This window comes from Saccostrea echinata, unplaced genomic scaffold (genome assembly GCF_033153115.1).
Source record: "Saccostrea echinata isolate AGI-Se365-2 ecotype Australia unplaced genomic scaffold, CSIRO_AGI_Sech_v1 ptg000015l, whole genome shotgun sequence".
NCBI lineage: Eukaryota > Metazoa > Mollusca > Bivalvia > Ostreida > Ostreidae > Saccostrea > Saccostrea echinata.
In genome coordinates, this window is record NW_026889764.1 from 10,402,732 (window position 1) to 10,463,406 (window position 60,675).

At 33.6% G+C, this 60,675-nt stretch overlaps 3 protein-coding genes across 3 annotated transcripts in view; 2 read left to right on the forward strand and 1 right to left on the reverse strand.

Moving 5' to 3' along the window:
* LOC133187850 (arrestin domain-containing protein 3-like) overlaps positions 1-11,453 on the forward strand; it is a 13,084-nt gene extending 1,631 nt beyond the window's left edge. The window contains exons 2-7 of the mRNA XM_061323246.1: positions 647-793; positions 1,942-2,165; positions 3,724-3,903; positions 5,269-5,451; positions 8,027-8,225; positions 10,526-11,453. Of these exons, the coding sequence (XP_061179230.1) occupies positions 647-793; positions 1,942-2,165; positions 3,724-3,903; positions 5,269-5,451; positions 8,027-8,225; positions 10,526-10,668 (1,076 nt within the window). The 3' untranslated portion in view covers positions 10,669-11,453. The remainder of the gene's footprint in view (positions 1-646; positions 794-1,941; positions 2,166-3,723; positions 3,904-5,268; positions 5,452-8,026; positions 8,226-10,525) is intronic.
* A 16,268-nt stretch (positions 11,454-27,721) lies between these two features.
* Positions 27,722-45,189, reverse strand: LOC133187504 (ataxin-7-like protein 1). Its single transcript, XM_061322903.1, has 11 exons — positions 45,059-45,189; positions 44,832-44,900; positions 44,253-44,357; positions 41,896-42,642; positions 41,499-41,581; positions 37,985-38,319; positions 36,535-36,703; positions 36,289-36,419; positions 35,149-35,995; positions 33,026-33,089; positions 27,722-32,347 (listed from the first exon to the last, which is right to left on the reverse strand). Exons 1-11 carry the CDS (start codon positions 45,144-45,146, stop codon positions 32,019-32,021), a joined length of 2,967 nt encoding a protein of 988 aa, XP_061178887.1. The 5' UTR covers positions 45,147-45,189; the 3' UTR covers positions 27,722-32,018.
* Positions 45,190-45,430: 241 nt separating this feature from the next.
* LOC133187851 (THO complex subunit 7 homolog) lies at positions 45,431-59,762 on the forward strand. The gene is made up of 8 exons (XM_061323247.1): positions 45,431-45,471; positions 51,160-51,280; positions 53,283-53,410; positions 55,123-55,209; positions 55,863-55,920; positions 58,210-58,276; positions 58,835-58,904; positions 59,405-59,762. The coding sequence occupies exons 1-8, from the start codon at positions 45,456-45,458 to the stop codon at positions 59,449-59,451; spliced, it is 594 nt and encodes a 197-aa protein (XP_061179231.1). The 5' UTR covers positions 45,431-45,455; the 3' UTR covers positions 59,452-59,762.
* Positions 59,763-60,675: the final 913 nt, after the last annotated feature.

The window sequence follows — 60,675 nt, forward strand, 5'->3', positions numbered from 1 at the left end:
TTGACTTCAATTTTTCCATTTTCTACTGACAACTAAATTGTATGACAAAGGAGATTGACTTCAACTTTCCTTATATATGTAGTGATATTCCGCTATCACCTGCATGTGGTGTTTACATATCCCAACTTATTCGATATTCAAGAGCATGCTCTGAGTATGATCAATTTGTAAACCGAGGCATGCTACTGACAGATGCGTTGATGTTATAGGGATTTCAACAACCTCGATTAAAGTCAGCATTTGTTTTTAGATTTTGTTTTCACTGTTCGCTATCTCCATTTTCAAATATAAATTCCTATGTAGTCCGTTTTTATTGCTTGTATATAGGGTTTTATATATATATATATATATATATATATATATATATATATATATATATATATATATATATATATATATATATATAATATTTTATTGAAGGTATTTATAGAATTCTATATATATTTATATATCCTTTTGAGAAAAAAATTGTAAAAATGCAAAATTTTAACATAAATTGGAAACAATTTTGGATGATTGCAAATCATCATTTAGATGATTCATAAATAAGTGAAATCTTTATACCAAGTTTTACATTTTGAGATTTTGATCCATGCATGCTCATTTGTTAAAATCTATATATCATATCTATATCATATTGTTTTAGAAATAAGGTGTACATTCAAAGGACTAGCTTATGTGCATTGGTCAGAATCAGAAACAACTGGAACAGGAAGTAATAGAAGGACGGAAACCATAGATTACACTGCATCTGAGAACTACTTCAACCAGACCGTGCCTGTGTTTGGAAGAGGTAGTTCGGAAGTCTAAAAGTTATTTTTGAACTTTACTGTTTGTTGTTTATGTTTTGAGTTTTACATATTTGTTCAATGCGTATTAATAATATTTTGCTATGCATTTATATATATATATATATATATATATATATATATATATATATATATATATATATATATATATATATATATATATATATATATATATATATATATATATTAAATTGATTGGTATGTTGTATTGAAAGGGATGGGGGGGGGGGGGAGTTAGGTCCTGTGATTTAGTTTCAAGCCCCTCTTCGATTTCAATGGCAAGAAAACCTAACTTTCAGGATTCTTTTGTTTGTTTTTTTTTTTTCGTTTAAGAAATTTTAGAAAGTATTTTTATTAACAAAAATCAATAAGGAAATTCTCCATAAAATTGTTTTAAATGTGTACATTACAATTAAAGTAATGGAATTTAGTGCATGCCCAGGGGATTGGTGTTCAATAACCAAATATTCGCAAGCTTGTTGATTGATCAGGAGAATGGTTTGGTCTAAGTCCGTACTTAAGGATTTATGGACTCGTTTTGGACCAAGATTACATACTTGATGCGTCTGTGTATTTTTTATCTTTTATTTTATTTATTTTTTTTTTTGGCTGCAGTTATTTAAGATATAAATTTGTTTCTTACTAGCATGGAGAAGTCAGTTGTGGGTTATCACTTTTGATCGATCAGTAAAAAATTGGGAAATGTTTTGTATACTTAGACAAATGCGATACCTTTTACTGTATTTGTTAAGCACTGGAGTTGCATACCTTGGGCTCAGATTCAAACAGTACCCTTTGCATTGCAGATACAAATGTATAACCTATATTTAAGGTTTAAAATGACACCCCAGTTGAACAAATTTGCATGGATCATTTTCTAAACATATATACCACCAGTCGTGCCTAATTTGCTGTACTTCACGTATATTTTCTGGTTTGCGTATGTACATGTAATTTTTGGAGCAAGTCCGATCCATTCTTTTCTTGCTGTAGAAATTCTCAACACAGTTTTGTAATAAAAATTGATACTTCAATTGTCATGTAAAATAAGTAAAGAATTTTTTTAAAAAGATGTATGACAATTTCTGTCTTGCTCTTTATAATAACTTAGAATATGTTTAATTTTTCATAGGGATGGGGATGGGTGACAAAAACTGTTTGCCCCCGGGACAGCACGTATATCCCTTCTCCTTCCAGCTGCCCCCGAATCTCCCGTCGTCATTTGAGGGTGGAATTGGATACGTCAGATACACTATCAAAGGAACCATTGACAAACCTTGGAAGTTTGACCATACCACGAAAAGACCTTTCACTGTTATTGCATCGTTAGATTTGAACTCACAACCAACTGCAGCTGTAGGAATTGTTTTTTGTTGTTATATTTCCTGTAACTTAGATGTTTTATCAGGTTTAATCTTAAGAGCACGGGAATACAGCATTGGATTCAAGGAGGAATGCTACGCCAAAATTATATTTAATGGATATCTAAGAAATCTCTTTTGAAATATGATTTCAGCAAGGAAAGTTTGATATTAGCTCTTTATTATTTTATACGATTTTTTGTATTTTTTCCCTTAAAGAAAATGTAAAAATTATTTTATTTGCAAATAAGGTGCTTTTTTTCGTTATTTCCCGATCATGACAAGGAGCACACGGCGGGTGTGACCGGTCGGCAGGGGATGCTCATTCCTCCATGGCACCTGATCCCACCTCTGATGTTTTGGAGGTCCGTGTTTGCTCTGCTCCCATTTTGTATTGTTTAATGGACTTTTGAGCTTGAATACTGTTCGAAATCTCCATATATTTCATTGGAGCTTAAAATTTGCCATTTATGAATGCATAATATAAATATCTAATAAAACACGTCAAGAAGAATCAGAATCAGGCATTTTATTTATTTATTTATTTATTATTATTATTATTATTTTTATTTTTTTTTTTTGAATAAAAAAAATCATTTATAAAAAAGAATAATTTCTTAACAGTTTTTATTTCCACGGATAAAATCTTTAAGAAACAGTTCATAAATAAGAAAGATATGATACTCAATCATATTTTGAAAAGAAATTGAAATGAAATTGTTGAAACATTGGGAAAATTGAAAAATTTCAAATTTAACCGATCAAGATAAATGCAACATTCATTATTTTCAAAATACTGCATGCCTCATGCAGTTTGTACAGAGAAATTCATATGATTGATAAGTTCAATTTTTTTAAAAACATATCACACAAAAAGAACCCATTAATCTTGTGAAATTGTTATAAAGGTGTACTTCCATCTTGTATAATTCAAGTTCGGACCGATTTAATTTTGATTGGGATTAGTTAAAATTTGAAAATTAGCATTTTTTTTTTTTACATTTCCGAATTTCAATTTCCGAATGAAATACAATTGCTGATATTTTTTTTTTTTTTTTTTTTTTTTATAGCAACTTGTTTCTTGGAGATTTTATTAGTGATAGATTTTGAAAAAATAGACAATTTATAAAAATTTTTATTCACAAATTATATTTTATATAAAAAGTTTAAAAGTCTATCTGACTCTACTTGACAAGATTTATTAGATATTTATACTGTTCATTTATTAACAAACAACGTAAACTCTAAAGCATCTTATTTGCAAAAAAAAAAAAAAAAAAAAAAAAAAAAACTAATGTTAAATTTTCTTTGAAAAAAATACAAAACAAAGTAATATAAAACAATGAAAAACATATCTTTCCGTGCTGAAACCACTCTTTCAAAAGAGATGTCTGAAAGATCTATTAAATAAATTTTTGATGTTGCATTCCACCTTAAAATGAAAATTTTATTCAAATATTTTTTTAACTTTACTTTTATTTTTATTTATGTATATTTATTTTTTAAATAAATGGAAATTCAACTGAATGTTTTTGTCTAAAACACTTGTGCAGCGTTCGGAACAAAACCAAAACAGTAAATACCTGTGTTGTTTGTGCTGTAAGTCTGGACCAATAACGGGGATGTTAAAACTGGACAGACTGGGGTATGTTCCTGGTGAAGCAATAGCCTTCAATGCGGAAGTACAAAACATGACCAACAGAGTCTGTGGAATTCATGCCAAGCTATACATGGTGAGTAAAGTACTTTACAGCATGTATTAAAGTAATTTACAGCAGGGTATGTGGCACTCATGTCAAGTTAAACGTGGTAAGTAAAAATAATTTACAGCATTGAAGCAAACTGATTCCTTTTATCCTTATTTATTTTTTTTCATTTGTTTATCTGTCATTGATTTCACTGGAAGCTCTTTTCTGCAATTTATTTTTGAAATTTCATGCTTTAATATTGAAACACACGAAGTCAATACTACAATATACTGGTCTTCAATTTGGGAGAAAAAAGATACCCGGGGGCTGGAAATGATCTTCTTATAAACTCCAGAACATGCAAAATTTAGAGCTTGTATAGGTTTCAAGATGCATCCACTGACAAAATCTAGTCATCCTAAACCTCATAGTGATTTAGTTTGGTATAATGTACTTTAATATCACGGCAAATTTAAAAAAAAATCAAAATAAATTTATCCTACTAAAGTTGGCCTACGTTTTGGCTGCACAAACCTTTATTACAAGCTTCACCGACTGATAGAACTTGATAATTGTAGATACAAGAAATGTCTTTTTAAATCGACTAAATATAACCAAATATTCCAAATAGGGCCACTTTGACCTACCAGGGGTATTTAGGTTGTCACACAGGGTCTTTAGACCGCAAGATGCATCAATTAATGTTCGATGATCCTTGGATTCGTGGTAAAAAATATCTACCCAAAGAGGTTTGAAAATGATTAGATCACTGTGAACTTCTTTTTTTGCTTGTCACACTCCAAGGTCCCAAAATGCATCAACAAACAAGGATTGATGGTTATATACTGTAGCAACCAACAAGGTTTGGTGATCCTTAATGTCATAGTGTTAGAGATGCCTATCTTAAAAGATTTGATAATGCTCTCTGACAAATTTTATAAAAATAAGCTAAGAGGTGGTCTCAAGATATGCCCCCACTCCCAAAAGTTTATGCATACCACACACATGGCCATTAGAATTAGATCTTCAGCCTTTGACTCAGAAGAGATAATCTTAAAAAAAAATTAAAAAAAACAATGTCGCACACTTGTTAAAACAAAAAAAAAAACTTTTCTATGTGTTCTTTACTATTGAGAAGTGGTGGAAAGAAAAAATTGCACATGATCGGATGACGATTATTAAAGTTTAGGGAAATTTCAAGTTTGAATAAAATCAATTGGTTTTCATTAGGATCTAAAATTAGTCAAAGTTTAAGCTTCATAAGACTTTCACATTTTTTTTTGAAGCTTTGCATTTTAATACTTTTCTTTTTGTTTCTGTTTATAATGTTCAGTTTAACAAATTTTATTGCATTTCGTAAATGTCAACTTACACTTTTGATCTTTATTTCATTATCGTCCACTTTTTTAGACCACTTTGTTTCGTACTCTTAAAAAATCAAAAACTACAACTTCCGAGGTAGCGAAAGTAGTCTACCAGGACGTACAGCCTGGAGAAACAGAAATCTGGTCAGGTGGCAGACTCGTTATACCCCCATTACCTCCATCATTTCTGGAGGGATGCAGGATTATCGACCTTAATTACTACTTTGAGGTATGAATCAATTACTACTTTGAGGCATAAATCAATGGTTTTCCGTATAAAGTAATCATACGTAGTGTTCTGAGAGGAACAATTGTATATATGATAGCGATTAACCAAGACTTTACTTTCAATCATTTATTTAAATTTTCGAAATTTAAGAACTGTAATTATAGATATTGATAGTTCAAAATTAGTTAAAATTTGTTCCCATTTTCTAAAACAACCATATAATTTACATTTTGAAGAAAGTTGACTTCTACCCTAGGTGTGAATGGTTGCTTTTTTGGGAAAAGAATCATTTTCAAGTATACTTATTGTACTGCATTGATTTGCCGCATGGATGATGCATTTTGTGTGCTTCATTGTGCCATTCATGCAGGTTTTAGATTCTGCATTTTCATTCAGATTTCCAAAAAATTACCAGGTTAATGTTTCTGAGCAGTTAAAGTTTTTGGAGCAACTTAAAATTTTTTGAGCAGGTCTCGTATTCAAGTAACTATGAGCCTTATATCGACAAGAACTAGCAAGGATGTGAATCTAAGGATGGAAACTATTACGCATGCTTCGGATGCTGACATACATTTTCCAGATAAATGAACAGTTTTTGGAGCACATCGATTCTTTATAACTGTAAGCCCTTCTTAGACCAAACTTGCATGAATGGTGCATTTAGGGATGCACTTCCATACTTATTTTAATCCTTGACCTGAACTTCGTTTTCCGGGTCCTTCCTGGACCAAACTTGCATTGACGATGCATCTAGGGATGAAAACTATTAGACTTGCTTCGGATGATGGATATGACTCTTTTTCCTGATGATTGAACACGTTAAAGTTTTCAAAACAGATTTATATATAAGTTTAATTTAAGCCCTTTGGTGACCAAAATTGCTTGGATGATGTATTTTGGGATGCACATTAAATAGATGCAACATCTATGCAATTTTGTTCTGTGTAGGATTTATACATGAAGTTACTTTGGAATGAACCTGCTCAAGAAACCTTAACTGTACAATCTCCCGGAAAATGTATAAGTCAGATCCAGCATACAAAGCATGTCTGGTAATGTCCATCCCTATATACGTCGGCAATACAAGTTTAGACACCAAAGGGCTTATAGTAACTTGGGAATAGACCTGCTCAAAAAACTGAAGCCTATTCGATCATCCAGATCAGCAGAACAGGATTTTTTTTCTACTGCAGGCAACAAGGTCATTTTGTCAGAGATAAGCAACCCCGGTTTCAACAAGTCACATTACCACACAACAATTTAATTCCGCAGAGAATCTTGTGAAATTGATCAGTTTGAGTATGATGGTATTATTGATCATATCTATGAATATGTATTATTCTATTAAAAGTTTAGAAAAATTGAAGATATGACCGAGAATGGACTTTTCATTTTGTGCAATGATGATTTGTTTCAGATGAAAGTGCTGCAGTTATACCACCAAAATACGATTTTAAAAAGTTTCAAAGCTGGTGTCATGTCAAAATAGTTCCTATGTTATTTTTCTTTGTGACAAAATTGAAAGTGGTGTTTCAGAATCAGCGAATTCATCAGTTTTTTTCAGTAGTGTTTCCTTGATATCCATTGTAGTTATAATCCGTGAGATAAAAAGTCAATTTATATGCTAAGTCTATGGAGGTCAAATTAATATTAACGCAATTATTTGAAGATTCCTTTAATTATTTGAAGGAATAATTAATTCTGATATTGCGCACATCACTTATTGCACTCATTAATTGAGTTGAAGCACGCATCAAATGAATGAATGCGTGCATCAATTGAATTGATGCACGCATCTAATGAATGGATCACTAAAGTATAATTGCTTTATATTCGGACGAACAAAGTAAGGAATTCTTCTTAGGTCATTTCCTTATGAATCTTGTGTCAGCTCGTCACGTGTTCAGGTCATATAAATAATAAGTCTATTCTATCGCTGGCTAAACTTTGAAGTTTAAGGGCTAAAATTTCAACTTTAAGGGAGTGTTATTGTATGCTATGTAATATGAGTAATTTTATACAAATGTCGTTATATTTTGTTTGAATAAATGGTTATGATAATAAATTAATGCTTCAGCAAGCAGCATTCTAAGAAAATTTCTGTTGTTACCATCAAAGTATAAATGCTTAATATTCGATTTTAAAAACGAAGGGAGGATAAAATGCCTTTTTCGTTAGTTAATACAAGTATTTACAGATACCCGCCTAGGAAATAAAGAAGAAAGTATTCAATGGAAATAGAAATAATAATGTTACAACCTCTAGCAAATGTGATACACATAATCATGCATTAAACGCAGTGAATAAAATTTAAATGTAGATTCCTTATTTTACGCGAGTACTTAATATCGCGAAATGGCCCAAGGGCGTCAAATCGCGAGAACAATAATTCGCGAATGGGTAATTTATCTAGAGATTTTATATACATTAAAGCACCATAAAAATAAAAGCGAGTAATTTTATTTCGCGAGTAGTGCTTCTTGCGTAATTACGCGATAATTAATTCCTCGCGTATATTTAGGAATCTACAGTAGTGCAATGATATTTGGTATTTTTTTTATGTTTTACTAAATAGTTGATTGTTGATCCCTCTGGGCCTGCCATAGACCTTCACGTGCCTTTGTTGGTCATCATTGGTACGATACCTCTTCAGACGGTAGTTCAGCAGTACCAAACACAGTATGGAGTCCCAGCTACTGAGCAGCCAACATTACCTCCCTCTGACACAGCGACCTCTGATCCCCCAATGGTGGGAGCAGCTCCTATGTCTTTGCGTGAGTAAAATGGATGATGTAACAGATCAGTGCATATTTTAAATTTCTATTTTAAAAAAAGATTAATGCGCCTGAATAAACATCAATCATATCTGATAAAATAATGCACTTACATGCAAAAAGAAAAAAAAAATAATGGACTTGCTGACGTTTATTAAGTGATCATTGTGCTAACTCAGTCTCTTGACCTAAAACTTCTTGGAAAAAAACTTTCACGATTACGCATTTGATCAGAAAACATTATATCCATGTACGAATTCCGGTCGTCCAAAAATTTTTTTTCCAAAAGATATTTCCGTCAAACACAGCAGATGCTAGACATTTGACTTGACTGTTTGGGTTAATGATATTTGATGAACGTTCAAGGTCATAGGAGTCACTCATGTGACCTTAATTACCATCTGATGTTGTCCGTCTCATGTCGGTCATAAACTTTTGTACATTTCAATAGCATTAATTCAGAATTGTGGTAAAAGATTGTGTACTCATGTAAATCATGCAAACAATTTGCCTGTTTAATGTCCACGAGAAGGTGGTTTCTGAAGATTACATGATTTTGATGCTTTTGGACCCAGTTATCAGCCCCCAAAAGAGCTGGATGCTATGAAATTCAAATTTTTTTTGTTTTCCTTTACCCACACCCCTGGGTCAAAGGTTCAGGCACTAAGACGAGGCTTATTTGGTTATATATTTAAATCTTACTATATCTTTGAAAAGCTTCTCTACCAATGGACATAAAAAAAAGACAAATTGTGCACAATGTTTTAATAAAAACAATCCTCCCTCGACCTAAATTCACTGTGAAATTCTGTGAAATTCAGAAATTCAAGGCCCTAAAACCATGGTTCAGGCCTTAGGGTGTGAATAAATTGATCATTATTGAAAATACATTACAACTTTTAAGGTTCAACTTACAACGTTCTTCTTCACTCATGGACATCTGATTGACAAGCAGGTCTCAAGACCATAAACTAAGAATAGACTTAAGTCAAAATTTCAGATTTGAATAACTTTTGAAATATTTTTGAAAAAAAAACAAAATTTTACCATGATTTGAATATTATACAAATCTGCAACTTTTTAAGCAATTTTGTTAAATAAATTTTAGGATATTCAAAATCTAAATTTTGACTAAAGTCTGTTCTTAGTTTATGATCTTGGAGCCAGATGATTCATAAATGGTTACAATGAATGAATAACTCTGAATTTCATTCCTCTGTGTCCAGAGTTCAGGTCCAAGAGTGGTGAAAGCAATGGGCATTATTTGAAAATGCATACATGTAACATGTACCTTTGACAATCATTTTTTTACTCCCGGATATCTAGAAGATAAACTGTTTACATGATTTTAGTTAACACTTACCCGTCTACGAAAATAGTGAAATTCACGCCCCCCTGGTCCATGGTTCGCTACTAAGGATGTGTTAACGAATTTGATCATTTATTTTATAAAATTGTTATATAAAATTGCATTACCAACTTGATAAACTTTTTTACTCGTGGACATGTATAAGACAAACTGTTTGCATGATTACAATTTGTACCTAACCCTTTACCAAAATTATAAAAATGGATCCTTCCTTGGCCCATGGACAGCAATTAGGCCCCGAGGTGAGGCTAAGTTGGTCTAATATTGAAAGACATCAAATCTTTGAAAATTTTCTCATTTACTTATGGACTTCTGGCTTACAGAATGTTTGCTTGAATAAACACGATACCTTCTATCAAAATTTGGGTTAAGACTTTACTGGTTCCCAGATCCGATAGATCCGCGTGTTGTTTGCACTATGACGTTAGATTTACGTCACTAGCCTATTGAGAGTTAGGCCACCACACAACTCGACTGATTAGGGTTATAGCCTTCCACCTACCTGAGAGATTAGAAATAGTTATCGCACAAATAGTCAACTGGATAAGGATAAGTCTCGCAACGATCCGAGAGACAAGGGTTAGATCTCGCACACCATTTGACTGGTAAGGGTAAGTCTCGCACCCACCCGAGAGATTAGGGTTAGTATATTTTTATTAGAGATAACTATTGATATAGGCACTAAGCATGCATGGGGTTGACTGAGTTTGTCATATTTTGAGAGTAAATTACATCTCTTAAAATGCACTTCTATACTCAAGGACTTGTAGCAGGAAAATATTGTTTGCCTGATTATATAATGACCAGCTAGTTCTCTAGACTCTAGTCTTATACGACAAGACCAGTTTCAGGCCCAAAATGGTCATATCCTGAGAAACTCGTGATATTCAGATGACCCCCAATGCCCATGGGCCTTTTGTCTTTTTTACAGCACCACCAACCTACAGTGAGTGTGTATTTGGTAAAACCAACATCCGAGAAGAAGGCGACTCCGAGTACACAAGGGGAGAGATGAACTTCGCCCCAGCATACGTATATTATCATGACTTGTCTAAACAACCGCAGTTTAATTAACTCTTTAATGGAAAAATGTATCCTTTTTACAAACATACACTGACTTATTAATCATCAAAATGTGTTCTTTTCCTTAAATTAATTTGTATACCATTACATGTTTTCCCTGAAAAGAAAACCTCATTATTTCTCTTCAAGCTATTGTTACATGTGTTAAAGCGTTTCATTCTACGTATTCTGATCTGTTACTGACATGGGATACTCAAAAAATTGTTAGAGAAATTTGTAAAACAGCTTTTAAAGGTATAAAATAAATGCTGAAAGACGTTTTTATCACGAAATTTCATTAATATAACTAGCCGTATTTTCTGGATCTCCCAAATTCTTCTCTTTTATATCATCTCTAAAATTCAATTCAAAACATGAAATAAAAAAAAATCCTTCCAAAAATTAATATAAATTTGCTCAAATTTAACCAAACACAAATTAACTAGATCTGAAGTCAACAAAATATACGATGCTATGATGAAAACCCCCCATTCCCAGATTTGGGGTATCCTATACCTCAATGAAATTAAATAAACATAAAAGTTTTTTTTTTACATGTTTGGTGTTTTCTTAATATGTAACCCTTTCATGACTTCATTATTCATTATAAGAAGGAACTCTTTTCTTTCCTGATAGTGTTTTCACGTTGTTAACTTTTAACAATTGTTATTGGGTAATCTGTGTACTACTAATTCATATCACATGTAAACGAAGCATAATTCTGTTTAACATGAATTCATAAAAGTTGAGCAACCAACTAATGATAAATAAAATTCATGACTATATAACATGTTTAATTTGTGTCAAATATGTTTTTTTCTGGCTGGCCTCTCCACTTCCAGAATCGATGCTAAATGTCTGACATGTAATGGTTATGTAACGCATTACTTCCAAAATCCATATACATGTATATACGTATATGAAATTTAAAAAATAGTATGACATCATCTTTTGTTCTTTTAATACTTTCTATTTTCTGAAAGGCCCAAGACAGTCCAACAAGTTATCTAACTGTCCAATAAGTTTTTAAAAACCCGTCCATTATTAAAAATAATGGACAGTATTTAATAACTTATTGGACGACTACAGGTAGGTTATTGGATTAAAAAACACACACAACAGACAAAAATAAATATTCTTAACCAATGAATCCAACATGTTTTACAATGTACTCAATGAAATATATATTTCAAGTCAGAGAAACAAAAACTGAAACTATTGTTCCAATGAAATGTAAATTCCAACTAACAATGAATGTCAAAACTCAAATTTGAAGGAAATATCTTCGAATTCTATTGGAATGAAACATGCATCAACCACACACTCTGGGATATCACTTCTCCTTTTTAATGCCTTCATCGCAAAAACCGATCGCTCCTTCTTCTTTCTCACTAGTACCCTTAATAATTTTGCTCACTTTCTGCAGGAGTACATCGTTTCTACTATTATAGGAATGCAAGGGTGTTTGGTCAATAGTCTTCGCCCGATTTGTTTCTGACTTCAGCGACCAAAAACCTAATAATTTTGTTGATTTCTTTATCGCCCGTCATCGTGACGTCCTTAAGCATGAACACATCAACATTGGGTACTGTTTAACATTTCCTAACAACTAAAGTAAACTATAGTTTACTATAAATAACTATAGTAAATCAAAGTTTCAAAGTTAACACTAATGACTACAGTAAATCAAAGTTTTCAAAGTTATCACAATAGTATCAAAGTGATCACAATAGTGTCATAGTTATCACTATAGTAAATCAAAAATTTCAAAGTTATCACTAATATTAAATCTAAGTTTTCAAAGTTATCACTATAGAAAATCAAAGTGTCAAAGTTATCACTAACATTAAATCTTAGTTTTCAAAGTTATCACTGTAGAAAATCAAAGTGTCAAAGTTATCAATAATAATAAATCCAAGTTTTCAAAGTTATCACTGTAGAAAATCAAAGTGTCAAAGTTATCACTAATATTAAATCTTAGTTTTCAAAGTTATCACTATAGAAAATCAAAGTGTCAAAGTTATCACTAATATTAAATCTTAGTTTTCAAAGTTATCACTGTAGAAAATCAAAGTGTCAAAGTTATAACTAATATTAAATCTTAGTTTTCAAAGTTATCACTGTAGAAAATCAAAGTGTCAAAGTTATCACTAATATTAAATCTTAGTTTTCAAAGTTATCACTGTAGAAAATCAAAGTGTCAAAGTTATCACTAATATTAAATCTTAGTTTTCAAAGTTATCACTGTAGAAAATCAAAGTGTCAAAGTTATCAATAATAGTAAATCCAAGTTTTCAAAGTTATCACTATAGAAAATCAAAGTGTCAAAGTTATCACTAATATTAAATCTTAGTTTTCAAAGTTATCACTGTAGAAAATCAAAGTGTCAAAGTTATCACTAATATTAAATCTTAGTTTTCAAAGTTATCACTATAGAAAATCAAAGTGTCAAAGTTATCACTAATATTAAATCTAAATTTTCAAAGTTATCACTATAGAAAATCAAAGTGTCAAAGTTATCACTAATATTAAATCTTAGTTTTCAAAGTTATCACTATAGAAAATCAAAGTGTCAAAGTTATCAATAATAGTAAATCCAAGTTTTCAAAGTTATCACTATAGAAAATCAAAGTGTCAAAGTTATCACTATAGAAAATCAAAGTGTCAAAGTTATCAAAGTGTCAAAGTTATCACTATAGAAAATCAAAGTGTCAAAGTTATCACTATGGTAAATCATAGTTAAAGATTAATCACAACTATATATAATGATAAAAGTCTCAGTTCATTTCACAACGTAGGTATTTACCAGTTTTACAGATTTTCTCATTTTACCGAAGTTATCTGTTGATGTCTTGTATTTCAAATAATTCCATGCACGTATGCGTGCAGTACATTTAATTTCAAATTTTATTTTTAGTGATACTTTTTGAAACCTTATGTTTTTCATTAACTGCTGCTGGCTAAACATTTCTAAAATGAATATTGTTTGTCTTTTATTTTACTTGGTCTTTTTTATATTAGTAAATCACTTTATATTAATAAAATTAAGTTAACCAAACAAGATATATACAGAGTTATAATCTTATATATACAACGATATAATGTACACAAGAGTAATAACCATAGTAGGTCAAAGTTTTCATAGTGGTCACTATAGTATTTCAAAGTGTCAAAGTTAGTTTACTTTAGTATTTTTAAGGGTTTTTCTCTGTCAGTTAAGGACATACGCAACGTAGTTTTAATTTTATTGTCTTTTTCCCTGGAGTTGAAGAGTTTCAATACTTATAGGAACTGTTTGCTACATTTTAATGTCTATATATGGTGCTGTACACTTCTTCTAAAACAAGTTTTGGTTAACAAAACATCTAGAATATATGTTTAGTAATTTTTCTATATTTTATTTTGAATTATACTAAAATTTTCATCAGTTGATATCTGTTCAAAACCCCGGGTAATGCATGCTGATTTTTTGTCTACAAACATCTGATGGCACTATAATCTTTAATTAAGAATATCTTGGAAAATTATCAGTAGGTAAGGTACGTTGCGTATGTCCTTAAAGAACACAGTCACTGCCCAGTTACATCTGAGATAAGTCTCTTCTAAATCATCTAAAAATTATTGATTTAATTATGGAATCTTTCTACGTTCCATTTGTTTTTTCTGCTTTCTTGAATTTTGCCTTGAAAACAAGTTAAGAAATATTTGATTTCAAAGTTCATTATCTTGACAATCTTAAGCTCAAAATCCAAAATATCACTTGAGAATGACATCTGTATTATTACAAGAGTACTCATCTGAATTTGTTTTGCATCCGAAATATGCTTTCTCCCCCGGAAGAGACATGCTTTCAACGTCCACAATGACAAGGAAATGGTATTCGAATTTCATGCCTTTTGTTTAAATATTCTTTATTCAGTTACTTAAAAATAGCCCTTACCTGTAACTGTTCACGAAGTTAACAATTACAATGATTGTAAGTTTCTTTTGATTGTAAACAATCTTTACCTGAGACAGTCCAATAAGTAGACAATGCCTACTTAATTCAATGGATGAGAAACAATTTTAAGAGAGTTCATTATAAACACAATAGAGTAAATGTTTCAAGCAGTATATATGCCTCAAACTGTCCATTCTGTAAGAAAAATGAACTACTGTCGGGCATAACGGCCCTCCAACAGTTTTTTTTCTTCTCACAAAATGAACAAGTTTTGGCCTATAACCTTTACATACGAGTACATAGTTAATTTACTTGTTTTCGTTTGTATTATGTACTTTATATGTATAAGAACATTCAACAAGTAAAGTGAGCTACATGTATTAATAATCATGTATCTGCTTGTATTTAGAACGTTTCTATCGAAAGTTTGGACTTTCAGCTGTTGCTGACAAACAGATGACGTAAGCTTTTAACCTTTTGATTGTAAAATGTTTGCACAAACTAAATTTCTGAAATTTACCTGATTTTCCAATGTGCATTAATGCATTCACTTTGAGACATTATTTTTAGTACTTTAACATGGGTGTATATTATTCAGAGTGGCGCAATTGTCTAGGCACTGTATATCTTATTAGCTTCTGAGCGAAAGGCTCAGAGAGTTTATGCTATGGTCATTTGTGTGGTGTGTACGAACATTTTGGAATGTGGCCCATACTTCAAAAACTTCAATGTCAGTCCTCATTACATATGTCACAAATATCATTCGGCCAAAGTTTTTCATTTAAAATGTAACGAGGATGTATTACTTTTAAAAAAAAGGATGTATTAATTTTAAAAAAAAAAAAAGTCAGTTCAAAAATGGCCTCAAATAATATTTTTTTGTTAAAATAATCGGTAAGAAGTATGATCATGAAATCTTGTCAGTGCTACATTTTAAGACCTTGGAATATGTCGACCCGAAAGTAGATCACATGAATATGGCAGGGTATATTGTGTTTGTCACATCTCATCCACCGTTTTTTTGTCCTGTAGTCTGTTCGTCCGCCACACTTTGTGTCTAGCACGGTAAATAAACTTTTAAGATAATTTTATCAAACATCATACAGTGATACATATTAGTGAAATGAAAAAGGTAAAGATAACGAACAGTGATCGATCTAAAAAAAAAAAATCCACAAACAATACAGATCTGTGAAGAGGGCATAAAACACGGACCCCCGGAAATTCCAGAGGTGGGTTCGGGTGCCTAGGAGGAGTAAGCATCCCCAGTCGACCAGTCACACCCGTCGTGAGCCCTAAGTATTGACCAGAAAGACGGAACATTCCGCAGTCAAATTTCGTACAAAAAACAAAGGCCTCACAATTGTATCAAAAACTTCAGCCAAAATACGACGCAGTGGTTAACACGGTCATTATAACGACCGAGGAATTTACGAAATGCTGACTTTAAACGAGATTGCTGAAATCCCTGTAACATCAAATTATCTATCAGTAGCCTGCCTCGGTTTAAAAGTTGATCGTACTCAAAGCATACTCTTCAGTATCGAATAAGTTGGGAGACGTAGATCCTATATGCCGCTGATAGTGGAGTATTACCACTTGAATAAGGAAGACTGAAATCATTTTGTTTGACATACAATTTAGTTGTTCATTGGCCCTTATCGTCTAGATCTATAGTCAGTAAAACATCCAAATATGAAAAAGATATATCAGACTCTTTGGTGTCTTTTATTTCGAGTACACTGATATATATTGAGTCAACATATCAACGGAAAGAACTATTGTTAATTGATAAAACGTCGTCAATATATCGAAATGTCGAGTTCAAGGCTATAGCAAGTGTTTCTAGAGGGTTTTATTAAATTCTGCTTCATAGGGATATAAAAACAGGTTGGCTGATAAAGGAGCACTTTCAATGCCCATCGAAATTCCAACAGTTTGTTGGAAGATCTGGTCTTCAGAGACTACATAAATGTTAAGGAACTCCAGCATCCTTTTAATATCAAAGTATTTGTGTGTAGAATCAGAGTGATTTTTAACAAAGTAATTTTGTTTATTACCAATCATAAGATATGAAAATTTCCGAGTTCCATATTTATTGAAGAAGCAGTTGTTTATGATATCAAAAAGCCTAGTTTTTGATTTTTCATGAGGAATGGTTGTATGAAGTGTACAAAGTCGTACGTTTCGATGTCACTGTCTTTTGAACAATTTCGTGATTTTAAATTTTCTAAAAGTGCTGTACAGCTTTATATGATTTTTATGACGACCACATTATTTGTTTTGTGTTTTGCTAAGTTTATAGAGTCTGCTCATTATTTTTATCAAACTTCTTACAATGATACATATTGAAAAATGCTATTCAACCTTATCAAAACTTTTAGGTTATGACTTTCCCTATGATCTTGACCTCGATTTTCCTCATTTTGCGTTTAGCTTAGTGTTTAAGAAACTATTCAAGATATTTATATCAGAAGAACAGTTTTTTTCTTACCAAAAGTCATACACTGATATATTGGCATGAAAAATATTATTACTTCCATCTTCTCTGAATGAAATATGGAGATAACGAACAGTAATCAAGCTCAAAAGTCCATTGAAACAATACAAATTTGGAGCAGAGCAAACACGGGCCATTAAAAACAGACGTGGGATCAAGTGCCATGGAGGAGTAAGCATACCCTGTCGATCGGTATTTGTCATGATCGGTAAAACTGAAAAAATCCGTAGACAATTAGTGTGTAAATAATAGCCTAGCAATTTGTATGAAAAACGTCAGTCAGCATTCGACTAAATGATAGTTATATTTGTTGACTAGGCCATTGAATCGACCATAGAACTTGCGAAATGTTGACTCTAAACGAGACTGTTGATATCCCTTGTTTCATCAACTTGTTTGTCAATAGTTTGCGTCGTTTTTTAGAAAATGTTCGTACGCAGATCATGCTCTTTCGTAACGAATCAACTGGGAGACATAAATCCCATATGCAGGTGATAAGGGTATATTGCTTCATAAATAAGGGAAGTTGACGATAGAAAAATTGAAGTCATCACCTTTATCATGAAGTTTTGGTGTTAGATTACCACTAACCTCTTTCTTAAGAAAAATATTCAAATATGAAAGATGTGTCAGACTCTGTGGTATCTTTTATTTCGAGTTCAGAGGGATTATCGAATCAATATAGGAATGAAAATGAATATTGTTAATTGATAATATCTATATGTCAACTCAAAGGTCACAGCAAAAGACTTCTTTACATGTATTAGTTTTCGAATAAATTCTGCTTCATATAAATACAAAAATAGGTCTGCTAATAACGGTGCACAATTAGTACCCTTGGGATTTCCGACAGTTTGTTGGAATATATGATCTCCAAAAGCTACATAAATATTGTCAATCAGAAATTCAAGCATCTTTTCAATATCAAATTCAGAGTACTTGTGTGTACAATCAGAATGTGTTTTAACAAAATAGTTTTGCAAATGACCAAGTTCCTTTTTTATTACAAAAGCAGCTGTCTATAATCTCAAAAAGCCTGAACTTTAATTTCTCGTGGGAAATAGTTGAATAAAGTGTTGAACACCGTACGCTTGGTGTTACTGATTTTGTTTAAATGTTGTGATATCAAATTTTTCTAAAAGTTCCGTAGAGTTTTTATGTATCCACATTTGATTTACACTAGTTCTCGAATATATTGTTGAACAGTACTTCTGAGGTTTCTCCTTCATTGCTGTTAATATTTTAGTGAGGAGTAGAGAAAGAGGCTTGATAGAACATTTACTAGAACCCGCTTTGTATCTTTGTTTGTAAGGATTTTTTATGTAGTTTAGGAATCCAGTAAAAGTATGGTAATTCAAATTTATTTTGTTTGTTGGGAAAATTAAAAATATTTAAAACTTACATCTGATTCTAGTAATTTCCTCCTTAGAGAGGGAGCTATGAATATAAGTGGGAATACCACTTGCAGAATTAAATCCCAACTTCTTTGGAATACAGTTAAAATAATGAGCCTTTCAAACAAATGTTACCGGCTTAGTCAGCTGGGACCAGTACATATTGATCGTGTATTCTATCTAATTCTTTTTTTTTCACTTCCGAGTTATTGAAGACAGAAGGATAGATGGTTTTCATATTACCCTTCAATCGCTTAATGCGATTTCCTATGGTGTTAACCACACTTTTCTTCAATTTGCATTTATCTAACTTCTACATGAAATGAAGAAGTTTCTTGCCGTGGCCTTCAATTCGACATTTGGATATATCGACGAGTTTTTATCATTTTACAATATTCCTTTTCATTCGATATACCCCATTGAACTATAGATATAAGACACCACAGAATCTGACACATTTGTTTCATACTTGGATCTTTTACTTGAGAAAGACATTGATGGCAAACTAAAACTAATCTTTATGATAAAAGTAATGTCTTCAACTTTTCTTACGTCAAAATCCCTTATTTGTTTAGCAATATAACATTATCACCTGCAGATGTAGTTTAGACTCCTACTTAAACCATACGCAAGAGCATGTTCTACTTACGAAAATTTCTAAAACGATTCAACCTATTGACAAATAAGTTGATGATACAGGATATCAACAATCTCGTTTAAAGTCAACATTTTTCACATTCCATGGTCGATATAATGACTTTAACTGTTTACAGATACAATCTCTCATTAGGTCGAATGTTACGTCAATAAATAGATCTGTATCACATCTGCACCAAACTTTGCTCTGTTCCTTTGAAAGTTTTATAAGGCCTACATGAAAAGGCAAAAGAAAGCCCACACTTGGATTTTTCAACTCCAGAATACAGGTTGAATTCTGTGATTATGGAATTTGCAAATTCTTGGCCTTTTTAATCTGCCTCGTTTTACAGAAGACTATATATAATTCTCAAGAATTCCATCTGTTTTTTAAATTAAAATTTGCCAGCAAAGGGATTAGCAATATTTTTAACGCCATATTTCAAGTTGAAGGTAACACCTTGTATTTCCTACAAATTTTCATCGACTTTTGCTTCCAAACTATTTATTTACAAAAAATACAGTAGGGTCCAATATTGCCGAATACTAGTATCTGAAAAGAAGTCCTTCTATGTGTTCATGTTCTTCATCTCCTTTCATCTATAGTCTTGCTAGACACGCCATTACTAGTGACGTGAATATAGTTAACAATGAGGACCTTAAATCACCAAAGTTTAGGGAACACCTTTCAATCGGCGACAAAATTTCATAAATATAAATTAAATCATTACGAATATTGCAGAAGATTATGCCAGGCGATGAGTTAAGTATGAAGGAAAAGACATCAACAATTTTTCAGAGTGGATTAAAAGTATATATAAGGTTGATGTTGAAATCTCGTATTAATCGATTGAGGGGCAATATGAAAACCATTTATCCTTACCTTATCAAGGAACTTGGATTTAATTCTACAAGTGGTAATCTAACTTATACTCATGGTTTCCTTTCTAAGGAGGAAATTCTTCAAAACCATGTGTCAGTTTTTTAAACAATTTTAATATTCCAAACAGCCAAATTGAATTCGAATTACCATATCATGGATTCCACAACTTCATAAAAAATACTTGAAAAGGTACATAGTAAGTTCTAGTAAATGTTCAACCAAGCCTCTTTTTAGCTCAACTGATCCGAAGGCTCGAGTGAGCTTTTTCTGATCGAACTTTGTCCGTTGTCTGTCGTCGTCGTCGTTGTTGTCGTCGTTGTAAACTTTTCACATTTTCATCTTCTTCTCAAGAATCACTGGGCCAATTTCAACCAAACTTGCCACAAAGTATCCTTGGGTTAAGAAAATTCAAGTTTATCCAAATGAAGGGTCGCGCCTTATTCCAAGGGGAGGTAATTACGAATTCGTGAAAAATTAATGGCATCATTTAAAAATCTACTTCTCAAGAACCACTGTGCTACAAAATATGAAACTGATGTGAAAGCATCCTCAGGTAGTGTAGATTCAAGTTTGTTCAAATCATGACCCCCAGGGTAGGGTGGGGCCACAATGGGCGATCAAAATTTTACTCAGGAATACATAAGGAAAATCTTTAAAAATCTTCTTCTCAAGAACAGCAAGGCCATAATTTGTCATATTCATTTGGAAGCATCCTCAGGTAGTGTGGAATAAAGTTTGTTCAAATCATGACCCCGAGGGGTAGGGTGGGGCCACAATGGGCGATCAAAGTTTTACATAGGAAAAATCTTTAAAAATCTTCTAAACAACAACAAAGCCATGCTTAGTCATATTTATGTGGAAGCATCCTTAGTAGTGTAGAATCAAGTTTTCAAATCAGACCCCCGGGGGTAGGGTGGGGCGACAATGGACGATCAAAGTTTTACATAGGAAAATTCATAATTTTTTTTAAAAAAAAAATCTTCTCAAGAACAGCAAAGCCATGACTAGTCATTTTTATATGGAAGCATCCTCAGGTAGTGTAGAATCAAGTTTGTTCAAATCATGACCTCCGGGGGTAGGGTGGGGCCACAATGGGCGGTCAAAGTTTTACATAGGAATACATAGGAAAAATATTTGAAATTCTTCTCAAGAACAGCAAAGCCATGATTGGTCATAATAATATAAAAGCATCCTCGGGTAAAGTAGATACAAATTTGTTCAAATCATGACACCCCCCAGGAGTATAGAGGGGCCATAACAGGGGATCATAGTAATACTAAGGAATATAAAGGATACATCAATAAAAAAAATTCTTTTTAAGAACAGCAAAGCCATTATGTGTCGTATTAATTCAAAAGCATTCTTAGGAAGTGTAGATTCAAGTTTGTTCAAATAATACCCCCATCCCCCCCCCCCCCCAACCACTTTTATATTTAAACCTTTCAATACTGAACTGATTTCTGCTTTTTCCTAGCCAAAGTGCTCAGGTGAGCGATATGGTCCCTGGGCCTCTTGTTTTACTCCTGACGAAAATGTTAACAGCTGTGAAGGAGAAACCTCAGGAGTACTAGTACTGTACAACTGTACAACAATATACTCGAGAAGTGATGTTGATTAAAAGTGAATAATTAAAAATTACAAAGAACTTTTAGAAAATTTGAAATCACAAAATTTTACTTAAATCAATAGCATCAAAGCGTATGACTTTTCACCACTTCGTGCAAGCATTCCCCACTATAAAGAACTAGTAAATTAAAGGAGCCTAAAGATTTCTCAAATTAGAAAAAGAAATTCTTTTAATGGTGCTTTATAACTATTACTTGGTCAAATAAGGTGTATCGGTAAACAAGACGAAAAATCATATTTTAAACTGTCATTTTCAATGAAAATTGAGAAAACCAGTCATAAACATGGGAGATTTTCCCTTATTAGACAAAGGAAATGTATCCAGACTACAGTGTATTGCCTACACTCTCTCAGAAAACGGTAATTGTAAGGTCATAGCCTCTTCTTTAAAATAATATTAATTTGAATATAAGTATCGGGATTGCTTTTCTCATGACTTCAAATTGAATTCGATGAAAATACTATATTTTCTACACAATTCTATCAGAGCCGTAAAGTTTGGGGAAAAGAAAGTTTAAATTGATTATGTCGTCGTAATGGATTTAGTACCAAAAAGACAGTTTAAAGTCATTTACTAGATCTTGACCTTAAAGGCCAGGCTTTTTGACATCATAGATGAATCCTTCAATAAAAATGTAACGGAAATTTTCATACCTAGTAATTTTTCATCTGCAAACTTGTTAATAAAAAAATCTCTGATCCTACACACAAGTACTCCGAGATTAAAGTGAATATAACGATCATATTTATGCAGTCTATGGATACCAGGTCTTCCAACAATCTGGAAATCCCATGGGTACTATTGTAACCCGTTATCAGCAGACTTGTTTATGTATTCTTATGAAACAGAATTTATTCAAAAACTTCTACATGAAAAGAAGCCTCTTACTGTGGCCTTCAACTTGACATTTAGATGTATTGATGAACTTTAATTAACAATCTTCGTTGTCATTCCTGTTTGATTCTATGCATCCCATTAAACTCGAAGTAAAAGACACAGCAGAGTATGACACAAATGTTTCCTACTTGGATGTTAATTAGAGAAAGACATTGATGGCAAACTAACAACTAAACTTTATGATAAACGTTAGTTTGTTTGTTCTTTGACGTCTCTCTCGAGAATTTTTCACTCATATGGAGACGCCACCATTTGCCGGCGGGGGCTGCAAATTTAAACCTTTACTCGGCACTCAGGGCCATTGAGCAGTGAGGGATCTTTTTCGTGCCAACACCTACTGCGACACGGGACCTCGGTTTATACGGTCTCATCCGAAGGACCGGTCTCCACGTCCCGCAGTGGGATTCGAACCCGCGACGTAAGGATCAGCTTCTTAAATTACTCTGCGACTCTAGAGCAGACGCTCTAACCATTGTGCCACGCGGGGGACAATATATAAACGTAATCATGGTAATAACTTCAACTTTTCAATCGTCAACTTCCCCTATTTATGCAGCAGTATACCATAATCACCGCATATGGGCTTTGTGTCCCCAGTTGAGTCGATACGCAAGAGCATGTTCTAGGTACAAACAATAAATTATTTCTAAAACAAGGCAGCTATTGACAAATAAGTTGATGATACAGGGATATAAACAATCTCGTGTAAAGTCAGCCTTTTGCAAATTTTATGGTCGATACAATGACCTTCTTTGCAAGTACGGTCTATCGTTAGATCGACTTTCAAATTAATTTTAAGGTCATTAATTATTTACACACTAAATTGTCTACATATTTTTCCGCTTTCATGATCATGGCAAGAGGCACATGGTGGGTGTGACCCCTCGACAGGAAATATTCACTCCTCCGAAGGACCTGATCCCATCCCTGTTTTCAGAGGTCTGTGCTTGCTCTGCTCACACGTCGTATTGTTTAAATGGATTTTGGAACGCCCATTTCATATATAAGGTGAGAGAGAAAGACATTGATGGCAAATTTATAAGTAAACTTTATGATAAACGTGATGACTTTAACTTTTCTATTGTCAACTTTCCTTATTTATGTAGCATGCTCTACCTATGAGCAATGTCTAAAAATAGACAGGCTGTTGACAAATAAGTTGATGATACAAGAATATCAACAATCTTGTATTAAGTCAACATTTTGCAAATTTTATGGTCAATACAATGACCATGTTTGCAAATACAATCTATCGTTGGATAAATGTTGACTGACGTCGTCCATACAAATTGTTACGCCATTCTTTTCACTCTGAATTGTCTACAGATCTTTCGTTTACCCGACCATGATAAGGAGCACAAGATGCTTCAAAGAAAACTGTACTAAAGGTATCTGTTCTGTACACGTTCTATTTAACGATATGATTTTTTTTTCTTCTTTCTCCACATTTTTACTATTTACAGGACCAAAGAAGCAACTGAAGATACCTTTTTTTGGTGCAATACAAATGTTCCATGGACGGGGTACTCATGTCCTTAAAACATATTTCTATAAATGAGCTTTGCAGCTATTCATTTTCAGTTGTTTTAGATGCATATCCTGGACACCATGAAGCCTTAAAGATCAAATTTTCTCAGGTTATGAAACCCAGGGGGCGTCGGGATGTGGCAGCCAAGATATAGGTCACAGTAACCATTTTTTTTTTTAAATTTTGGCTATTCATTATAAAATCATTGAAGTTTAATATTTTAGATAATAAGTGGCTTGCAATCATCAAATTTTGTCAGTTTAAGCATCTTTGACCATAAAGTTTTGGCGTATAATTTTCAAATAGTTAAACCTATGTATTTTTAACACTATGATATGTAGGTAGGGCCATCAAAGCCAATAGTTGAACCCCATGATATCTTTCTATTCAAAATTAGCTCACAATAATCTACTTTTTGAATTTTATCACTATTCCATTAATGTTTAGCTTGGATACAATGAGAGGTCTAGGATCATTAAACCTTTGTCAGTTAGTGTATCTTGGGGTCTTTGGATAGATTTACCCAAATATTGTTCACAGTGAAATACTCCGGATCCTTGAATTTCTTTGCAGTTCATTTTAAAATTTCATATATTTTGAACAATATGACATGTAGGGTTCACCAAACATAAATAGTTGATGTTTTTTGAGGCCCCAAGATTTCTCAATTTAAAAGTAGGTCACGAGACCTATTTTTGAATGTTATTAGAGGCCCAAGGGCCGTAGCGGTCACCTGAGTACAATACAACAATTTAGAGGATCCATAAACTGATAAATGAAGCTTTGTTGCCCAAAAGCAAGAAAATAGTATGATTAGCATCAACAAAATAATTGGTCTAGTATCTATCTGTCCCCCATTTATCACTATTACCATGCAGACCATTAACAAAGTGTCTATTATTTAACCCCACATTATCACTTCTCACATTGGCCTTTCTTGGCCTTTGAAGAACATTTAAAAAGATAAGTTTTTTTTGTCTCATTTTTATTCATCTATTACTTCCAAGTCTACCTGATCATTAAAACTATGAAAGTGCTTTTTGTATTATACAATAAATATTCTGGCGTAATTCTCGTATTCTATTAACCTTTCAAATACATTGTTTACAGTGATTAATTATCAAAGGTGAATGGCAAAGGGGAATAAATTTGCTCAGCAGAATAAAAGTTAATAGAGCCCTGGCAAGGACAGAACACTTGACTAAATGGTCCAGGTGTTCAAAATTCTTTTAAAAATACCTTTGCATATTAAAATTTTACTCTGTTTGCCTCGAATATGCCTAGAAGCATATAAGATTTTCAAAGAAATGCATTTTCACTATATTATTAAATAAATAAAGCCCCACCTTTACATCAGAACATCTGACCCAGGGACCATGAACTCACAATTCTGGAAGAAGCACCCTTGCTCATCATAACTATACACTTGTTTCTTTGCTTTATAACCAGTAGTGGAAAAAATATTTTGAAAGAAATTATGCATTTTTTCTATATAATCAATAGAGCCCCCCCCCCCTCTTCACAAGAACCCCTGACCCAAGGACCATGAATTTCACAATTTTGGAAGAGGCATTCTTCTTTATCATAACCATGCACTTCCTTTGTTTGAATAATACCCAGGAGCAGAGAAGAAGATTTTGAAAGAATTTATGCATTTTCCCTATATAATCAATAGAGCCCCGCCCTAACACCAGCACCCTTGACCCAAGGGCCATGAAATTCACAGTTTTGGAAGAGGCAACTTTGCTCATCATAAATATGTACTTAGTTTATTTAACATTCGGGAGCAGAGAAGAAGATTTTCAAAGAATTAATGCAATTTTACAATATAATCAATAGAGCCCCGCCCTAACACCTGAACCCCTGACCCAGTGGCCATAAAACTCACAATTTCTGAATAGGCAGTCATGCTCATCGAAACTATGTTCTTAGTTAATTTATTTAATACCCATGGAGCAAAGTATATTTTCAACAACTAATGCATTTTCACTATATAGTCAATAGAGACCCGCCCTAACACCAGAACCCCTGACCCTGGGGCCATGAAAATCACAAAATTTTGGAAGAGGCACTCTTGCTCATCATAACTATGTACTTAGTTACTTTATTTAATACCCATGGAGCAGAGAAGAAGATTTTCAAAGAATTAATGCATTTTCACTATATAATCAATAGAGCCCTGTCCTAACACCAGAACCCCTGATCCTGGGGCCATGAAATTCCTAATTTTAGAAAAGGCACTCTTGCTCATCATAACTATGTACTTAGTTACTTTATTTAATACCCAGGAGCACAGAAGAAGATTTTCAAAGAATTAATGCATTTTCACTATATAATCAATAGAGCCCAATCCTAACACTAGAACCCTTGAGCCTGGGGCCATGAAATTCACAATTTTAGAAGAGACACTCTTGCTCATCATAACTATGTACTTAGTTACTTTATTTAATACCCATGGAGCAGAGAAGAAGATTTTCAAAGAATTAATGCATTTTCACTATATAATCAATAGAGCCCTGTCCTAACACCAGAACCCCTGATCCTGGGGCCATGAAATTCCTAATTTTAGAAAAGGCACTCTTGCTCATCATAACTATGTACTTAGTTATTTTATTTAATACCCAGGAGCACAGAAGATTTTCAAAGAATTAATGCATTTTCACTGTATAATCAATAGAGCCCAATCCTAACACCAGAACCCTTGAGCCTGGGGCCATGAAATTCACAATTTTAGAAGAGACACTCTTGCTCATCATAACTATGTACTTAGTTATTTTTTTAATACCCAGGAGCAGAGATTTTCAAAGGAATAATACACTTTCACTACATGATCTATATAGCCCCACTCAAGCACCAGAACCCCTGACCCTGGGGCCATGAATTTCACAATTTTGGTAGATGGCTCAATGCTTATTACAATCATGCCAACAGTTTGACTGCTTGATGTCCATGAGTAAAGAAGATTTTTAAAGATTGCATTAATTTTAGTGGTTTTAGCCCCACCCCTCAGTCCCCATGGGGGCAGGGACCATGAAATTCACAATTTTTGTTCCCCTTCACACATAGATGCTATATGCCAAATTTGGTTGAAATTGGTTAAGCGGTTTCAGAGAAAAAGCTAAAAATGTTCAACATACCCTGGTGACCTAAAAAATAAGGGAGAAGAATTTTGAATATGCACAAAATATGTTTTACGAAATCCTTAAATGAATTATGGACTGACATGAAAGATGGTCTTCAAGTAATAATTCTGTCTACTAGTATTTATTGGTAAATCCCAATACGTTTATCAAAGGTCTTTCAATAATAAATATTTACACCACCATTGTCATTAATTCAAGTTTTGCACTACTAGTATTTTAAAACTACTTGCATCTAATGTGCTAATGAAATCAATCCTGACATTTAACTCTGAAACTATAGGGGAAAAAAATCTCTAAAACATTATGGATTAAGAAAATGTTCATGAAAACACAAAGTGAAAATTTTTGCAAATCCAGATTGCACATATCACAAAGGTGTGTGTGTGCACACATATTTACATGATGCAAATTATTTGAATGCAGATTTAACACCTTTGTAATATAGGGCATCAAGAAATGCAAAAACTAATTATCAAACACAACTACAAATTTTACTCATAAATACAACAGAACTCCATTAATCTTATATTGGTAATACACCTTTATTGCTCCATAAATTGTACTTATTGTACAAGGAACAAAACATTAATTAGTCACTTCTCTCACTCTCTTTGGCAGCTTTCATAACCCATTCTCAAATTGTGTTAAAAAAAACAAGTCCATAACAGAAACATTCAGATATCAAAAATGAAAAATAACTTATATGTACAGATGACAATTTTCCAAGAGGTACATGTAACAAAGATTATCAAAATTCAACAGATGGAATACACTATACAATAATCAACAGATGAGTGATAACACAATGTAATTGCCTTGTCAATATTTCATCTCCCAGAGTGAAAGCTTTGCTTCACAAATGATGGTTATCTATGACACAAAATAATACAATTATTAATATTAATGGAAATGAATAATGAATGTGTTTGAAAAATTAGATATGTGACTTATTAGTTATGTGATAAATGAAATGTGATCAATGAATTACCACAGCGTTTATTCAAACAATGGGGGGCCATTTGACCAAGTTTGCTTGAATTCTGTCATGAATATACAAGTTACTTTCAAGTACTTGCTAAATAGGAATTGAACATTGCGTGATTCATCTACATTGTAAGTCCTGAACACAAATTCATTAAAAACTACAATCTGGCTAGAATCTAGAAAGAACTGCTGTTAAAACAATACAGTGGTCTAATTAAGGACACATTTCACTTTTAGCAAGAATAACAGCATGTCTGATTTTCAGTATTCTACCTGAGATGTGAGCATATGTTTTCTAACATTTCCACTACTTTTTATTTCTTGAATATGAAGAAAGGGTAAGATGTGATCACAATAATTTTAAAAAAAAAATCAAGTTGAGAATATTGCAAATGAACTTTTTCCCACAGGGTCATATTTCCATGGAATTGCAATTTCTATTTAATCCACAAAAAAATTCAGATTTCTTAGATTGCCCTTGTATGCCTTACATGTACTTTAAGTATGCTTGGACAAATTTCTGTCGAAAATTTGTGACATACATAGCATATATCAGTACCATGCAGAAAAAATTCTTCTACAGTATTCTATAACATGTTGAAAGAAAAGCATGGACACTTTACCATGAATTGCAGGTGTTTCTTGCACATGATGTTAAACAGTGTTATTTACATTAAACATAATTATACATGTACATATAATACATGAATTTGTTAATTAATGTGTTGTGAAAAAATCATACTTCACCAAAGCAGAAACCAGAGTTTACTTATCTTACACATATAACATTATAATGCAATGATGAAATTTGACAAGATTCAACAAGATGGGATGAAAAAAGGGAGATCAGACAATGAAATTAATTAGAAAACCTACTCATTATGCTTCATATTGGAAAAGCTGCTATTTATCAGAGCCAAAGGCATAGTATCTAATAACAAGACTCTGCAGTTAGCTGGACTCCGAATTTGCAAAAAGTGTGCTATAATTTCCCCCGATATTGTGTATATGTGAAAACACATTTTAATGCTTCAAGGACATTTTGATATACTGTACATAATTATGTAGATATGCTGAGTTCCTTCAGAATATTTGAGGATTTTTTTATTTATCAATTATATAAAGCACAGGAAAGGTATATAAACAACACTTAAAGGATCACTTTTACTGCCCCAGAAAAAGATTATCATATATTCATGCCTACAAACCCATAAACAGTATCCCATCAGTACACACGTACATGTATAATATTTAAAGTGAGTTACCAATTCTGAGACATTCAGCAGTTTTCATAAGAAAAACAGGAAAATCAACCATAGAGTATCTAATGAGAGTGGACATTTAATTTCTGAATTTGAACTGAGGGAACATTAATAGGGATAAAAACTATTTAACTGATATACCTACTGTATTGCTACATGTAAAAAAAATATTTAGATCCTGCCAAATTTTATATACTCTATAGCATTGCAAGTAAAGATTCTGCAGCAAACAATCAGAAATGATAGGCAAAAACCAAAAGCTTTAGGTCAGCAATTAAGAAAGTTAGAAAATTACATACAGACTTTAATACCCAAAGCAAGGTCTCTTTTCAATTTAAGTGATATAAAAAGAAACAATTTCTTTGAATTCAGAAAATTATTGATAAAATTTCTTCAAAAATCCTCATTTTGGCACAATCACCATTTGTACAATGCAAATGTATATTTCTAGGGAGGCACAGTAGAGACTCGATTTCTTTTCCTCAATTCCAGTTCAGGGTATCACAATACAATATATCGTTGTTAAAATTTACAAATTTTTCCCCTTTCAGTGTACCTCAACAAACAAAGAATGACATTATGCAAAAACAAACCAATATATTACTATAAACAATTTTTATAATAAAGTTGTGTGTGCTTCATAAATAATGAATACATATTTACAACAGAAATTTCTGCCCATTCTCCCCACATCATACATATTTCTGAATTCATGTTATCAGTATCATCAACTACATGGAATACACCAATATCACAGACAATATAGGAGGGAATGAGTAAGACAGCCCTCCCTCTATCAACACTTTTGTTAAGCACTGTCACCGAAATAATATACAAGGAAAATTACTGAAGCTTACAAGAGTTAACTTTTCATCAATCAATTCTTTAAAATAAAAAAAAAGAACAAATCCAGATGGTACTGTGAAACATAAGGCCCCCCATAGAACTGTCAGATTTGATCTTAATTTGTCAAAATGACCTAATACAGTCTATCTCTGTATAGTATACAGCTATAGTTTGGCAGATCAAAAATGGAAAATGGATGTTCAACCTTGGGGGTATACATCTTCAAAAGCTTATTACAATTCATTTACATGTAATTGCTGGCTCATTGTTAATTTATGTAATGTTATTAACAACCAAATCAAAACAAAAATGTAGAGGATTGGCTTTGGATGAAAGAAAAATGCTTGGTAATGAACTGCACATAAATTCAAATTAAAAAATGGTTTTACAACCCAAAAGTGAAATAAAAATAAAAATGCTTGGTAATCAAATGAGCATATTATTTTGATTCAAAGTATTTCAAAATTTTTGCAAATTTGGTGTTAATGCATGCTAGTTCACAAATCTTTCACACATTTCAAAACTAATATAAAATGTCTTGGTTCATATGAAATTGCTGCAATGAAATGAGAAAAATCAAACCTGGGATGAAAATGGTAAGATAATCAAATACATTATGTTAATGTTAAATTTACACAAGTTAATTATTCAAAATGCATATCCATTTACTGTCAAAATCATTTGAGTACTGAGAACTTAAACAGTTCATTTAAATACATAGTAAAATCTAGGTTAATTAATTACATTGCATTTCAGCCATCGTTAAAGTTATAGCACATATGGATTACATGCATATTAACAAGTGACAAAATTTTTGGGAGCATTTTGTGTGCTTGAGTTTATATAACCTGAGCCATAGCCACATGTTTGCAATCAAAATCTATGGGCAACATAATGACCATGCATTATTCTGTACAGAAATGGAAAATGGCAAAGTTCATATTTGCAAATGGATACAAACAAATTTTGCAGATCTGCAGCATTCTCTTTGGACTTTCTGACAAGCATAACAAACTCCTTCCATTGCCTTAATTTTTTTTTTAATTTAATCAGAGATTCAGAGATAGTCAACTGATACATGTAATACATAAAAAATCAAGACATCAATCAAACAATTGGGGCCAAAGGAAGATATGCTGCCTTTTTTGCATCTAAAAAGAATTCAATTATGGCTTGCCTGAAAGACCAAGAAATATGCAATTGTGCCCCCCTCCTTCAAACCCTTTGTTCAAGTTTACCAAATAAGGTAATATGGAAGATAGGACTAAGAAAATATTTTATACTTAAGTGTACATTACAATTTTGAATTCCTGTATAAAAAATCATCTGGAGCTTGTGTGAAAAAATGCTAACTTAATATAATTGCTTTGTACTATATGAATCAAACCTCCAAATAAAAATATCCTGGATCAAGTTTGACAATGAAATGTTAATATACTGTACTGAAGTGGGAATATGTGTGAATCTTTTGACAATCTTGAGAGAGAAAGTGTGTACAGATACAATAATTAAAATTCATGTCAGTGTTCAAATCTTTGTATCCATGAGAATGACGGGTGCATTAAGGATAGAACCACCCCAAAGAGTAAAATGAACAGTCAGATCTTAATCTAGGTCATATGTTGAATATACTGCAGAGCAGTGGCTATTGGCTACAGATAGCTGCAGTTTATGGAAACACTGTATGCTTGGACACTGTATGGACACCTCCTTAAGTTGCTGTTATGTCATATGACTAGGAGAACTAACCACCTGTTGCTGTGACACGTCTTCATTGCTGGCTATATATAGTGTGGGCTGCTGACCAACCCCCGACATCCCTAGACTAGCCACATTCAAGGTTAATGACCCCGTTGGTACAGCAAACTTGCTGGAGGGTTTGCCGATCAGAAGATTGCCTGGTTTGAGGAGATGAGTGGCATAGATCTGGCTGACCTGGGGACCAGTGCTGGTTGCTATCACTGTGTTGCCAAGCATACCATGACCAGCTGATTGGGAATGCACTGGCTTTTTATGATGTAGTAAGTTGTGCCTGTTGTTAACCAGTTTGTCTAGGAACAAAATATATCATCCATGAAAACACCATCTAAACACTCAAAATAGTAACATATTATAAATGATCTTTGTATTCAATAATAGATCACAATTTTATGGAAGTCCTTTCCCCTTAAGCCATGACATGAGTTTGTGTTTTCTTTATATATTTCTTCATAAATCTTGAGAGCTCCATAAAGTATTTCTATTTAATGCATAAGGCAATGATGTATAAAAAATATATATATTTATGTTTCAGAGTAATTTGAAAACTTAAAGCTTCTTTCTTCAGAGATTTAAGAAAAAAAATCCTTTCACAATGCAATATAAAACAGTGAAATCCAACCCAACCTAATACTGTCCTAAGGACAATGACTTAAGCAAACTTGATTTTACATGACATGATGATGATGATGCCTGCATGTAAATTTAATAATTAGTAATCCCAAAGTTCTTGAGACCAAATTACTTAAAAGTTTTTTCCTTCATACTTCTTTATAACAAATACTAGGAAAAGTGAATCGTGGGACCTAACAGGTCATTGACCTCTGACCTTAATACAAATTTTCTGCTGTCAACATAGATTGATAAATAACCCACATTTATAGAACCCTGTACTATTTAAGGCATTACAGCAGAAAAATTATTCTGATGCTAAATTGGCATAAACAATTAAATATCTCTGTAAGGCCTACCTGAGGAAGACTGCACTAATCCATTGTGGAGCGAATTGACCACCTGTGGACTACCTGCTGCTCCCTACAAAAACAAATCATACCTGTAAAAAACTGTACTTAAGATCAAGTACATGTACCACTATAATAAACAACCTGGATACCCATGCCTAACACTAGCATGACTAGTCATTGTTACAAATGTACATAAATCAAGTTTGCATTTGTGAACAATGTGTATATACAAATTCAATGTTATGCATTTATCTAGCAGGAAATATATACAAGAGCAACATGCCTTTGATGTCTAGGGTTTATGCAATCAAAAGGACACTTTTCACAAAATATTTTTTTCATTGAGATGACACTTTTCAATGATATCTTTTTCATCGAGACAATCTCCTCTGCTTATCAGCTAAATAACAAGAGGCCCATGGGCCACATCGCTCACCTGAGTAACTTTGACCATGCTGGTCTTTACCAGATTTCCCCCTTCTAATACTTATTGTGGCCCTGCCCTACCCCTGGGGGTCATGATTTTAACAATTAAAAATCTACACTATCCCAGGATGCTTCCACATAAGTTTCAGTTTTTCTGGCCCAGTTGTTCTTGAGAAGAAGATTTTTCTTACATATTTCAATGTAAAATTGGATTCCCTATTGTGGCCCCAGCCTACCCCTGGGGGTCATGATTTTTATAATTTAGCATCTTCACTATCCCAGGATGCTTCCACATAAGTTTCAGCTTTTCTGGCCCAGTTGTTCTTGAGAAGAAGATTTTAAAAGATTTTTCCTATTTATTTCAATGTAAAACTTGGATTCCCTATTGTGGCCTGCTCTATCCCCAGGGGTCATGATTTGAATAATTTAGAATCTACACTACCCCAGGATACTTCCACATAAGTTTCAGCTTTTCTTGCCTAATGGTTCTTGAGAAGAAGATTTTTAAAGATTTTTCTTATATATTTCAATGTAAAACTTGGATTCCCTATTGTGACCCCGCCCTACCCCCGGGGGTCATGATTTTAACAATTTAGAATCTCCACTACCCCAGGATGCTTCCACATAAGTTTCAGCTTTTCTGGCCAAGTAGTTCTTGAGAAGAAGATTTTTAAAAATTTTTCCTTTTTATTTCAATGTAAAACTTGGATTCCCTATTGTGGCCCCGCCCTTCCCCCGGGGGTCATGATTTTAACAATTAAAAATCTACACTACACCATGATGCTTTCATATAAGTTTCAGCTTTTCTGGCCCAGTGGTTCTTGAGAAGAAGATTTTTCAAGATTTTTCCTATATATTTCAATGTAAAATTTGGATTCCCTATTGTGGCCCCACCCTACCCCCGGGGGTCATGATTTTAACAATTTAAAATCTACACTATCCCAGGATGCTTCCACATAAGTTTCAGCTTTTTTGGCCCAATGGTTCTTGAGAAGAAGATTTTTAAAGATATTTCCTATATATTTCAATGTAAAACTTGGATTCCCTATTGTGGCCCCACCCTACCCCCGGGGGTCACGATTTTAACAATTTAAAATCTACACTATCCCAGGATGCTTCCACATAAATTTCAGCTTTTTTGGCCCAGCGGTTCTTGAGAAGAAGATTTTTTAATGATCCCACCCTATTTTTGTCTTTTTTTGATTATCTCCCCTTGTAAGGGGACTTGCCCCTTTATTTTAACAATTTAAACTCCCCTTCACCCAAGGATACTTTGTACCAAATTTGGTTAAAATTGGCCCAGTGGTTCTTGAGAAGAAGTTGAAAATGTGAAAAGTTTACAGACGGACGGACGGACAGACAGCTAGACAGACGGACGTACGGACGACGGACAATGGGTGATCAGAAAAGCTCACTTGAGCTTTCAGCTCAGGTGAGCTAAAAACATTAAATTTAGTAACTATACCTGTTTTTCAACACTGCTTTCCCAGATCTGAACGTATGTATATGTACAGTATTTATAATATACACATGTATGTTATGAACTACACTATAAAATAAATGCAATATCCTAGACTAAATCCCTTACATGAATATTACACCAGATGAAAAAAAAAATCCAAAAATTAAACAAAAATCTAGAAATAAAAAACATTTTGAAAATCTGTAAAGTAAAACAAAACTGAAATTTCTTCCATACTTACTGCCCTAATGTTGTTGGCTGAATTCAGATTAGATGGAGCCAGAGAAGTAGTGCTTCCCACTGACACAATCTGATTGCCAAGGGTCGTTGCTAGGGAAACAGGGGTCAAGACAGCAGTAACAGGCTGCATACATGTAGATCCATCGAGTAATAATGGCGGCATACTGATGAGATTATGAGGGCCTTTCTGTAAACCTTGTATGGTTTCCAGGTTAAGAATCTTTGGACTATTTTTACTGTTTATCACATGTGCTTGCTGTAGCGACTTTTCATCCAGAGACTGTGATTGATGAGCATTAGTAATCATATATTGTCCGTTCACAAGAGCTGAGTCGAGATTGGTCACCACAAACCCAACATCCTTATAAACATTGTTCTTGGCATTTTTCCCACCAGCGGCAGAGAGGTTTGCATTGAAATGGCTTAGAGTAGCATTACTTAGATTAACACTGGGAATGGCTATTGCAGTGAGACCAGAGGATGTGTTGTTTATACTGACTGTGGTAAGGACAGGGGCTGCCGCCGCTGTGAGAGAGGAAGGACTAGAATTGGTCAGTGCGCCACCACTACGTTTCCGCTTCAGTGGTGGCACACCTGCACTGGCTGCTGGAATAGCACTGTTTGTCTGCGCGGGACTTTTAGACCCCGGTAAATTGTCTTTTGATTTGTTGCGGTTCATATTTGATGAAGATTTGGATTTAGATTTAGATCCTGACTTATGGCTGGAGTTTAATACTGGACCTTGCTTCTGCAATGTTCTTGGATCTATGGCTGTGAAGTCATAAGGATCTTTAGAATTTCCTAACAACTGGGGCTCTTTTGGAAGATTAGATTCTACACACAACTTCCTGTAAAAAATAATATGTTTATTTAGTAACAAAGAATTCATGAAATGTGTTCCATTAACTAAAATCAGCTCTATGTTCACCAGCAATGGATTAAGTGATAATTTTTTCAATCTTGTTTCAAATTCAACATTTTTCCACTTTTAAGTGCATGTAAGTTTGAAATAAAGAAATAAATTTTTCTCCTTGAAAATCTACTCATTCAATCTTAATTACATAACAAATTTCCCAGTTTTTGTATGATGTAAAGACACTCTAGTTTGAGGATGCATTAAGGTTATTAAGGCATGACTTACTTGGGCGGTGGAGGATTGAGCTGCTTTTCAAGTACATTAAGGAATGCTGCCCTAAGAATGTCAGTTTTACGACCAAACACATAACTCCTTCGCCCCCCTATTGTGTGGAGCCTGCCTCCAAATGTACACATCTAAATGGAAAAAAAAAGTCAACACATACAGAATTTAGCAAACATTTTGTTGTAAATGCAGACTTTTTAAAATTGAAAACTGCAATTTTCCTTTCAAAGTAAATAAAACACTCACTGCTGCTGGTCGGGGATGGTGTGGAATAAATGAACTGTCTGATTTATCTCCCTCCTCCTCTTCCCCCTCCCCATCGCTCAGGCGCTCATGGCCATCCAGCGAGGGGCCACCACCGGGTTCATCCTTTGTGGGGGACAGCAGAGGGGAGTGAAGACTTGAGAGACTGGACCTGATGAATAAAACAACAATTCAAAATTAATTACCTTGAGAATGTATTTTACACTGTACTGAGCTGCTGTATCATTGATAATACAATGCTTCTGATAAATCAAAATATTTTGCAAGTTTAATCATTGGAAGTGATAGGACCAAGGACCACAAAGCTAACCTAAGTGATGAATATATATGTAGATTGATGAAATCCTTTCTGCTCATTTTCTAGTGACATTTTTTTTTCTTCATAAATATTATGTAAAATCATGGCTCGCTATAGTAGTCCTATCCTAGCCCTTAATTGGGGCAATAATGAAATTTGGAATCAAAACATAGTAAAGCAGCTTTTGTGCATATTTTGTACTTTCAAAATTTTTAAAAGACCCCATCCTATTTTCATTAACTCTTATTTACTGCATCTTGAAACCCCTTCATTTTAACAATATTGAACCCAATCACCCAAGAATTTTTGTCTCTTGTTTAGTTAATATTTATCGACATTATCGGAAAAATGAAGGACAAACTTTTATCAGAAAAGTTCATGGGAGCCTTTAGCTCTGCAGAGATTAAAATAAAAATGTTGTCTGTTTCTCAGTGAATAACTAAATATTGAGATGCTGACTATCTTAATGTGCCCCACTTTTAATTATTTTAAAGGACAAAAGGAGGTAATGGGGACTTGAGCAGGACTGCAATGGAGAGGATATTTATGTTATCTTGAAAGAAGTATACATCCTTTCCCAACTTCAGGCAACTTGGTTTAAAACAGCATTTAGATAATGAAAACCAAAGATGTTTAGCTGAAATTATCATTCTTTCATGCAGTTTACACAAGAAACTATTTGACCATGATTTTTCACTTGGTTCAACCACTTCACTCCATTTATCCAAGGTACTCTACTGATAAGTGCAAACCTAGTCAAATGGGTCCAAGTGCAGAAATCATACTCCAGACAAAGATTTTACATAAAAATCTGCTTTGATCCTGACTACAGACTTATTAATTTGGTTTAAGGATACTGCACTCCCTTTACCTAAGGATACTCTTTAGTTGAAGTACTAGCTAGATTGAGCCATTGGGAGACAAAATAATCTCTGAACAAAGATTTTATAGGGATCCGTTTTGAACTTGACCTTTTACCAAGAAATTTGAATGAAGGTCACTTCATACTTTTAACCCACTGGCACTTTTAACACAATTTTAGAAAAATTCAACCATACTGATCACTATATGGTGCCTGTTGAGTGGGGCCTTCGCTACATGGAAGTTAACCTTTGATGTTGGTTTGCTTTATACCTTTGCTGGAGAGAGGTACTAAGCTTCTGGGGAGGTTTGGCAGTTTTCTTTGGTGAGAGCTGAGGGGGATGAGAGGATTTCTCCCTGTGCTGATCATTATATGACTGGAGAGGTGTGGGGTGGAGTAGATGGGCAGCCAGCTGGGAGCTTCCAGGGGGAATAACTGGAGGGTTCTTGAGTTGTTGAGCCTTCTTTTCAGCAGCTGCTTGTAAAGCAGCCTTTTGTTCAGCTTTCTGTTTCAGCAAAAGCTCTTTGGCTTCTCTGTGTTCCTTCAGTAAATCATCAAATGGTTTGCGTCGTCCTGGTACTTTTCTTCTCAAGGAAAGTGCATGTGTCTGTATAAAATACAATAAAAACATTAAATCTTTGCAGTTGATCAATACCTAAATTCTAAGTGATAAGGAGACACTAACCTGCTAGTACATACATTTCCTGCACCGGTGAATGACTCACTGATATAAACATTACACTGTCAAACGCATTTGATTGCTACACATTTTTGCAAACTTGATCATTCAACATGTTCAAACTTAAGCTTTGACATGGTGATGGTTCTATACATGCAACTGAGGCATTTCTCTATAGCATCTAAGGCATTACAACTGAAGTGTGTGATTACTAAGCTTTCAGTAAGGTGTAAATTTAAGGTGACCGATGAAATAGTTGCTTTGCTTCTATTCTAAATAATCTAATACATCTGAAACACAATGAGAAAAAAAAAACTTCACAGATTCAGAATATATTTGAGACAACATTATGAGCTAAAGTCACTCAGTGAAAAAACAAAAAAAATTTTTTTTCTAATTTTAGTCTATTATGGAAAAGTGAATTGCTTCGTATACAATAACATGAAGGCTTAATAATTAATTAATTTAAATGTATGTGTGAGCTTAATTTTTAATTCTACAATCATAATACTTTTTCCAAATTTTTAGAAAGTCGATTTGTTAATACAAATTTGTTTCTAAAGTTGCTATGGAAAACGTTTTTTATTAAAATAAATTAAAATTGTGCATCAGACGAACCGTTGTCTATCCAATTAATCCACAGCAAAAATGTTCAAATATACAGATATTGCATGTATGTAAAGCATCATGCTGTCCCTCAGGTTATATGAATGCACTTCCTACCATAATAAAATTTATTTCTCCCCTTATAACATTGTTTAAATTTGTTAATTCAATTAATCAACTCGTTTGTCTGTCCTAACGTTGCGGGCAAACACATAACAAATAAAATTCAGTATTTCTATATATTGAACCTCTCTGGGACCCCTTTTACGACTTAAAGCTTTGAAAATATAAGAAATGACTGTATCACCATGATCACATGTCTACAGTATGTCAGTCTCTTCACAAGATGGCGCCAACCAGGCCAGCTACAGATGAATGCGAGTCTGTAAGCATGGTAAGTGTCTCATATGTATTACCTATGCTACAGGCGAGGTGTGATCATCCGAACATGATTCGTTATCAGACACATGCAAAAATTTACACAACATCACATGGATTCTTGTGAATATTATGATCATGATGATGGTAATATTTATTTTAAATTAATTAAATTTTAATGAAGATAGCATGATTTAGTACTCTTATAATCAATGGTATTGTTACTGAGCTGTCTGATTTTAACCAATGTCAAGTCCAGCACACTTAACCAATGTCAAGTCCAGGAAACTTTCTAGGCAGGTGAACTTAATATATATTTTTGAACAAAAATTGAGTACTAATAAAATAAACTTTTAAGAATTTAATGGAATTGAAGCAATACCTTGAATGACTTCTTTCAACAGGATTTACCACAAACACAGACAGGAAAACTACTGCATAAATTTACAAGTAAGAAATGGTAATATAGAACCTTTTAAACACTTTTCTGTGTCTTTCTTTGATGTACTACTCCAGGTTTATATCTATAGACAAAGGGGCTAAAAATACACAAAACCCAAGATGCATCAACTGACAAAGTTTGATGATTCTAAGCCAATATGTACCCAAAATATTTAATTAAAGCCATAAATTTTCAAAAGTAGGTCACGGTGACCTACTTTTCAGTTGTCGTACTCCGAGGACCCAAGATGCATCAACTGACAAAGTTTGATGATTCTAAGCCAATTAGTACCTGAAATATTTAATTAAAGCCATAAATTTTCAAAAGTAGGTCACGGTGACCTACTTTTCAGTTGTCGTACTCCAAGGACCCAAGATGCATCAACTGACAAAGTTTGATGACTCTAAGCCAATTAGTACCTGAAATACTTAATTATAGTCATATAAATTGAAAAGTAGGTCATGGTGACCTACTTTTCAGTTGACGTTTTTTGAGGACCCAAGATGCATCAACTTACGAAGTTTTATGATCATAGGTCTTAAAATGTCCAAATTATGCCTCTAAAACGCTTTGAAATCAAATACCTGCAAAGTTCAAAAAGTAGGTCACTGTGACCTACTTTTTAATAAATAAGTTTTATGGCCCCAAGATGCATCATCTTACAAGATTTAATGATTTTAAACCTCTCGGTATTTGAATTAATGAACTTAATTGATTTGAAAAAGATTAGCCATTAAGCTCAAAAAGTAGGTCAAGGTGACCTACTTTTTAGTTAATGTACTTCAAGGACCCAAGATACATCAACTGACAAAGTTTGATGATCATAGGCCTTAAATTGTTCAAAACATGCCTCTAAATTATTTTGAAAAAGAATAGCCGAAAAATTTAAAAAGTAGGTCACCCTGACCTACTTTCGAGTCAACATGATATGAGGTCCTTAGATGCATCAACTGACAAGATTTGATGATCCTAGTCCTTATAGTAAGCAAAATATCAACATTTTAATAAAATGTAATTTTTGGTCAACTTTGAAGTGACCTTGAGACCACGCCCTTTGTCCCAGGGTAAATCCCCGTGCAAATTTTAATCTACAACATATCCTCATCTTTTTGTGTAAGTTTGGTGATAATCTGCCCAGTGGTTCTTGAGAAAAAGATTTTTTAGCAACCAGTACTTTTGTTTCTATTTTCCTGATTATCTCCCCTTGTTTAAGGGTCACAACCCTAGTTTTAGTATAAAAGGGAGCCCTTGGGCCAAGGATACCCTGTGACAAATTTGACAATAAATGGCCAAGAGGTTCTTGAGTTATGGCCCATATTCTAAAAAGTTTACATACACCGCACAAATGGCCATAGCATTAGCTCTTTGTGCCTTTGGCTCAGAAGAGCTAATAAATACTGCTTGTTTACATTTTAATAATAAAAAAAAAACCACATTTCCCGAAAAAATTGTCTTTTTTGCTTGTGCAGTTAGAGAGCTTAGATACTAAATGTCTCCCGTGTCAAAAACCGAGGCGTTATTTAGATTTTTTTTACTTTACTATATGTCACAGTAATTCAACACTGTACTGAAAACAGAGCCCAATATAATGAATCTCATAGGAATTTAATCTTAGAAAATCAATAAAAATTGTGTCCTTGATGCTACCTTAATTACAGGTATATTCTGAACATGCACATACCTTGCAGGTGAGTGACCTTGTACAAGACTTTCCTGTGTCTTCTACAAGCACACCACAGTGCTTATTACAATCATACTCACGATCTGAAAGAAAAATTTTTACTTTACCTTATCCAGATTCAGAAACATTTATGTCACACAAGTATGCATGGTAAAACCTGCAATACCATATTTCCTAACCCTTACAAAAATCATTTTTGTCCCATTACTGATATTAATTAGTAAAATTTTCGAGCGTGTTAAGTAAATCATGATAAGAATGCTATATGCTAAGAATTACATAAACTGTATATTATCATTATTTCCATTTATCTATGTTACAATAAGGAAATTCACAAAAACTTTTATTTCCTCACTCTCTCTCTCAAACAATAAAAAAATATTTCACAAAAATGTACCTTTGCAAGGAATTAATTTCTCTGGCTTCTCAAACTTTAATGGCTTCTTTTTCACGGATGAGATAGAACTTGAGCCGCTGGAGTTTAGTGAACTAGAGAGACTAGGCATACTGAGGCTGCCTCTGCCTCCTACGAGTCCTTTACTACTTGACAAGTTACTAGACTGTGTTGTTGCCATCGTTGTGGTACCTACCACTGACTTCGTGGTGGTTAAGCAAGAAGTGGAGGCAGTGGTCAGTGTGGTAGTTGCCATGGTAACAGTTGCACAGTTTAGAGAGACAGTAGTTTGTGGCAGGGAACCAGTTGAGAGAGATTTGAGTGGTTTATCACTGACAGAGGGGTCAACCCCAGAAATCACAGGTTTTACATCAGTCAATTCAAATGAGCTGTCTTTGGAATTTCCATTGGCTAAGCCAGAGGAAGGAGAAGTCTGAGATTTTGGTACAGGATCAAAGTGTTGTGATGACACTCTTTTCAATTCCATTCTTTCAACTTTAACCACAGGCATGGAGTGGTTTCTTCGACTCCTCTCCAATCCCTTGAACTTAGCATTGAGACCCAATTTCTGGGCATTACTAACCAATGGAGGAACCTCTTTAACACTTGCCTTTGTGGGAACAGAGTGTCCCATTCTAAAATTTGTTCGTGTTGGGGAGGTTAATTTGGAAGGGGAGGATAACTTTGATGTGGGGTAGGATTGCTCTGTTGAGGGTGAAGCACTAGACTCTGTGATTCCATGTCGCTCAACTAAAAATAAATAAATATGAGCAGGAATGTTGATGAGAAAATTCAACTGTTGAATCAACAGATATCCATTATTTCAAAAAATATTTTTTGTCAAAGCTGCTTAATATCTTGAGCATCAGAAACTGTAACAATAGCAGATCTTGATATGCATCATTATTGACTCTCAGTAAAATGTTCACATCAAGTATAAATACATGAATATTGTAAAATACAAAAAACAGTTCTTAGTCAAACTTGCTGGTTTTAAAAATGGCCTTCTTATAAACTGTGGCTCTTAAAAGTAAATTTTGTTACAGGCATGAAAATTTCAAAGTCTGAACATGCTGAATATGTTTGTCAAAAAGTCATAATTCTCAGGTAATGAAAGGATTGTTTCCAGAATTAAATGCCTATAATGGGAAATACCGGTACATTAATACCCTGTATGTAAATGTTTACTTATCAGTCAGGGGTGAGAATGAAATCCATCATATTGAAAAATGATTGATAACTGTCATTTCTACTAGCTACATAATGTATGTATTTTCATTATTTTTGCTAATGTGACTTGTTATCATCATATTTTCATTCCCACATTAATTCTTCCAACCCGTTTACTACAATAATAAGATGTAGTACACTATCTTGCAATGGACCCATGTGTAGAGAAATGTCTTGACAAACAATTCAAGTCAAAATAAAGTAGTGTGCCCCATAAAACAGTGAGATAATTAAGTGGGCCCTACCAATTTGAGAACAAAAAGATGAAATATTGTCATATTTATCTTCAAATGTAACTCTATATTTTAAAATAAACTCCAAATTTTTATGACCATTTTTCATCATCATTCTAAAAAAATGATGAATTTTAGTCATTACTTAAAATCAATTTTATGACCAGTAATCATCATTTTCAAAAATGAATTTCAGTCTTACTCCTGACTGCTTTGTGTTGATGCAATTATAGGTCAAATTAATCACCAATCATTCACAATAGTAAACATGGTTAATCACTTTTTATTCACATTAACTTTATTTTTTGCATAATTACATGAGACCATTTGGCTCCCAATAATTTCATTCTCTTGTATAGATTAATTCAAGAAACAATAATCTAAATTTGTGAAAATGTTTTCTCACTTATAAATACCAAATAACTACCTCGCCACAGCATAGGGTAAATAAGGTGTCGCGAAAATTTGGTGACCTTCAGAATAAATTCAAGCAGAGCATAGTAAAAGTAATTTAGTTACTGGCTCTCCACAGAAAATGTCAGGTTGATCAATCCTACAAAAGGTAAAGCCCTTTTTTTTAATAGAATTTATCAACTTGACATATTTTTGTAGAAGGTAAGTTACACACTTAACAGATTTATTTAGCAAAGGACCAAAATACAGTTGAATTTTGTGCTTTGAACTTCATTCTTAGCTTGTACAGGCAAATCTCCTATGACTTGTGAATCTCGTACATCCTATGGCTTGCTTTCATGTTGTTTTTACCCCACCATGTTGCCATCTAAATTTTGTTTTATCTCTCTCTCTCTCTCTCCATGGTAATAAATTGAAGCCTGATTTGAGCCCCCACAAGACAAACTGTTGAGGCATCAAGACCAAACTGATATATTTGCTTACAGAGATGTTTCTTGAAAGCCTGTGGCTTGATGACCTTCTGACAACGTTCACACATGACCAGGTAAAATTCATCCTGTGATGGACAGGTTCCAAACATGTGCATATCTGAAAAGAAAAACAAAGTATAAATCATTTCTATCTCATAGTGCCAGTAAAATGTCTAAAGTTAAAGTATACAAAATTTTTGCATTACTTTTGTAAAACAAATAAATGAAAGGAAAAAAGAGTTGTATTGACCTAGTATTAAAATGAATATTTAGTTTGTAATAATTAAAGATGGGAATAATTCATAAAAGATGAAAAACACAAATTAAATCTATGATTGCTGACATTTAAAATTCAAAATTTTATCTGGTCTGGCGTGTTCACCTGAGTTTCTCAAAAATATGAATGGAACAAAAGTTTACTTCTTATGTAAGACATATGTAACAAACAATCACAAAATTTTTTCTGTTAATTATGCTGGAGGATTTTTCTAAACCCACTTCTCTGAGAATTGACATGATTTTTGTCACGTATAAGTTTTCAACCTTTTTTTAAAAGATTCATAAAATATTTGCATGCACTTGCAAACTTTACCCTCGGAAGGCAAACGCATGCTATCAGTGTCATCGCCATCCTTTTCTGTGGCGTCAACAGTCTCGTGTTCTGGAAGATAGAGGTAAAACATAACGACAAGTCGCAAAAAGCAATTTTTTCGTGAATCACGGATTCGGAATCAAATGAATTGATACAAATACTTAGGAAACTGTTCTTAATATAAACAACTTTATTCAAACATCTTCATATTTATATTCCTATCTTACCCTCTAATGGTGACAAAGGGGCATTTTCGGCCCATTCGGACCAAGATTTGCCAATAAATAGCGACGGACTATCGTCCAGGGTCGCCATTTTGCACTTTCTTGTTGCTTTCTGCCAATCCGGAGAATCCCGAAATATGATGACGTCAAGTTCGTACTCTTTCGCAGAAAAAGCTAACAGACTTCCGCTTATATCATTCACAAAAATGATTACAATACTTTCATATTTTGGAGGTTAATGGCATATATTTGAGATTTCGAGCATTAAAATAGTTCATCTCCATACGATTTTATGCACCAATTCCTTATTACAACTTTTCAAAACTATTAATAAAATTCCCGGCATCAATATTGATGTAAGCGACCATATGGAAACAATCACGTTGTAAAGGTTGTTGAAATGGCAGTGAATGATGGTAAGTTTTATTTGAAGTTTTGAGGAAAAATAACATTTTTTATGTAACTCGAGCAGAAAATCAATAAAAAGAAGTATTTTGGCCTAAACGATACGAGCCAGAATTGAATGACACCGGTGAAATAACTAGTGGAATAATGATAGTGGTTTGTTTTATCCTACCATAGTTAGAATAATCTAACTGTGTCTCGGGACAAGCCCTCACCACAGTTAGAATACGTCCCATATACTTGCAATGTAGCAAATCGGAGTGGATCCACTCCGAAATGATTTTGAAGAATACAAAAGGAGTTGTACTGAAAATAACTACCAAATCAATCAGGTTGGGCACACCCCACCAAATGGTCATTTATCCCCCGTTTGGTGGACAATCTCCCATATCGGAGACGAATTTTACTGACCAAATGGTGGACTTCTTTATTCTATTCCAAATTTTATTAAAATAAAGTAAAAGCGCATTTACTTAGACATTGGGGAATTTTAGTGAACATATTCGTCGCACAATTAACATAGTTCGGTCGATTTCCCATGTGCAATTTCTCCATAACTTCCTAAAAACGATACCCATAGTTGTCCGTAACAGCCGAACTTCTTGATCACTCAATCAAAAAAAAAATTGATTGTGTCTAGTAGGATAAAAATTCTATTTTATCCAGTGGTTGAACTCTTGATAAGTTAAGTTTCAATTGCTTTTTGGATCTTCGTCAATATTTATTTCCATAAAATCCCGTTACACGTTGAATTTCCGATTTTTTTCACTCTAAACACCGATAAATATCTATATTTTATTCCACATGGTTTAAAATTATGCGCCATTCCACGCCATTCTATGGAATTGAACACAACCATTTTTCTCTCCCAAATGGTCAGTAAAATTCGTCTCCGATATGGGAGATTGTCCACCGAACGGGGGATAAATGACCATTTGGTGGGGTGTGCCCAACCTGTTAATCATAACAAACCTTTTTGAGATTGTATATGCCTTTTAACCTAAAAAATAATCCATATATATACGAAAATTCAACTCATTTTCTCAACGATTTTTCCTCGCTTCAAATTTAACGCCATGTTGACATTCGGAACTCTCTGGATTGTTCATAGAAAATGCACAGAGTTCGAGTTATCGCCCGTGTTTATTTTGCTACATTGCGAATACACGGAATGAATTCTATCGTTAAACCGACTCCGCAGGACAATATCATTTTAACGATAGAACGTTCTATCTAATCCTACCACAGAGGCTAGAGGTTCACAAACTATCTTCGTTATACAAAAATTTTAGAATATTTTCACCACGTCAGGGGTACAAAGACCAATCCCTATTGTTTGTTTAAATTAAACGCAAATTAAGTTATGCTTTTTAAGAGAACGTCAGAGGGAAATTAAAGGTATTCAAGCAAAACATATTGTGCATATGTTTGATAAAGTTACAGATATAAAAATTTCAATATTCCGACAGCAATTTGGTCCATAGTGGTTTCAAGATGGTGTATCATTAGCTGCAATGAATATCAGACACCTCGGCCCAACGACACCTCGGCCCATTGACATTTCGGCCCAATGACATCTCAGCTCAGACAGGTCGGCCCAATAATTAAGACAGGTCGGCCCATGCATAAGACACCTTGGCCCAAGCAAAATTTTACTATGAAATTATATCCCGATATATATTTCCAATTTTTGGAGTTGAATTAAATATTTGATTGAAAAAAGTACATGAACATGATGAATAAACCATCAAGATTTAAAAAAAAAAGAAGACCTTCCACGAACACATTGATGATATTGAAGGAATGAGAAGACAATGCTAGTAATTAAGGTGCTAATTGATAAACAAACAGAATGCTGCGGCGCATCCTTTGGAGGGTCAAGTGTGTGTTATATTGATGACAACAGGGGGATAATTACAAGCAGGCTTAAATGGGAGACAGTAATTAAATACATTTAGATCCAATGAATATATGTTCTCATTTATTTCTTAAGAAAAACACTTCCATTCATAAAATTTATTATCGTCGCTTATAACTAGTTCGAGTCCGGGTTTTTTTCCAGGCTACTTGTATCAAAGCAAGTGTGTGTGCTTTTCAAAAAAAGAAACATACAATTAAGTACAGACCAATAATGCAATTTATTTTACGTGTTTAAAATATATATCTTGATACGATAATTTATCTAGACACATAGATCTATATAAATTTCTTTTTTTAGGGGGGGAGGGGAGGTTAATACAAGAGTAACGGTCGCTATCATGATATTGCAGAAGAAACAACATTTTCCACAAGAAATAGATGTAAAATGAAAGACTGTAGATATGTTAATTTTTCTCCATCATAAAATTTTGCTTGGGCCGAGGTGTCTTTTATATGGGTTGACGTGTCAACAATCTTGGGCCGACCTGTCAGGGTCGAGATGTCAAGCGTGACGGGCCGAGGGGTCCATGGGTCGAGATGTCTGTCTACCGCTGCAATAATGTAGCCCTCTCCTATTTTTTTTTTATCTGATGTTTTCAGGAGAGGGTTACAATTCCACAGGATCTCGGTAATGGTGCAAATATATTTTTTGAATATGGACAACTGCAAGCAAAATTAAATTGCTTTCACATCCAACTTCCTTCCAGTAAGATTGATTCTTTACTCATTACCAACAACCTAGCCCTGTATATGCTAAAAAAGGTAAAATAAATCTGCGTCATGAGTGCATGTTACCAATCGTCTTCCTCAGCTCCCATGAGAGTTCTCGCATGATGTACTGAGACTTGCTTTTGAAATTTAGAAAGGCTTAATAAAGTAAATATAGGTGTCCTTTGGAGGGTCAAGTGTGTGTTATATTGATGACAACAGGGGGATAATTACAAGCAGGCTTAAATGGGAGACAGTAATTAAATACATTTAGATCCAATGAATATATGTTCTCATTTATTTCTTAAGAAAAACACTTCCATTCATAAAATTTATTATCGTCGCTTATAACTAGTTCGAGTCCGGGTTTTTTTCCAGGCTACTTGTATCAAAGCAAGTGTGTGTGCTTTTCAAAAAAAGAAACATACAATTAAGTACAGACCAATAATGCAATTTATTTTACGTGTTTAAAATATATATCTTGATACGATAATTTATCTAGACACATAGATCTATATAAATTTCTTTTTTTAGGGGGGGAGGGGAGGTTAATACAAGAGTAACGGTCGCTATCATGATATTGCAGAAGAAACAACATTTTCCACAAGAAATAGATGTAAAATGAAAGACTGTAGATATGTTAATTTTTCTCCATCATAAAATTTTGCTTGGGCCGAGGTGTCTTTTATATGGGTTGACGTGTCAACAATCTTGGGCCGACCTGTCAGGGTCGAGATGTCAAGCGTGACGGGCCGAGGGGTCCATGGGTCGAGATGTCTGTCTACCGCTGCAATAATGTAGCCCTCTCCTATTTTTTTTTTATCTGATGTTTTCAGGAGAGGGTTACAATTCCACAGGATCTCGGTAATGGTGCAAATATATTTTTTGAATATGGACAACTGCAAGCAAAATTAAATTGCTTTCACATCCAACTTCCTTCCAGTAAGATTGATTCTTTACTCATTACCAACAACCTAGCCCTGTATATGCTAAAAAAGGTAAAATAAATCTGCGTCATGAGTGCATGTTACCAATCGTCTTCCTCAGCTCCCATGAGAGTTCTCGCATGATGTACTGAGACTTGCTTTTGAAATTTAGAAAGGCTTAATAAAGTAAATATAGGTGTCGATAAATACTTGTGTTGTGTGGTATCACTAAACATCGATGAATAAAAGCATTCCATATGAAATATTTTTCACAAACAGTGATATTTATGCTTTAAATAAGTGAATTCCTAAATAGATCAGCTCCTAGATCTCAAATTCTCATTGGCTGTCCCAAAATAAAATCCATCAAAGTCAGTAAACATGTCATTAGTCATTTACTGATGATTTGAGTCAAAATCAGTGCAGGAGTGTATCACTCCCGCACTTGCTCCATTTCGTAGATCCTAAGGAGTTGAACGCCCTCTCAAAAAAAAAAAAAAATGTAGAGGGCTACATTATTGCAGCTATTGTATTGTGTGTTTTTCTATGTCTGTCTAAATACACAGATCATAATAAAAATTGAAAATCACTGAAATGAGAAGGTTATTAAATTAAAATCATATTTCAATGTACATAAACTAAATACAAGTGTCGACAGTCACCATTTTGGATTCCAGAGGGTGTCTCGGTTCACACTTGACTTTAATCAAGATCTAGCTTTGAAAATGGTTGAATAACTCCTTCTATCATCTGCAGATAAGCACATGCCATATAAAACATGCAGTGAACCAAAATGTCCTTGATTCCTAGCACTGATCTCGAAAGCAGTGGAAGTGATGATTTGTAACTATTTAATAAACTGTAGAGGTGTCTTGAAATTGCACAGAAAGTCAAGAGAGAATTAGTTTGGCACTGTTCTTGTTCCTGTTCTTGTCAGTCCAGTTCCTCTGAAACCCTTCAATAGAATTTCATGAAACTTAAAAATTAGTAACTTAAGTAAGAACATACTGTGTAGATTAGCTGCAAGTCTGAAAAAATGGATGGAGAGCTACAGTGCCACCCATTGAAAAAAGAGTATATTTACTGCACACAAAAAAGTTTTTGTTTGTTGATTTATTTCTCTGTATATATATGCTGTCATCTCAAAATATTACTTACCATGTGTTTCTAGCATATATTCATATACTACTTCCACAACAAAACATTCCCCAAAACCATTTTAATAACCATCCTGGGACTGAAATTGAGACCATTAAAAATTTCACATATTTATACTGCTACTTTGGGTGGCAAGACAATTCTGTCCAGGCACTTCATGGATGACTTGTACAGACAGTTTGTTGTTGAAGTAGGAAAAGAATATGTTCTAGGAATACATGGTATTTTGAGTTATACAGAGAAATAAATAAAGAAACAGGACACTTTTTTATGCACAATAAATATATACTTTTTTCAGTGGGTGGCTTTGTAGCTCTCTGGTTGTTCATCCCAATTTTTTTCTGACCATTGAGCTACAGATTTGCAGATATGTGTAGATGTGCATATATTTACAGGACATAAGTTGTTTAGATGTGCATAGTTGCAGGAAACTGATTCATTTTTTTTCTGGGAGTTTTGCCCCTTTTAAACTTAGAAAGTTTGACCAAAATTAAATATGTACCAATAAAACAGTTTGTCAGTTCAACTTCTTTGAAACTGCGTAATTAACAGAATTTCATGTTACTTTGTAGTTAATGTGGAAATATTGTGTAGGTGTGCACATTCATAGGAAATTCTAATTTCATTTATTTCTGAAAGTTATGTCCCTTTTAAGCATTGAAGATGGTTACATATTATTATATGCAACTTGTGTGTGAAACTGGTTTAGTACATATGCATCATGATTTTATTGACAAAGAGAAGCTTTTTTTTCATTTGATGATGCACCTTCAGATATTACAGACAGATTTGATGTGACAAACATAAATTTGTAAAAAGGAAAGGGGGAGGGGGGGTTAAATAGTCATTATATTTAATGCATAGCATTGCCATTCATTATGTGTAGCAATGTGGGAGCATTGGGTATGTGAACTTGCTCACTTTTTCTTTCATGAAAATGGTTGCCTGTCTGTGTCACAGCTTTAACAGTCCTGATTATATTTATAGACGAAATAATCAAGAGGAGACTGCTGTATGAGGGAGATGGAGGAAATGATGACAAGCGAATTAATAGCCTCCTTAAGACTTTCATTCGATGGTGCAACTCATCAGAATCTCCAGAGGAAAAGTAAGCTATAATAAAAAATCATATGACCAGGTACAGGATAATTTGTTCTACCATTGGATAATATGTTCCCAGCACAGGATAATAATTCCTCACCATAAGATAATGTTTTCCCACCGTAGGAACAAACCATAGGATGATATGACCATTAGATAATATGACCCCAAGATAGGATAACAGGTTTCCATCAAAGTATGATATATTGTACCCACCATTCGACAATAATGTCCCCAACACAGGCATTTGTTTCCCCCCATAGAATAGAAATGATTATACATGTACAAGGTATCTAACTGCAAATTTATAACATGGTATTAGAAGCTTTCAAGAATTGAAGTCATTTTTGCTGTTTACTACTATTCTTTTCTATAGTAATTTTTCTACAAGATCATTTATGGGCCATGCTTACCTTTATTGTTTTCTGTCTGCATAAATGCTGACTTGAAAACTCATTTTACACAACCAGTCACTCTGTCCTTGTCTTCGGCAGAATGAAAAAAACGTGTCGAAAAAATCCATCTCTGTGTTAACATATTTGAAATAGATAAATAAAATTTCTTAAACATGTTCAACAAGTATATCATGAAACTACAGCTTCATCATTTGACCAGTTGACAGGGGATGCTTACTTCTCCTAAGCACCTGATCTTCTGGAGGCTCATGTTTTTGCCCTGTTCATGATTCATTTTGTTTACTGAATTTATGAGATGATCGATCACTGTTCGTTATCCTCTGTTCATTACTATAATAATCTACAATATTTTACTGATGTAATTTTAGACACAGCTTGCTTAGCCAATCAAAATCCAAATACATATTCTACCGGAGACTAGAACATAGCTTTTAATGGTGTGAAACAAGTTTTCCAGTCAGTGAGACAGTAATATTTAAACACTGTTTATACAGGCAGAAAAAAACAAGGCAAGCTAGTCATAATAATTTTGCAGATATAAGTACATGTACTGTAAAAGAGGATGTTAATAATCTCAATACTCAATACTTGGGAGCGTAGTATTCCATTTAATTTAGAGTTGCATAGTTTGTATGTTAATTATACTATGGGGTAAACTTTTTAAAGAATCAAATATATGTGGATTTGAGTAAAGGGTAATATTATCATAGGAAAGTATGATTTTAAAATAGGATATATGACATTGTCATGATAGTTTGATATGGCCTCAACATCATAAACATCAGAAAATATGTCCACAGCATAGGAAAATATGCACCACCATAGGATAATATGTTCCCAACATAGGATATGTCCCCTCCATAGGATAACATGTTCCCACAATAGGATAATATATCCCTACCATCATGGCCATAGGATTTAATATTTTTTATTCATCTTTATTACTTTTGATGATTTCTTTGAACAAATTGTGAATTATGCTGTGGTTTTTAAATGAAGAATAAATGTAGAATAATATTGAACTTATTTGAACCCCCTTCCTCTCCATTGATGAAGCCTTTGAGGGAATATACAGGCATTTGTCTGTCTGACTGTCATTTTATCCACAGACATAATTTTAAACTAATAGTTTTGCTTTGGGTGCTATATCTGACCTATAGTGTATGTACGAATGATTCAGATTAAGCATATCACTTAAATTTTCAAAATTGTGAATCCAGTGATGGTCGAGTGCTTAATTACATGCACTGAATGCAGACCTGTATTTCCTTCATTAGTGATACTGGTAAAGAATAGTTTTTATATCATTATGTATATGTGTGTTCTTGGAAGAATGATGATGTTAGTCTCATTAATCATGTTAATAAAGCTAAAAGTAATTACTATTTAATAAGTAGTAGAATGAATAATTTCACACCTTTACCTTGCCATCGTCAGAAGAGTTTCCTTGATTAATTACAAAGTGAGGTCAAACGACAATCAAAACATTAATTCACTAATCTTTTTATGTTAAAAAAGAAAAAGTTATATATTTATTATTTTACTCAAATGATAAAAGCTAAAGAATAATTAGATTATTCTTTGTTGTTGTAGCTCTTTGGGGTTTGAAAGAATGATGGCAACCCTGACTCAGTGTGAACACACAATGGAGAAGTCTTTACTGGTGTACAACATGAACACAAGGGAACAGGAAAACTACAACCAGCTAAATCAGCAAATAGGTCACTACAACAATAATATATACAACCAGCTAAATCAGCAAATAGGTCACTACAACAATAATATTTACAACCAGCTAAATTCATAAATAGGTCACTACAACAATAATATATACAACCAGCTAAATCAACAAATAGGTCACTACAACAATAATATATACAACCAGCTTAATCAATAAATAGGTCACTACAACAATAATATATACAACCAGCTTAATCAGCAAATAGGTCACTACAACAATAATATTTACAACCAGCTAAATCAGCAAATAGGTCACTACAACAATAATATATACATCCAGCTGAATCAGCAAATAGGTCACTACAACAATAATATATACAACCAGCTAAATCAGCAAATAGGTCACTACAACAATAATATATACATCCAGCTAAATCAGCAAATAGGTCGATACAACAATAATATATACAACCAGCTAAATCAGCAAATAGGTCACTAAAACAATAATATATACAACCAGCTGAATCAGCAAATAGGTCACTACAACAATAATATATACAACCAGCTAAATCAGCAAATAGGTCACTACAACAATAATATATACAACCAGCTAAATCAGCAAATAGGTCACTACAACAATAATATATACAACCAGCTTAATCAATAAATAGGTCAATACAACAATAATATATACAACCAGCTAAACCAGCAAATAGGTCACTACAACAATAATATATACAACCAGCTTAATCAATAAATAGGTCAATACAACAATAATATATACAACCAGCTAAATCAGCAAATAGGTCACTACAACAATAATATATACAACCAGCTAAATCAGCAAATAGGTCACTACAACAATAATATATACAACCAGCTAAACCAGCAAATAGGTCACTACAACAATAATATATACAACCAGCTTAATCAATAAATAGGTCACTACAACAATAATATATACAACCAGCTAAATCAGCAAATAGGTCACTACAACAATAATATATACAACCAGCTAAACCAGCAAATAGGTTAACTACAACAATAATATATACATCCAGATAAATCAGCAAATAGGTCACTACAACAATAATATTTACAACCAGCTAAACCAGCAAATAGGTTAACTACAACAATAATATATACAACCAGCTAAACCAGCAAATAGGTTAACTACAACAATAATATATACAACCAGCTAAACCAGCAAATAGGTTAACTACAACAATAATGTATACAACCAGCTAAATCAGCAAATAGGTCACTACAACAATAATATTTACAACCAGCTGAATCAGCAAATAGGTCACTACAACAATAATATTTACAACCAGCTAAATTCATAAATAGGTCACTACAACAATAATGTATACAACCAGCTGAATCAGCAAATAGGTCACTACAACAATAATATTTACAACCAGCTAAATTCATAAATAGGTCACTACAACAATAATGTATACAACCAGCTGAATCAATAAATAGGTCACTACAACAACAATATTTACAACCAGCTGAATCAGCAAATAGGTCACTACAAAATAATATGTAGGTAACTATAGAAAACACAGCAAGTACATGTACGTGTAAATGCAGTCGAATAGGTAACAGCTTGCAGATATACTGAAATGGTATCCACAGCATACATGTGTAGGGAAATTCACAGGAAACAAAATTGAAGATCTTAAGTTTTGATATTTTTAAATCTCTTGGAAGAAGGATGAATTTGACTTTCCTACTTTGTTTTTTACAGAGGCAAAGATAGAGGAAGCCAAAGAAAAGATTTCAGAATGTAAAAATGAATTATCACAGGCCAAACGCATCCGTAAAAATCGACAAGGTATGGCAATTCTCAGTTAAAAATATGCATTATTGTACCCCTGCAATGAAGCTGTGGAGGTATAATACTGGAAAACACCGTGTCCATTTCTCTATCTAGCTGTCTGTCTGTATAGCAGTAGATGCAAGGTTAAAGTCATAGCATATACATATGTAGATCAATTTCCAGCTTATCTCAAGGGATATCCAAATCAAATGTGCAATATTGTGCATATGTGGATACTTTATGAGATGCATGCTTTGAATGCACCTGCAGAGCTCTTCAGGGAGGGGGGATAACTGTTGTGTCAAAATGTTACTTGTTTGTCTCTTAAGATTAAAATCTGTTATATGTACATGTAGAGCCTTGTTCAGGGTGTGTAATCTTGAAAATCAAGTTTGAATTTCATTTTATGGCATACCAGCTAGATGTGGATAAAATTAAATACACAATTATAATTGTACAGTCATGTACTTGAAATTTATGTTAACATAATTCTTTCTGTATGGTTCAAAGGAAGAAATGTTGTTGCTTTTATTAGAGAAAAACAAACTATTATAAAACAAACCCAACTGTACCCATTCTCCCAGATTATTTGAAGTTAAACCAGTAGAGCTTCAGTCTCATCGGAGACTTTCAGGGTGTCATAATAATTATGACTAATCTATTTTTAGAGTATGATGCTTTGGCTAGAGTGATACAGCAACACCCAGATAGACAAGATACAATGAAGTAAGTTTTAATGTTAATGCTTTTTTATTAAGTGCATCAAAATTATTAGGGAAATTAGGGATAAGCAGCTATAATAATTACTTGAAGGGTCTTGTCAGAGAAAATAAATTATCATTAAAGTTTTTAGCTCACTTAAGCCAAAGGTTGCTCAAGTGAGCTTTTCTGGACCAAATTCAACCAAACTTGCCACAAACCATCCTTGGTGAAAGGGATTCAAGTTTGTTCAAATGAAGGGCCACATCCTTTTTGAAGGGAAGCTAATTAAGAAATAGTGAACATTTGGAAAGGTCATTTAAAAATCTTCTCAAGAACCACTGGGCCAGAAAAGATTAAGATTCCTGACATACTGTAGATTCAAGTTTGTTCAAGTTTGTTCAAATCATGGCTTCTGGGGATATGGTGGGGTATCAATGGGGATCAAAGTTTTACATGGAAATATACTGGAAAAATGTTGCAAAATCCTCTTCTTAAGAACAGCAGGGTCGTTAAGTGATATTAATATGCAAATATCATCAGGTAATGCAGGTTCAAGTTTGTCATGATGGCCATGTTTAGTGATACTATTATTTGCAAGCATCTTTAGGTAGTGCAGATTTAAATTTGTTCAAATCATTGTGCTCAAGGGTAGGACGGGGCCACATTGGGGATCAAACTTTTCCGTTTGAATATATAGGGGGAAAAAATTAAAAATCTTCCTTTTAAGAAAGGCAAGGCCATGATTAGTCATATTAATATGCAATTATCCTCAGGTAGTGCAGATTCAGAGTTCAACTTTGGTCCCTGTAAGTAAGGTGGGGCCACATTAGGGGATCAGATTTTTATTTGTGTGTGCAATGAAAATGAAAAGAATCTTTTGAGGAGGGGACAACCCAATGGAATTTCTTGATAAGCAATAAAAAGTTCATCAGATGATATATTCAAGGGGGCACAACTATAAGTTAGCTTAGTTTTCTATTATTCAGTATATTGTGGCAAAATTATTGAGTGGGTAAACTGTTAATTAGCTTAGTTTTCTATTGTAAAATATATACTTGCAAAACTATGGTGGGGGGTTAAATTTGCAGGTGTATAGTTTCACATTTTTAGCTCGCCTGAGCCAAAGGCTCAAGGGACCTTTTCTGATCAAAATTTGTCAGATGTCTGTTGTTGTTGTTGTCGTTAAGTTTTCACAATTTCATCTTCTTCTCCAGAACCACTGGGCCAATTTCAACCAAACTTGGCACAGAGTATTCTTGGGTAAAGGGGATTCAAGTTTTTTCAAATGAAGGGCCACGTCCTCTTCCAAGGGGAGATAATTACAAAATAGTGAAAATTAATGGCATCTTTTAAAATCTTCTTCTCAAGAACCAATGGGCCAGGAAAGATGAAACTCATGTGGAATCATCATTAGGTAGTATAGATTCAAATTATTCAAATCCTGACCCCCGGGGATAGGGTGGTGCCACAATGGACGATCAAAGTTTTACATAGGAATATATAGGAAAAATCTTTTAAAAAAATCTTCTTCTCAAGAACAGCAAAGCCATGATTGGTCATATTTATATGGAAGCATTCTCAGGTAGTGTACATTCAAGGTTGTTCAAATCATGACCCCCAGGAGAAGGGTGGGGCCACAATGTACGATCAAAGTTTTACATAAGAGTATATAGGAAAAATCTTTAAAAATCTTCTCAAGAACAGCAAAGCTGTAATTGGTCATATTTATATGAAAGCAACCTCAGGTGGTGTAGATTCAAGTTTGTTCAAATCATGACCCCCAGGGTAGGGTGGGGCCACAATGAAAGTTCAAACTTGTAGGAAAAAAGCCACAGTTAGTCAAAGAAATATGTAAGCATCCTTAGTTAGTGTAGATTCAATTTTGTTCAAATCATGACCCCCCTCCCCCTCCCCCTGTTTTAGGGATAGGTCGGGACCACTTACGCATTTAAGCTTTTCAATACTGAACTGATTTTTGCTTTTTTCCTAGCAACAGTGCTCAGGTGAGTGATGTGGCCCATGGGCCTCTTGTTTTCTTTGGTTCATAAAGTGAGTGTTTGTTTCAATACATGAAAAATAACATTGTCTTCAATTTGTATGTATTTTTCTTTTAATATAAATTATTCACTGTTTCTTCAATTTGCGATAATATCAGCATCACAAATATAGCCAAATTAAAAACTGCAAAATACCCTCCCCCTAAACAGAATAAGAACTAGCTAGTGGCTTACTTTAAAAAAAAACTTTTAGGCTTCTAGACACTGAAGTACATGTAATATAAATTTGATTGACACTGGCATTGTTGTTCTGTAGGCAGCTACAAGGATTAGACAAAGACGTGTCAAGTCTGGAGGAGCAGAAAAAGTCTCTAGAACAAAAGGTAAGCTTCAGTGACTCTATGATACAGCAGAAAACATCTCTAGATCAAAAGGTAAGCTTGCATAACTCTACAATACAGCAGAAAACATCTCTAGAACAAATGGTAAGCTTCAGTGACTCTACAATACAGCAGAAAACATCTCTTACAAAAGATAAGCTTGCATAATTAACGACATTAAAATTTCTCTTTTGTATGAGGGTATTGTTTTATAGTATCATCTCAAAGTTACATGTACCTGTGAATGGGATATTAGGACCACAACAACAGTTGATTGTTGGAATATATGTCTGATAAAAATGGTCTAACAAGTTTTATAACTACATTTGCAATCACCCTTGTATAAGATTAAGCCTGACTTTAAATCATGATAGACTTGGACTTGGCATGGAGTCCAAAGTTTTAAATATATCTTTTTGAGTTGGATCATGCAAGATCTAATTTGTGGGATCAAGAGAGAGAAAGAGCCTCTTGTACACTTTAACTTCTTGAAAGCAGACTTTTGTACTTGCAAATTTTTGTACATTGATTACATTAAACTTGAACAATTAAATTTTTCAGCTTGATTTAAGAAGGAAGCAGTTCCATGTTCTGATTGCTGCTATTCATGAGTTAGAGAACATACTGGATGGTGAGATTTGTAACTTGTTTCTTTATACTGTATTGTCCCATTCATTTCCTTTTGTGTAGTTAGAAGGGTCCTTTCCATTTATCAACACTATCATAAGAGATGATCAGTACCTTTTTCTGATTGATATAGTCACTACACAGATAGAGGATGCATAAAGGACCCCTCCCCCTCCCCCCCCCCCCCCACCACCACCACCACCACACACACACACACACACACACACACATTGTTTTCTAGGGAAAGACAAAGATCTTTTTTCTCAAAATAAAAATTGAAACTCTCCTTATTCAATGAGATCTGTCTCTTTCTATTCATTGATTGGATATCTTTGAGATAATCCTCTTCCCATGTCACCCACTTCCCTCACACTGACAAATGCCTACTGGCCAGCCAATCACAGCAATTAATTGTCTTGTCTTTTCTTTTGAAATCAACAAAATTTTTGTGTACTTTAGAGGCCAATGAGTTATTGTCATAATGTTTTCTCTTTGAATTTTCAGAGGATGAAAATAAAGAAGAGGGTGCTGAAAAAATGGATACAAACTGAGGGACTGGTTGTATTCACAAAAATCCGGCAATATTTATTGTTAAAGAAAAGCTACCTTTAAGGTGCATAGAGGGTAACACCTAGAACCCCTGGTACACAAGTTCACTGTGTACCAAGTATTAACTTCTCAAAATTGATCTCAAGTTTGAGATTGTGATGATTCATGATGATTGTGTCCATGAATCCACAGATTAAGCTACAGTTTGTTTTATAGACAAGCATATGTATTTTCATGTATTGTGAAATGTTTTATTAATAAATGTCAAATGCTGTTTAATAGTGGTCAGTAAAATTAAAAATCTGAAGACTTATACATGTATCTGAGTCTTGTTTAATTTGATCACACTGTTATGTAATATAATTGTTAATTCCCCACTCCTTTGAGTGCCCTCGATTGATGAATAAATAATATACATATGTCACATCTGAACTTGTACTAAAACTATTTAACTTTTGAAGTACATGGCAAAGCACCTTCAAGTTGTCAATTATCCCACAACTGCATACATGTATACCACTGAACATTCATGATATCCATATAATAAATGCCTGAATAATAATTTTATATAAATCTGATTCCAAAATTCGATTAACAGGAATTTTCATCATCACATAGTGTTTATTTTATTTCTTGGTAATCTTGTTTTTGAAGGATCCACAGAAGCATACTGTGGTTTCATCACTGTTCGTGGAACACCAATTTACGTGGATTTCGTTGTTGAGTTGATCCACGAAATCAGCTGTTCATCAAAGTTTGATGTCTCCATTTTGATTTATGATAAACCTGCTCAAGTTTAAAAAGCCTATTTCAACTTTCCCTTACTGCTGTACAAGTACATGTATCATAAAATTACACTCACCTTTCCTTGAATAAATATATACATAGAGGTGGAGCTAATATTGTGAGAGAGGGACTAGAGTAACAATGCCATTTACATAGAAAGCTGTTATTGTTTCTCTGTCATATATATAGAGGATATTCAATGTTTTGTAGATGAATATGGAATTTATTTCACGAGTGGGACAGGATTTTTTGATATTTTCACGAGTGCGAAGCACGAGTGAAAATATCAAAAAATCCTGTCTCACGAGTGAAATAAATTCCATATTCATCTACAAAACATTGAATTTTCTGTTTATTACATTTTTCTTTGATTTTCACTTTGCCTCTGTCTTTTCTTAACACAGTGTCATAGGCTTGACGTCATAGTTGAGCGGTTGAGA

Coding starts and splice junctions, on each gene's coding strand:
- LOC133187504 (XM_061322903.1), bottom strand. CDS start 45,146: ATGGCGACCCTGGACGATAGTCCGTCGCTATTTATTGGCAAATCTTGG. Junction 42,643..44,252: donor GGCTTTCAAGAAACATCTCT/GTAAGCAAATAT, acceptor ATTTATTTTTAG/TTGAGCGACATGGAATCACA. Junction 33,090..35,148: donor CAGCCAACAACATTAGGGCA/GTAAGTATGGAA, acceptor TTGTTTTTGTAG/GGAGCAGCAGGTAGTCCACA.
- LOC133187851 (XM_061323247.1), top strand. Junction 55,210..55,862: donor CATCCGTAAAAATCGACAAG/GTATGGCAATTC, acceptor ATCTATTTTTAG/AGTATGATGCTTTGGCTAGA. Junction 58,277..58,834: donor AAAAGTCTCTAGAACAAAAG/GTAAGCTTCAGT, acceptor TAAATTTTTCAG/CTTGATTTAAGAAGGAAGCA.